The following is a 72,089-nucleotide window of genomic DNA, read 5'->3' on the forward strand; positions in this document are numbered from 1 at the left end:
TAAGTCGTAACTCGAGCATTAGTCGGATATTGCTCGGGGAATTACTGAAACCTGTCCAACCCATTTAACTCAAACATAGTTTGGTTGTCAATCAGATCAGGTTCATTCATTGACCAGATCTTAGTTAGGAATTGATCGGATAACGTGCTTATGCTTTATTATAATTCAAAGTCAAGTAATACATAATTTGTGTTGCATCGACCTAATTTAAGGGTAATAGATCTTCAAATACTCGACGTTCCATGGGTGCGGGAGTAGTTGGCTAAACAGATCCTCTAGTGGATACGAATAGGTGGGCTTGTGCTAGATATCACATAGGGTCCTTCCCAGTTCGAACCTAAGGTCCCTAATCCTATCTCCTTGGTATTCTGGAATGTCTTCCGAAGAACTAAATCGCCGACTCGAAATCTTCCGAACTTGACCCGTGCACGTGATACCTGCTGTTGGCAAACGATGGTCCAAGTCCGAACTTGTTCCCTTTGTTCCTCGAGGAGGTCGAGATTTAGGGTCATAAGCTTGGTATTGGCTTGTTCACTAAATGAGTCTATCCGAGCTGTATATAGTCCAATTTCTATGGGAGTGACTAACTCTACTCCATATGCTAAAGAGAAAGGGATCTCCCTGATAGTTGTTCAGGCAGTAGTTCGATATGCTTAGAGGACTTTTGGGAGTTCTTCAGCCCACGCTCCTTTAGCATTCTCGAGCTTGGTACGGAGATGAAGCTTGATGATCTTACTAACTACCTCAACTTGTCCATTCACCTGCGGATGTTATGATGACAAGTAGATGTTGCGAATTCTGAGGTTCTTGGACATCTCCTGATACTGCTTGTTATCGAATTGTTTTCCGTTATCGGAGATGATGGTTTGAGGAATCCCAAACCTACAGATGATATTCTTCCAAATAAAGTCTGTGATCCTTTGCTCGGTTATCTTTGCTAACGATTCTTCTTCTGCCCACGTGGTGAAATAGTAGACGGCCACAATGGCGAACTTGGTCTGACCTTTATCCATGGGGAGTAGACAGATAATTTCGATCCCCCACTGAGCAAATGGTCATGGCCCGGCCATAGGGGTGATCTCTTCTGGCGGTTACCGAGGTATATTTATGAATCTCTAACACATGTCACATCTCTGGATGAGCTTTCGTGCATCATGCTGGATGGTCGGCTAATAGTAACCCTGTCGAATAACTTTGGTGCTAGCGTTCGCCCTCCAGAGTGGTTTCTGCAGATTCCTTTATAGATTTCCCATAGGACGTACTCTGCTTCTTCTAGTCGGACGCACCTCAGGTAAGGAAGATAGAATCCTTTCTTATAGAGTATACTGTTGAGTATGGTATATCGGGCAGCTTTGATCTTCATTCATCATGCTTTCGATTGATCCTGGAGTAGCTTGCCGTTCTCGAGGTACTTGATGATCAGGTCCATCCAGGTTGATCCCGAGCTAACGGGAAGCACGACTATGAGCTCGGCTTCATTGATGCTTGGCTTGCCCAGAAATTTGATTGGGATGGATCTCGGGATTTCATCCTCATCTGTTGTAGTGAGCTTTGCCAACATGTCCGCTTTTGAAGTCTCAGCCCGTGGAATTAGGACGATGTTTCATTTTTTTTACAGTTTTCGATCAGTTCTTTGACTCTTTGAAGGTAGGCTTTTATGCATTCTTTCTTCGCTTGATAGGCATTAACTATTTGGTTGACGACCAATTGTGAATCACTGAAGACTTTGAGATGTTGAGCCCCATGTTTGTTACTAATTTGAGTTCGACGAGCAAGGCCTCATATTCTGCAATATTGTTGAGGGCTTGAAATCCAAACCTTAAGGCATACTGCACGCACGTGTGGTCAGGAGTCTCTAGGACTATCCCGGCCCCTCTTACCTTAGAATTGGTTAAGCCATCAACGTAGAGCGTCCACTTGGGTGAGTCGAGACCAACCTGGGAGTCGGATAGTTCAATGATGTTTGAAGCGAGTTCTGGCCTGGGTAGGTCAGTTGTAGATCTGTCCTTGGTCTGATCTTGCTCAGGAGAACAAGTTAGCTCGACAACGAAGTTGGCCACTGCCTAACCTTTGTTTGTGGATCGTGGCTGGTATTTGATGTCAAACTCACTTAATTTGATCACCCACTTAGTCAACCGACTCGAAGCTTTGGGTTTTTAGAGGACTTAACGTAGTGATTGGTCAGTTAGAATAATGATTGTGTGGGCTTGGAAATATGGTCGTAGGTGTCGAGAAGAGATAACTAAAGCCAGAACTAACTCTTCCAACATGGGATATCTTATCTCTATAGGGACTAGAGCTTTTCTGATGTAATAGACTGGGAATTGTTTTCCCTCATGCTCTCTAATCAACGTTGAGCTAACTGTTGCAGTGGATACGGCCATGTGTAGCAACAGAGTTTCTCCTAACTCGGGTTTAGAGAGCAAGGGTGGCAATCTTAGGTATTGCTTGAGCTGCTGGAAGGCTGCCTCGCTTTCTTCAGTCCAATCTACTATTTGCCTCCCCTTCAACTAGTTGAAGAAGGGGAGACACTTGTCCGTAGCTCGAGACACGAAGCAGTTGAGGGCTGCTACTCTTCTAGTAAGCCTCTGTATGTCTTTAATTGTCTTTGGTGACTGCATGTCGAGGAGGGCCTTAGTTTTTTCTGGATTCGCCTCGATCCCTTGTTATCTGACCAAAAAATTGAGAAATTTCCCCAAGCTAACACCAAAAGCACATTTGCTCGAGTTTAATTTCATTCGGTATTTACGAAGGATGAGGAACATTTCTTCTAAGTCGGCTACATGGTCTGTAGCTATGACACTCTTGACGAGCATGTCGTCGATATAAACCTCCATTGTCCGCCCTATTTGGTAGGCAAACATCTTGTTGACCAACCGCTGATAGGTCACTCCTGCATTTTTCAAACCGAAGGGCATCACACGGTAACAATAAAGACCTTTGTCAGTGATAAAGGTAGTCTTAGATTTATCATTAGATTACATTACAATCTGATTGTACCTTGAATACGCATCCATAAACCTAAGTAATTCATATTCCGTTGTACTGTCGACCAACTGATCGATTCTGAGAAGGGGGAAGCTATCTTTAGGGTAGGCTTTGTTCAGGTCTGTGTAGTCCACACAAACCCGCCACTTCCCATTAGCTTTCTTGACTAGTACAATGTTGGCCACCCAGTCCGGGTAGTAGACTTCTTCAATGAAACTGGCTTTGAGAAATTTGTCGACCTCTTCTTCAATCATGGCATGCCTCTCTAGGCCAAGAGCATGTTGCTTCTGTCAAATTGCTCGGGAGGATGGATTGATGTTTGGTCGATGCATGATGACGGCGGGATTGATTCCAGGCATGTCTTCGTGGGACCGTACAAAAACATCATCATGGCATTGGAGGAGGGCTATCATTGTGTCTCACAGTGGTGATGTTAAGGATGACCTAATTTGAATAGTCCTAGATGGGTCGAACTGAAAATGCGAGCTTAAGAAGTCTTAGAGGGGAGTGAATAGGACTATGCCAAATAAAAAATTAAAGTGCTAAAATATTAAATAAATTAGAAATCTCAATCATACTATTATTGAAAAATTAATTCAAACTAATTCGTAAGACAACCTACACCCAAACCAAGTTTAGGTAGGACAACCTTATTTCACGAACGTTTGTAAGAATCAAGATCTCAAATCAAGCAAGAGAAAATAAAGCTATCTATTACAAACATTCACCACTTTTACATAAATGAAATTATAAACATTCTCCACAAATGCAAAAAGTAAACATTCACCACAACATCAAGAGTTATAGTGGTTCGGTGTGTACAACAACTGCTCTTAAATAGTCACACCTACTCCACTCCCAATAATCACTATCCATGTGATATTGGCTTTCACTATAAATAAGGTTTTCTTAGGGTCACCTTAAAACCTGATACAATTGTGATTTTAAAGGGCTATCACAAATTTAAAAAACCCCTCTCTGAGAATTTTCTAACTATCTCAGAAAAACCAATAAATGAGATTTTCTGGCTATCTTAATAAAACCAAACAAATGAGATTTTCTAGTTATCTCAATAAAAGCAAATTATAAAAGCAAGGTATAGTTATCTTTTGTTAAGTGTCAAATATTGCATATTCTCCCATATTTATATCTTGGTTTTATGAACACGACAATGCTTAATGGTCTATTTTATACATGTTTTTGTTGCAAGGTGAAGCTAAGAACTTAGATTGAAAAGAATGTTAAAAGCATGGATTTGATGATCAAGAATCACCAAGCCAACACTACCAGAAAAAGGGGCAAAGTTTATAGACCATGTTAGCTTTTTGGCTACGGATTTAAACCGTAGCTATATTTACTACAGATTTAATCCGCAGTTAAAGATGAGTCACACCATTAATACTTAACGATGGTGTAAGGGACTCTATAGGGCCTAAAAAAATATATATGTTCTATCTAAGCCGTCCATATATTTTTAAATATTATTATAGGGCATGAAACCAAAAATCAGCTAGATCGAAGGCTAAAGTGGACCACACGGTAGGAAACATGGAGATTAAATCACATGTGCTTCCTATGGTATGGTCCACTTGGGCCTTTAATATACTTTATTTTTGGGATTATGAACTAAAATATTTTAGTAAAATTAATGGATGGAATGGATTAAGTAAATACATCATGGTGGGCCCCATGGAGCCCTTAAGAGGATCGTTCATGGCCCTACGCCCAAAAATGGGCGTGCGCTCAAAACAGAGCCGCGCTCAAATCTCCCCCCATCTCTCTCTCTCTCTCTCTCTCTCTCTCTCTCTCTCTCCCCATTCCTTATTTCATTCTCTCATCTTCCTCCCTCTCTCTCTCTCTGTTCCCACCATCAGCACCCTCGCCGTCTCCCTCTCCCTCTCTCGAGGTCCCTCTCCCGCACTTTTCCCTCTCCCTCTCTCAAGCTCCCATGCCCTCACACCTCCTTCAATAGAACCAGATCTTCAGCAGCATTGTCTCCACCGGTTCTCCCTCGCCCTCACTCTCCCTAACATTAAGGCTTCTTCCTCTTCAAAGGTTCCCTCTCCCTTACATTTCTAGGGTTTTTTTGATTTCCTTGTTACTACGACTTAAATATGAGATTAAATATATTTTTTTAAAAATTATTATGTAAAAGCTCTGTACAAGCAATGAATGCATGTTTGGATGTGTCAGATCCATAGGACCATATCTCATTCCAAGTGATGCAATTGATAGATAGTCAGATCTTGGTAGGACATTGTTGGATCACCATATCAGGGGCCTAATTTGTAGAATCCCCCATCAGGAGTAGGGAACATAAGATCAACGGTCTAGATCACCATACTAGGGGCCTAATTTGTAGAAATTGGTGTTTATGGACACTATTAATATGATGATGCCCCGAGAATGTGTATCACGATAGGTGTTATTAGCTGTAAATATCTTGTAATATGCTATTATTAGATATAACAGTTGTAATTGGAGCTACTACGTAATTCTTTTCATTGATATATGAAAGATCTACTCGTTTATACAAGTTTTCATATAAGAGGTTTGTTAATAATTTATCTTAGCCTAACTAAAGAGAAGTTAGGTGTGAAGAGAAAAAGATGAGTTGAACACACCTTTTGGAGAGCCTTTGTGAGGTCAGCTAGTAGATGGAAGTCCTTTGGATCTTCCACCTGTGGATTGGTCGATAAAAGGTTTCTTAATTTCTACTTGTTGTCTGTCTTTATGAAATCCCAAAAGGTTGTGATGGATTTCTCTATGGCTTTCATCATTGCTCTTACAAATATGGGATGGGTTACACCCTCCATCCACTCAGATTCTTCCCTCACATAACCTTTTTATTGACTAAAGTAAGAATTAGTATCAAAGAAAGTTAGCTCATTAGAACACAGATTAAGAGAAGATATTGGTTGCTAATTGATAAAATGTGAGTAGTTGTGAAGTGCTCAATCTCTATGATGGTATTGAATGAATGGACAGTCCTGATCCATGTTTGGCTGTTCCACGTGTCATTCAAGAGCTTTGGGGATATTTCTAACATCCCCATGAAGGTTGGGACATTAGCATTCCCCATATATATTTAAATATATTCCATTATTGATATTTACTAAAGAAAAGAATCTTGGATTTGGAAATAGGAGCCTCTCTTTTTTGCTTTTAATCACTAGTGTTACAATTGGTTCATTGAAGTGAATAGGAAAACACATGAGATGCGATAAGATTGTTTATGCACACTGTACGGCTAGTGGTCTCCATGAATGAAAAGAACCATATCACCTAGTGGAGGATGATTTAAGAGGAATTATCATGATTATTTTTTTTTTTTGGTAAGATGATGTTTTCTTAGATAAGAAAAAAAAAATTCAAAAACAAAATCCAATTCCTGATTTTTGACCTGTACAACTCATGCATAGTTTTTTGGGAGATTTGTGGCATCCCTATGGTTCATGTTTTGCAAAATCCCAAAAGTGAAATTTCTCATATCCGTGAAGATTTGAACTCTTAATGTTGATGTTTGTAATGCTTGTTTGTTGCCCAGCCATGGAACAATTTTCAGGGATTTTGGTTTGACATGATCTCAATTATGTTGGTCATGGTTGATGTCATGAAGTGATTATACAATTTATTCTAATGTTAGATTTTTCATTTTTGGTATTTGTGTTTTAAGATGTGTTAAGATGTGTTAAGTACCTGATTAGCTTGGATAATTTAAAAGTCCTGTGTGTATTAGATTTGAAATCCAACTTGTGGAAGAATTTTTGTGCTAATTATTGTGATAAGTTGTAATGGCTCTATATATTTGTTTTATTCATGTTGTCCATTCATTTTCCATATCATCGCAGGTCATGAGCCCGAAAATGAAAAAGATTCAAATCTCAAGTGGACCACACTACAAGAAAACAATGTTGATTAGGTCGCACAGACTTGGATAAAGGAAAACACAAATATTAGCTTCATTTAAAACACAAATATCAGCCACTGCGAATAAAGTCCTTATGCTCGAAAACCTGGAAAAGATGGAGCTGTCACTCCCAATACATGCATTTTGTGGAAGAAGGAAGAGACAATGAAACCATATGTTCTTTCCAAAAAAAAAAAAGACAACGAACCATATTTTAGTTCATTGTTCAATAGCCAACATGTTTTACAATAGCATCCTATAAGATTCAATATCATCCAAGTCATATCAATTTCATTTTCTATCTCATCTAAGAAGGACTGATTCGACACCAAGTCGGGCCAAGTCACCCCATTTATGTATCATCATGTTCTCATTCGAAGCAGCGTAGATATGGTATGAACTTGCATTCATTCTTTAGGTGCACCTGGACTTGGATTGGAGACTTGTCATCCTCATTTTTTTTTTGTAAGGTTTGCTCTTTGTATAGTTTTAGCCCTGTTTGGTAGATACTAAAAATGAGTTGATCTCATTTCAGTGTATGCTAAGCATACTGAGTAAACTCTGTGGGGGCTGCCGTGATTTATGTAATTTATCCACTTTGTCCATCCATTTTACCATGTAATTTAAGGGCTTAAGCCCAAAAATGAAGCATATCCAAAGCTCAAACAGGAAAGAGTGTGAATTAAACATCTATCTTTAATAGTTAAAACCCACTATATTTGTTTATCTTTCTTTAATAGTTAAAACCCACTATATTTGTTTATTTATCTTTAATAGTTAAAACCATTTACTTCTCGTGCCAATAGAACTAATTTTGCTTTTGAGATATCTTCAGGGATTAGAAAGCTACTTATGCAAACCAGTCTGAACCTGCTCTACGCTGTTACCTTTTTTGAAGATCTTGAATAAAACTAATGTCATTGAGAGGTGAGATGTGCATTCTGTGGTAGATATAGGGAAACTACTTCTCATGATCTAGTTTTGTTGTTGACATGATTATTTTGTGCCAATGTTTACCCCTTAGTTGATATGATTATTTTGTGCATTCCTGTCATGCTTGATGCATCTTCTTGCGTTTTTAACAAATTCATGGTTTCCTAGAAAGGGTAAATTGTTCTTTGGCGTCGTCATCCCAGCACTTCAATCAAATTGACCTTACTAATGCTGTTGAGTAAAGAGCGGAGTTGTGGTGTTTCAGTGTTGGGAAGGCATGAGAAAACATGTTAATGTAGGTAGTTTTCTGCTTATGAGGGGCTGATAATAACAATTATGATTCAACTATCATTTCTTTTAGATTTTACTTTTGAATAGATTACTGGGATGTAAGATCTGGTGTTTGATCCATTACAAATGGTTATAAGAGGGGATCCACTGCAGATGGCTATAAGAGAACAATAGTATATTTGGAAGAAAATGAAATTACAAGAAATTCTGAAAGAAATTGCAGATGGCATATAGTTTATTTCTTGATTATATGGTTCATGCAATTGAATGGCTTCTCTTTTTTTTTCTTTTTCTTTTTTCTGGGCAGGGTGTATTAGAGAGCAGAACCTGGAGATTGGAAATTGAAACTAAATTAAGGTTACTTGCACTCATGCACACCTGTGTATATAGAAAGTGATATGGAAGGAAACTTCTCTATTAGTAATAGCCCCTGGTTCCTTGTCCCCATCATGGACAGACCATGTGCCAAAATTCTTCCCAGTGGGATAATCTAAACCTCCATTATTGCTTACAAATGTGTGGTTGAGAAAAATGATACACCAATAGTCATTATTCAAGGAGAAAAGGCCAAATCATGGATGAATAGGATATTCTAATCTAGAAAACTTTTGTGGTGTTGTCTATACATATTCCACAATGAGCCAATAAGATGAGTGGTTTAGATTGTTGAATAATGCTGTCACATGTACATACTCATGCAAAATAAAAGTTAAAATAAAGATTTTTAAGTTGCATTTTCAAAGTTATGAGAAACTAATATGGTTCTTTGCTTCTTTCCTAAGATCTATATGCCTTCAATATTGGACGCTACATCATCTGGACTACCGTAGCTGGGGCCAGTATTTAATTAAATATGTTAAAACTCAGAGAGCGGCAGATCTGGCAGCCCAAATCTGGAAGTGGTGTACAATTGTTTTCAATATGGGTAAGTAACTTTGTAAGTGCTATAGTTTCTATCCCTGTTTGTTGTCAAATTTGTAGTGCCAAAATCACTATTATACTCTGTTATATATAACGTGCATAAGTGAAGCTCTCTCATAAACAAGCTAAGCTCACAACAAGCAAAGCTCAAGATCTTGAATGAAAGAACTGCTCACAAGACTCAAGCTGAAAAGAAAGTACAAGGCAAGACTCAAGTTGAAAGTTAAACTGAACTCAAGACTCAAGTTGAAAGTCAAGCTGAACTCAAGACTCAAGCTGAAACTCAAGCCACTTTCAAGATTGAGCTACTTCAAGGTTTAATCTACATCAAGACTTCAAGGCTCATTCTTCATGGTCTCTTGTTTCAATGTCCATACTTCATGATTGAGGTTTGTTTGACCATAGGTTGACCTTAGAAGTAGGTCATTTCGGATACATAAGCCGAATGTTATTTTACATGTGATTGATCTGTTCTTTGACTAGTCCTAGGGCTTCTTCGACTAGTCCTAGACTTGCTTCGACCAGTCTAAGATATTCCTCGACCAGTCGTGAGTTTGTTACAAATTTCGGATAAAATCTGTTAGCCTTCGACTAGTCCTGGAATCGCATCGACCGATCGTAGGAAGTGTCGATCGATCTTCACCCGTACAATCCCACGACTCAAGTCCAAATAACCTACGACTGCCGAAGGAAACCTACGACCAGTCGTAGGAGAGCTACGACCAGTCGTAGAACGGTCTGAGCATATCCCGCCGAATTTTTCAAATATCTGTTAGAGCTTCGACTAGTCGAAGAGCACTCTAGACCAGTCGAAGACCCGATCTTCTCACCTATAAATAGTGCACGAATCTCAGAAGAAATTATCGATTTAATTAAAGTATTCAAGCCAATCTTCGTCGAACTTCTAAGAGATAATTTTGTGCTCCATCTAAGCTAAGTGTGCTTATTTAATATTCTCTTTCCTTAGCTTTATTTAATTGATTTTGTTTCTGCTATTCCAATCTGATTTGATAAGAGGAATTGTTATTCCCTTTCTTTGGAATCAAAATCAATTAAGGCAAGCCCTATTTGGTTTAATTTAAAATCTATTAGAATTAGAACCATTGCAATCGAGTACTGGACATTGAACTTGGACATTCAATCATCTACTTTGATTTGGTTCTACCGGGCTGCTACAACGAAGGAGATTTTCAGGTATTTTACATATTGTAAATTCCTTTCTATTATTTTGGTTTCTTTCAAGATTTGCCAGAAAAATCTTGTTATTTTGGTTATCTGAGGAAAGCCAGGAAAACTCAGAAGTGGGGTTTTTTTAATTGTGTAAGCCCACATACAAAGACACAATTGTAAGGGTTTTGGGTGAACCTGGGAAAACCTATTTTTAGTGAACGCTAATATCCCCTATGTGAGGATATTAGGAGTGGAGTAGCTTTTTGTGTGGCTGTTGTATAACAGTTGGTGAACACACAGGCGAACCACTATAATCCCTTGAGTTGTGGTTGATTGTTTTATTTTTCTAATTTTTTATTCTTTTTGTGGGATGTATGTATGGTGGTGAATGTTGTAATTATTTCAAGCTTTGTGAGAATGTTGTAATAGCTTAGAATTTACTTTCTGCTATTCCTTTATAAGCTTGATTTTCAATTTCATTTGAAAGTTCTTCCAGCAAGGTTGCCCTGCCATTTTTATGGTGTATGGCTGTCCCTAGAACAATACATTTTTAATTACAAGTTATTTCATTTCAGTTTGTATTTAATTCTATATTCCTCTTCGATTTGAGACTTGATACAAAGACCTTTCTAGAAATAAGGTTGTCCTACCATAAACTCTATTTTTGGTGTAAGGTTGTCCTTAGAATAACATTTGTATCAACCTCTCAAGATCTGAATTTTGAGGTTGTTTTACTTTCCTGCATTGTTATTTAATTTGGCTATCATTTTCTTTATTATTCCGCTGTTATAAGTTTTTATTTGGCATTGTCCTATTCCCCCCCTCTAGGACATATAGCTTGGCCTTTTCAAACTTCACTTTGGCTAAAATGTCTCTACTATAACAATTTTGCTTGTTACATGATGTTTAATTGCAAGCATGTCCATTTTTCATATATTTATCATCCCCGTGCTGATTGGTTTGTTGTTCGAGTTGGTGATTATGTCAATGTGAGTGCTTGTGGACGAAAGCCCAGTTTTCCTCCTATATTAGGATTGGGCACTGGGGCTCATATTTCTAAAGATCTGGATTAGACTGGTAAGTGTGTTGTCCTTGAAGAGAGAGAGAGAGAGAGAGAGAGAGAGAGAGAGAGAGAGAGAAGAAGCTTTCCTATAAGGATTTACCAGATCAGTTAATAGGCTACATAAAAAACAAAAGAGTTTCAAACTCTAAAGGAATTCTATTAGTTTTGCTACAGATGGCCGTTTTCAAATTCTAGCTTTCTGCTTGTGTACCAAGAGGGCCTAGCTTCTTCCTTCAGGTACTTCTCTGCAGTCCCAGCTGAGGGCCTAGCTGTTGGAGCATGGTAGAATGCTAATTCTATTGTTCGCAAGTATGAGTTGGACATTAAATTGCTAGGCTTCATTTGATTGCTGCTGGATTTTTGTCGAGGGGATGGGTTGTGGTCTGTTTGGATTACTAGTTTTGCTGCAGTCCGATTTGATCAGATGTTTCAATATTGGAAAGCTTACCTGTGGTATGTTAGCTACTTTCCTATAACAATTCTGTATACATGTGGTAATCATCCTAGAACTAGTCTTTGTATATGTATGCCTGCCTGCTTGTGTACGCGTGGAGAAAGTGTTGATTACTGAACTTTCATCACTCATATCTGACCAATGATCTTACTAGATTTGACTGTCAGTCATCCATCACCACTGGATCCAACTGTTAATTGTCACCTATGCTTCTTAAGAACAGCTAAAATTATTTTTTCTTGCACAGTGCTAGATGTTTGTGATATATTAAGTTCTCAGGCACCCTAATATGCACAATAACTCCAAAAAACAAAGCTTGCATTTCTGGATTTCATTGGATCCTCGTCTTTGATTCATTTTACAATGTAAGTGTTGATTTCCAAGTCTGACGTTTCTGTATGTGCTATTATTTTGGTTTCAAACTATGTTTGCATGGTTATGTTGTTGTTTTCACCTGCTTTGTCTTGGACGTGTGTTTACCTTTACTTGGAATCTGCTTTGATGCTTTTATTTGTGTTTCTGGCCAATGATGACTTAGTGAATGACCAAGTGCGAGTACTTGCACTCTGTGGAAATGTAACTACTAGGATAATCTGAGGCTTCACTTAGATGAATACTTAAACAACATGTGTGTTAGAGCTTTTGGTACTCTCTACGTAAAAGCATTGTTGTGTATTCTTTGTTATGCATGTTTCTTTTATTGTTGAATCCAAAATTTTTAAATGAGTTGATCTATCAGGGCATGCATTAGCAATGGTAAGCCATTATTAAAAAAAAAAAATAGAAACTAGCTACGGCTAATAGGCGTAGCCTTAGATCTAAACACCATAGCCATTTTTCACTTCTGCCAATAGCTACAGATATAGTCATACTTTTAGTTACAAATATTATCCATAGCTGTATGTAGATTTTGCTAAAGAAAGTATAGCTACGGATATAATCTGTAGCTATTAGTATCTATGGCTACGGATTTAATTCGTAGCCATAGATTTTTACCTATGGTTACTGCACCTACGACTACAGTCGTGCTACGGATGAAATCGTAGCCATATGTCTTTAGCTATGGTTTTTATCCGTAACCTTTGCCCCTTTTTTTGGTAGTGCAAATATTGGATCTTAGAAGACCAAAAATGAAGAATTCACATGTTAAAGATCCAAGAAAACCAAGTGAGGAATGAAGAGAATCGAAGACTTGAAGTGAAGAAAAGAAATCCTAAAAATTTCCCTGCTTCGACTAGTCTAAGCCCTCCTTCGACCAATCTAAGCTCTGCCTCGACTAGTCGAAGAACCGTCAGCTCAAACTCCAACAACATGAATTTTTAAATTCGCGTAATCCTCGACTAGTCTAAGGTGACCCTTGACCTGTCGAAGACTATCCTCGACTAGTCGAGGGTTACGCATATTCTATGTGGACTGCATAAATTTGAGGAGATTTTCAGACTTTTCCAACTCAATGCGAAAGTTGGAGTTCCCCAACTATAAATAGGAGTCCCTAAGATGTTCCTAGCATCTTCTAGGGTTTAAAGAGTGGAGCAAAAGCGTGGAGAACCACCGCCAAGAGTTTTTTTTTCTTCCTTAATTGTTTTATGCTTTTCTTAAGAGATTTTAGGTCAATCATGTCTATGGTTGGCTAGATCCCTTGGTTAGGGCTAAGGGGTGAAGCTTGTAGTGTGATTAGGATGTTTTTCTTATTTGATTCTTGTTCTTATTGAACTTCTTTGATTTCAATTTGATATTTAAGGAATACTTTTAGTTTTTAATGGTTTGTTGTAACAAATTATAATAAACTACAATAGCTTTAAGTATCTTCTTTTCTTAATTTGAGATTTTGAAGTTAGAAAGTCCTATTGTTCACCATTGTCCCTTGGGCATGACTGGGTAATGGAATCTCTTCTAACCTTCACAATTCTCCTATGTTTGGTTGTGGGATCAATATATCTTGTTGTTTATCATTGTCTCTTAGGCATGGTCAGATGATGGAATCACTTCTAACCCTCACAACTCTCATCTATTGAGAATTAGGTCAATGGAAGTTCAAATCTGAGTTTATTGATATATCTTCCAATTGGATAGGATGGGACTCCAATTCCAATTGTGTTCCTCGAATCAAATAAGGAAAGATCCTAATTGCTACAAGTGGATCCCTGAAAACCCTAGTTCCCACCTTTGAATTTACAAGTTCTTAAATTACTCATAATTACTTCCTTATATTCTAGATTTAGGTTAGATCTTCTTCTAGTGCTAATTCCAATTACTTTCAGAATACACACAAGATTAGTCCCTGTGGATTTGACCTCAATCTTACTGAGATTATTACTACATCGCGACCTTACACTTGGGGTTGTGAACAAGTTTTTGGTGCCATTGCTGGGGACTAACGGCTATGCTTTGCTGAAATTAATTAGTGTTAGAATTAGGTAAAGATTAGGGTTTAGTTTCTGTTTTGTTTCTAGGTTAGGAATTTTTCTGCTTTGTTTTTAGAAACTAACTTGTTTTTCTGTTTTGTAGGGTCCTAACATAAAAATCTCCAATTTAGTAACTTCTTTCTAAATCTCTCTCTCTTTATTTCTAGATTTCTTATTACTTTAGGTTGCTTTCTTTTTAAGATTAGGTTAGATTCTGAAATTGAGGGCTTAGAGTGTTTCATGCCCAAGTGAGTCTGTGACAACACTTGACATCTCTTAAGTGAAGGAGGACTGATCGAAGGGTTGCTTTTCCATCACCAGATTAGACACCACTCAAGATCCTCAGAGTCAATTGAAGTGATGGCTGCCAATCAACCAACAAATCAACCTCAACCTCGGGTTAAGAAAATTAGGGATGAAAATGAGGTACATCAAGCACCCCCACCTCATACTTTACGAGATTATTTACAACCGATGGGGGTGAGCACACCTTCATGCATGGTTTTTCCAGAAAATACAGGACATATGGATATCAAGCCAGGAGTGATCCAACTCCTTTCAAAATTTCATGGACAAGAATTTGAAAATCCATACTTACACCTGAAAGATTTTGATGAGATCATAACCACTTTATATTTTCCTAATGTGTCTGAGGACACGGTCAGGCTGAAACTCTTTCCCTTCTCTTTAAAAGAGAGTTAAGACATGGTTGCACTCATTATGTCCACGATCTATTAGTAGATGGAACGACATGACAAGGGAGTTCATATAAAAATTCTTCTCGTATCATAAAACAAACACCCTTAGAAAATCGATCATGAACTTCATCCAAAAGGAAGATGAAACATTCTTCCAATGTTAGGAGTGGTTCAAGGATCTCGTCAGTTCATGCCCACAACACAGTTTTAAAACGTGGCGCATAACAAGTTTTTTCTACAATGGGCTGATATCTTCCATGCGCCTAATGGTCGAGGCAATGTGCAATGGGTAATTCATGAATAAAGAGGTCGATGATGTGTGGAATTATTTTGATAAGCTAGCTGAAAATACACAATCATGGGACATCTCCCCAAAATCTATCACCAAATCTAAGCCTACTCAATCAAAGGAGAAGGGTGAAATATATCTTCTAAAAGTGGATGATGATATAAATGCTAAAGTGGCTAATCTCACAAGAAAATTCGAGGCTATAGAACTTAAGAAGGATAAGGCTAAGGAAACTGTTTGTGGTATTTGTGCTTACAACATTCACACAACTGAAAATTGTCCAACAATACCTGCCTTTCAAGAGGTATTGAATGAGCAATCTAATGCTATGAATAATTACCAAAGACCTTTCAGTGGACCCACTTCAAATACATATAATCCTAGTTGGAGAAATCATCCAAACTTCAGTTGGAGGAATGGACAAACTGCTACTCTTCAAGGATTCCCTAATCAATTCCTAAATCAATGGAAACCTCAAGAGGATCCAGTCTTAAAACATATCTAAAATCAAGAGCTTTTTAATCAAGGTATGCTCCAAGCCTTTCAAAAGCTTATAAAGGCTATACAAGGGCTTGAGACAAACAAATCAATTGGGGAAAAGGGGACCCTTCCAGCCTAGCCTCTCCTTAATCCAAAACTGCAATACGAGATCAGTGAGCCAAGTTCTTCAAATTAGATGGAGTAAGCTAAATCTATCACCACTCTTAAGAGTGGAAAGACCATTGATAAAACCAAACTATAAAAGCAAAGTATACTTATCTTCTCCTTTGAAGATGTATCAGTTGATGTAGCCATAGAACCGCTTCTCTTGTAGTAGATTGTTTAATGTTCAGTCATATAGACAAGGGTTCAAGGTTCTAGATTGATTTTAAATAGATTCAAACCAAAGGCTACTTGTTTGAATTCCTTAAGATCTCAAAGAAGAGTATTTACTCTCTTTATAGCATAAGATTCAGAAAATAAGATATCAAGGAATTAAAATAAAAAAGCTATTAAAAATTGATAAATACCATGCAATAGATTGAAAATAATGGGGGCTTTTCTCTCTCTTGTAGAAGGATTTAATAGACTTGAATTATTAATTTCGGATTGAGAGAATGCCTCTATTTATAGGCAAAGAAGTTGTTACTTCAACTCGTCTAAGAACCGGATTTCGTTCCAACAAATTTTTAAATTTGAGCACGATAAGATAAAACAGACCTTCGACTGGTCGAAGGCCTTGCTTGATTGGTCGAAGGCTCTGCTTAACTGGTCGAGGGCCCTGATTGACTGGTTGAGTAAGGTCTTCAACTGGTTGAGGGTGCCTAAAATCTAAACTGATTCAGTTGCTGGACTTTGAGTCGAGCAACCCTCGACTGGTCAAAGGCCCATCTTCGACTAGTCGAGTGGTCTGCTCGACTGGTCGAAGAAGTAATAAAAAAATCCATTTTTCTTCAGTTTAAACTAGGACTAGTTGAAATTATCCTTAGACTAGTCGAGCCATAACTTAGACTAGTCGAACTTTAGCCTAACATAAGCGTAAAAACTCATTTAAGTTATGTTTTAAAAGTACTTAAGCCTAGGGTCTTTCTAGGGTTTGTTATACCTGAAATGACTGAACTTTGAAGTAGCTTGAACTTCATAGAATTTGTTCTTTTACTTGATTCTTTAATAGAGCTTGAAGTTAAAGATGGAGCTTGATCTTCTACTAGAACTTTAGTACAACTTGAACTCAATCATCTTGAACTTAGTAGAATTTGAACTTTTCATCTTGATCTTAAACTTCAGTAAAGTCTTGAACTTTCCATCTTAATCCTTTACTTGACTTGAACTTTAGTAACGTTTTGAACTTTCCATCTTGATCCACATTATAAGGTCGACTTCATAAGCTATTTTTTTAAAACAAAATTTGACAAACAAAGGTATACTTTATACAATATAGCACTTACACAGACTCATCCAGCGGGATTGGAATGAGGTCTTCCATGGGTCGGCCTTTCTCTTGAGACTCTTCGCCCGGATCCAAGGACTCAATGGTCATAGCTTCACACGGGGCTTTCAGTGCCATCGCGTAGCACTGTCAAGTGTCATGTTAATCACCTTGAATTTCATAGCCAAGTGGTAAGTTGATAACACTGCTCGCAGGAGTTTCAGAGATGGTCATCCAAGAATGGCGTTGTAGACAGATGGTTGGTCAACCACAAGGAAGTCGACCATCACAGTGGTTTGATTCTGTCCATCTCCAGCCGAGAGGGGGAGCTGGATGGCTCCTTCAGGCACAACCTGTCCACCTGAAAAACCAAGTAATGGAGTTTTGACAGGTTGGAATAAAGATCGACCAACTCCCATCTTGTCGAAGGCTTGGGCGAAGAGCACATCTGCTGATGATCCTGTGTCGACAAGGATCCGAAATACTTTTTAGTTGGTGCTGGTTAGAGTGATTACTAGTGCATCATCGTGGGGGAGGTGGATACCTTGGGCATCTTCCTTAGTGAAGGTCATACTATATTTTTCCACCTTTCTCTCTTTCGAAGGTCGGCCAAGGAGCAAAACTTCCTCTTTAGGGCGGCTAATGCTTCTTACATGCATCTTTCATGCATTGTTCGAGTCACCCCCACCTCCACAACCTCCCAATATTGTGCGGATTTCTCTAGTTGGTTGATTGTTGATCGGCTGTTCCTCAGCTACTGTGATCCGATCTCCTCTATTGTTAACGTATTTCCAAGGTGGCCGTCACAAATGAGCGCTTCGATTTCCTGTTTGAGGTTGAAGCAGTCGCTCGTATTATGACCATGATCCCAGTGGAAGAAGTAGTATTTGTTCTTGCTTCTCCTATCAGGATTGGATTTCAATTTATTCAGCCAATGGAGTAAACGTTTGTCCTTGATTTCCATCAGGACTTGCTCCGGCATCTTGTTTAGAGGAGTGTAAGTTTTGAGCTTACTGTCGGGCCATTTATTCGACTTTCGGTCGTCTCGAGATCAGTCATCCTTTCTCTTCTAGTTCGTATTGGTCAAGTTGGGCTCTACCTTTGCCTATTCCTTAACTGGACAATTTTTTCTTTGGTGGCATCCCGTAAGATCTGGGACTCCTCAACATTACCATACTTTTGCAATCGGTTCAGAAACTCGGCTAGCGTGGCAGAAGGATTCTTATCCAGAGAGAAGAGGAACGGTTTATCTCTCAGCCAGCTCATGATGGCGTTCAGGGTGACTTTATCCGAGTGTTTTCGAACCCGTAATGCTTTCAGATTGAAGCATTTAATGTAGTCCTTCAAAAGCTCACCTTCTTTCTGGATTATGTGAAGAAGATGAGCAACCACCTTGAGTCTCTTCTTCCCTCCGAGGAAGTTCATGACGAAGGCTTGGCTAAGCTTAGAGAACAAACTAATGGACCTCGGCTTTAGTTATTTGAACCATCACTGAGCAGCGTTGGCCAAAGTCAAGGAGAAGGCTTGGCACATGACCGCGTTAAAAGCATTATGCAGTTCCATGTAGAGCCGGAAAGATTTCATGTGCTCTGATGGGTCGATATTCCCTATGAAGGGTGTGATCTGAGGCAATCGAAACCTATCCAGTAATCATGCTTGATGATGTCGGTGGTGAATGGGGATTCAGTCTCCTCCGTCGCAGACATTGTCGTGTTTGCGCTGTAAGTTTGCTGCATATCTCCGATCATATTTCGTAGGTTCTTTAGCTCAGCTCTCCATGGCTCCCCACTCTCAGCAGTGGCCTCGACCGGAGCTCTACTGCGCCTTCTCCGATCTATCTCATGACGTAGGTCAGAGGCAGGCAAAGGCACGTTCTCAGACACGTGAGATGGGATAAGTTTAGCTGGAGCGTACTGCTAACTCGATTAAGGGGTGGCATACGTTCAGGAAGGTCGGGAAGGACCGTCGGCCCTTGGTGCATGTTGAGGTTGAATTTGTTCCAACATTTGTGTCATACGGCCCAGATCTGATCTTATATTCCTGACCTCTCTTTCAAGGTTATTTATTCGACTGTTCTTTGCACGAGTCTACTGACTGCGTCTGTCTAAGCCAGAGTAGGAACCATGATTGCTCTCCCGTGGCTCGGGCTACCTTAGCTGTTCTAACAGTTCTGGGGCGCGACTAGTTGTAGTTAGGGTTGCGATCGAAATCGCCACTAGAGGGGATTGAGCTTTCTTCTTTCCCCTTGCCATCGTAGAGATTACTGGTAAAATTGAGAACGGCTTAAAATGTCGTTTCCACAGACAGCGTCAAACTGTTGATGCGGTTTTCTGGCAGACCCTTCGCAGTTGAACCTCCTAAACCTGCACAGGTGCAAAAGAGAAACAAATGAGACCCTGGCTAGTGCAGGGGACTCTCTGATGCCTAAGTTAGGAACGAGGTTTTTTTTGGTAGGGTAGAGTCTTCAGTAGTGCCCCATTCTCGGATCCCGGCACTCACATGCTAGATTCTGATCCTAGGATCCTACAAGGAGGATTTTTAGTATGATGTTTTTTTTGTAATGGAGTATAACCACAAGCATAACCAAGTCACCAAAACAACATACATGCCTCATTTTTTTTGTTTATTCCGGCTCACGTGCAGATGCTGGATTGTTCTTGGGCATAACAAATATATTCAAGGTGGGACCTGCTTAGGTGGGCCACCACATGGTGGATGGTGTAGATACAACACTTATAAAGTGGGCCCCACCTACAAATGGCTTGGATCAATTACATACTTCAAGGTGGGGTCTATCCAAGTGGGCCACACAGTCACCTCATCACACAAAAAAATAATTAATTAAAAAGAGAGGGAGAGAGATAAAAAAATAGAGGGACACGCGTGATGGAGGGACCCCGGCACTATGAGCCCTTCGTTTCAAGTATCCGATCATACATCAAGTGGGTCCCATTGCATGTGGGCCCACCAAATCAAAAATCAACGGTGGAGATCCCTTCTCCACTAAGATGTAAGGTCTAGATGACCCCTTTTTTTACTAGAAAGTAAACATCATGATGGGGTCCATGGAGAATGGCCCCATCATGGAATGATAATAAAATCAAGGTGGGCCGTCGGTCACATCTAGGGTCCCAAGTGAGATCCATACCATCAATCGGTAGGCTTCACTAGGCTCATCATCAAAACATGGAAAGATCTAGCCTAATAAGCACCCACCGTTTGATCTTCTTGGTCCGTTAGAGAGTCGATCTCCTTGTGCTTCACTTTGATGGAGAGGATGAGAAATGAAAGGCTAGGATGATGGATTTTTGGGATGGAAAGATGGGCCACCAAAATCACTTTTTTTCTCACTTGGGATGGCTTGGACGTGCATTTTTTTCTCTCTTTGGTTGCTTAAAAATTGTGTAGAGAGAGAGAGAGTGATGGGTGATGGAGTGATGGATGTGAGGTGAGTGATGGGTGAGGTGAGTGATGGGTGAGATGATGGTGTACTTGACATGTATGGGTGTGTAAGAGAGAGGGTGAGAGAGAGTTGACTTGGTGGTTGCTTGGGGATGGGGTGAAAGGTGATGTATACTTGACATGAGGTGATTAATTGATGTATTGATTGATTGATTGATGGGACATGTCATAGAGATTCTCTTGGGATTGCATACGCACAGTGTTTTTTTTGAAATAAACGTCGGCCCACATCTTCCGGCCAGGGTATCGCATCGGTGCGTGAGTCGCGGCGTTGGAACCACGGCAACGGTGCGGTCGTAATGGTACAAGTCTCGGATTAAGCCGACTCAATTCTAAAGGATACGACTTAGGGTCGTGCACAAACGTCAATTATCGGTCGCGGATTGCCAGAATTCGTCGGGAAGGATCGCGGGAGTTGACGGAACAGTACGGACTAGGATACGGGTCTTACAAGAGGACTGTTCGATGCCTAAGTTAGGAATGGGATCTTTTTCGTAGGGTAGAGTCTCCAAAAAAGAGACACTAGTCGAGTGCTAGGGTAAGAGTGAGGGTACCTTGGATGGTTGGAGACATCTTTATATATAGAGAAGGGAGTACAATTGCACGAGGACTCTTCCCTGATATCTTAGAGATCCGTTCGGACTGAGATCTTTGTGAGATTACCGGCTTCCGAAGTTATCGGGATCTGATCTTATCCCCTAAAGATCTGGGGAGAGATCTTCGAGATGTTAGGACATGAATTTGCAGCTCAAATTTAGGTCGGCTCCTACAGGCAGGCGACGACTCGGGAATAAGCGACACCGATCTACTTGTTAGATCAACATTCACTATATTCGACCGATGGTTGGGTCGGAGAATCCGTGTTCCCTTTAGCTGAGTGCTAATGGTTCTTAACCTTGTCATGGGACGTTGTCGACCTGTAACTGAACGTTGGCCGATTTATGGTCGTCCAATGGTCGAGCTATGACCGAGCTATGGCTGGATAGTAACCGATCTGGGGTCGACCTATAGTCGATCTATGTCCGACCTATGACCGACTTATAATCGATCTGTAATCGACCTATTAGGTCAGAACACGGCTTATTTGAATAGGCTCATAGTCGTGTTCTTTGAATGTCCTTACAGTTGCCTCGACCTCCTTGAAGGTCAGCCTGTTCCTAGATGTAAACGCCTTGTCAGGCTCAGGTTTTACTGGGCCCGTGCTGGCTCAGTAGAGTTGGTCCATTCCATAAGCTGACTTATCAACTTATCAATTTTTCCCCCAACAATAAATAAAAGATAAAAATTACACTATGGAATGTAATTGATTGGTTATGCTTAGAAATGTAAATGATGGATAATTAAAAGATAATTGAAAGATAGGTTTGGTGTGGTGTGATTTGTATGAGACCTTTTCTTAGGTTGAAGTTTATTAATATTTATAGCCTTAAGCTAATTATTTAGATTCTGATTGTTGTTATAATTGTTTTAGCGCTACTTTCTTTTTTCGTTTCTAAACCTACCATTTGTCTTGTAACTGCTTTAGCATGATCACTCTTCACCCGACCACTTAGTGAATGATGTAGCATTGCCCGATAAACACCAACTGTAATATTATAAATAAATAAATAAATAAATCTATGTATCACTAAAAATTTTCAAATACACCACACAAATCCCTCCTAATTACACGCAGCTTCTAATTTTTCTTGATTTACTCCCGTAGGAATCGGTAGAAATAAGAGTGAACGAGGATCAATAAACAACCTAAGATCCAATGTATATAAGTCCCGACGTAGAGTTATAGTACGTCCTGATGTACTCCCACGGGCCAGCATGAACTCGAGCGGATACGCTGTCTGAAAGAAAAGCACGTCCGGGTCACCGTGTACTCGAGCGGATGTGCTGTCCGAGAGAAAAGCTCGCCTAACTGGGTAAAAGAATCGACATGAATGAAATCCACACCGTTCATCAGGTGCATCACCTTCTCTCTCTCTTTTTTTTAATGGCTTTTTATTCCAAAAATTAGGCTGACTCGACGCTTAGGTGGGTCATTTGATAAAATTATACCTATAAACCTCCGAATTCACTTGGTATGGACCATATGAGTTTTGGAAAACTGGATTTTTGGGGCAATTTTTTCACCACCATAAGGAGAGATCAGACGAATGGATTGGATGGAATATAAACACCACGGTGGCCCTAGGCAGAATTAATGGTGGCTGATGTTTTAGATTCCCATGTGAAAATGAGGAAGCGTAGCTGACGGACGGGTGGATCTTATGAGAATTCCACCTACGTGGATCACGGTGACAAAGGCAGCAGCTTCTGCATACGCTGCCCATCACTTTAAACGATTCTAATTGGACCGGCCAACTGCCACAGTGTTCGAGTAATTGCGCACCAACCGATAATGGTCGGTGGATAGTCCGAATGTGCCCAAAACCAAATGGCGGAGACAGTCAGGTCTTCGTACTCTGTATTTTTTGCATGACGTCAGTCGTCTTCGTTCCCTGCATCTTTGACAATAGAATTTCAGTTATACGTCGGTTACTTTTTATTCGTACATATCTGATACACTGGCAGAGTATGATGATTTTATACACATGCAACTGTACACTGTTTAATCTAAACCTTTTAAATTTTGGCTTAAATGAAGTAGGCATTTGAAAATAAGATTTATTGGATGACCTAACGTCTGATTGCTCGTTTCATATAAACAGGTGACTATTTTTCAAACCACACGCGTTGGGACCATTGTCTTTGGTCACCGGTCTCGAAAATTGGACCATTCTTCTCCTCATGTGGTCCCCAATCATGCAAAGTAAACTCTCTGTTAAAATAATTTTTTTAGTCGTCCATTTCATTTGTATGTTTATGTGCCATCCTGTTGATAAGATTTAAAAACAAAAAACAAACAAATATTGGCTTGATTCAATACTTTTGTGGTCCATTATTAATGGTTGATCACCACTTTCCTATGATATGGTTCACGGGAGAATTAGATCTACTTTTATGGTCCATTAATGGTCAATATAACGGATGAACGGCATGGATGTTGAATATATACATGTAAGTGGGCCCCACGGCAAGGGGTAATGGGTGAGGCCAGATCCCTTCCGCAGGAAGTTCGTGCGCTAGGATGTAGGTGGGGCCAACCGTGATGTTTTGTGAGAAATCCACACCCTTCATCTGTTTTGAGGGCTCATTTTAGCCATGAAACAAGAAATTACAAGTGGGCCGCACAATAGGGAAAACTGTCGAAAGAGTTTGCTACCATTGAAACTTTCCTGGGATATACTTTGATGTTTATATGCCATTTAAACAGCAAAAACTTAGGCCGATATAAAACTTTGTAACTAAATAATGGTCACTGAATATCAACGGTTTCCTCTCATGCGGCTCATTCAAGTTTTAAGTCCACCTAATTTTTTGTTGCATGCACTAAAATGAGCTATCAAAAGGGATGAACGGTATGGATTTCTCACAAACATCACGGTGAGCCCCTTCTATCATCCCTGCACAAGAAAAATCCTCATCCTAATATTACACGGGCTACTGTGATATAAGTCACTCCCTCGCGGACTTTCGCAGGAAGTTCCTGCACAAGGAGGCGGATGGGGCCACTGCAATGTTTGTGAGAAATTCACTGGTCAATCCGTTTTTAGAACTCATCTTACGACCCGCGACATAAAGCGTGTCCCAAGTAGGCCACACGAGAGGAAACATAGGGAAGTTAGTGAGCACCGTTGAAATAATCTTATGGCTATAAAAGTTTTCTATAAGATTTTTTTCTTTAGTGTTTTCACTTCATCCCAGTGGTGTTGGACCATATAAACTGTTTGAATGGCATATAAGCCGAAGGTTTCAACGGTAGGAATTTATTTTTCCAATTTTCCCTCTTGTGTGACCCACTTGAGTTATGGATCCACATCACTTTTGGTATCATGTACTAAAATAAGCTCGAAATCTGAATTGATGGGGTAGATTTCACAGAAACAACATGGTAGGCCCCACCCCGTATCTTTCGGGGAATCCGCGTCCCTGCCTCCCGGTATACCTCAGACCACTAGCCAATCCGTTTCCCTCACTTAGGGCCCGTTTGGACGGGTGGATTGAAAGGGATTGCTTTAGCTTTGGATGGATTGCACACATCCCAAAGCTCTTTAAGAGTTGTCAGTGGATTGTCTCTAATCCATTGACTTTCTTGATCCCATGCCCATTATCTGTGCGTGTTTGGACGGGCAGGATAATCCCTGGATGGCAACAACCCATCCTGTTTGGATAGGCATGGGATTAGGCTTCAATCCCTAGACGGCTCCCGTATCCCCACCGCCGAGACCGCGTCCCTCACCCTCCGCTGCGATCGCATTGACAAGGAGTCCTCGGAGGTCACCTACGTCAGCACCGACAACGTTCGTGTAACTGGGGCCGTCGATTTCGAGGTATTCGAGAAGGAGGATCTGATCCTCTGCGGGTCGCTCGAGAGGATGGAGTCCTCGTCGAAGAACGGCGGTGTCGGGTTTAATCAGCACCATCATCAGCCCCTGGACAATGATTCAAAGACCGGGTGGAGTATGGATTGCTACTCCGCAGCGTCGCTCACAACAGGATCCTTCGCATTCTGCCAGCCTAAGCTCGGGATTTCCTCGCCCTCCATTAAGGTGTATGTCACTGGTTGCTGCTCTGGATTCCCCCTGATTTTGATGAAGACGATTCATCTAAGTCCAAGGCGGAAGCCTCTGAGGCAAACGACTCTCGACTTTATACCGGAGGATGAAGAAACGGGAAGAGAGTATAGGAGCATCAACGGCTTTCTTCGCAATCCGGAGAGAGAGAGAGAGACGAGATGACAAAGCACTGTGCCGAATCCAGCAGGAGAAATCCAATCCGGCTGCCGAATCCAGCTGGAACGCTGGTGAATCCCAACGGCCTTCAATCCCTTGCCAGTCCAAACACCTCAGCGACCGTACTCAGCTTCGTTTTCTGTGCACTCCAACCCAATGCAACGTACTCCACCCTAATACTCCCGTCTAAACGGGCCCGACGGTTGGATTGAAAGGGATTGCTTTGGCTTTGGATGGATTGCACACATCCCAAAGCTCTTTGAGAGTTGTCAGTGGATTTTCTCTATTCCATTGACTTTCTTGATCCCATGCCCATTATTTGTGCTTGTTTGGACGGACAGGATAATCCCTAGATGGCAACAACCCATCCTGTTTGGACAGGCATGGGATTAGGCTTCAATCCCTAGACAGCTCCCGTATCCCCACCGCCGAGACCGCGTCCCTCACCCTCTACCGCGATCGCATCGACAAGGAGTCCTCAGAGGTCACCTACGTCAGCACCGACAACGTCCATGTAACTGGGGCCGTCGATTTCGAGGTGTTCGAGAAGGAGGATCTGATCCTCTGTGGGTCGCTCGAGAGGATGGAGCCCTCGTCGAAGAATGGCGGTGTCGGGTTTAATCAGCACCATCATCAGGCCCTGGACAATGATTCAAAGACTGGGTGGAGTATGGATTGCTACTCCGCAGCGTCGCTCACAACAGGATCCTCCGCATTCTGCCAGCCTAAGCTCGAGATTTCCTCGCCCTCCATTGAGGTGTATGTCGCTAGTTGCTGCTCTGGATTCCCCCTGATTTTGACGAAGACGATTCATCTGAGTCCAAGGCGGAAGCCTCTGGGGCAAACGACTCTCGACTCTATACCGGAGGATGAAGAAATGGGAAGAGAGTATAGGAGCATCAATAGCTTTCTTCGCAATCCGGAGAGAGAGAGAGAGAGAGAGAGAGAGAGAGAGAGAGAGAGAGAGAGAGAGAGATGTCAAAGCACTGTGCCAAATCCAGCAGGAGAAATCCAATCCGGCTGCCGAATCCAGCTAGATCGTTGGTGAATCCCATCGGCCTTCAATCCCTTGCCAGTCTAAACACCTCAGCGACCATACTCAGCTTCTTCTGTGCACTCCAACCCAATGCAACGTAATCCACCCTAATACTCCTGTCCAAACGGGCCCTTAATGCTATGGATGGTAGCCACATTTACTTCCGAGAAATTTACGACTGTACAACCCATTTATGGCCCATTTAGGAGACTATGCCCACCTCATTTTCCCTTGCGAGAATACGCCCTAGCTGTACAGATGGCTTGCCAAAGGTCGAAAGTGCCCCTGCTTGTTCCATCAAGCGGATCGGTGGTGCTCGAAGATGAGCGCTGACACTCCTCGAACTCCGAGTTGTACGAACGGTTCAAAAGATATCAAAGTTACAGGGACCCCACACTTACGTATTTATTATATCCACAACATTCATCCATATTTCGAGATCATTTGGGAGCATTATCAAAAAAAAAAAAAAAAAAAAAATCATATCTAAAGATCAACTGGACCACACCACAAAGAGCAACGAGAAACTTGATTTTCACCATTAAAAATTTTGTAGGGCCCACCATAACATTTATTTTCCATCCAATCTATTCATAAGGTCACAAAAGCCTGGATGAAGAGGGAAAAAAAATTCATATTGATCCAAAACTTCTGTGACCCCTAAAAGGTTTTCAATGGTAGACGTTCAATCCTCCACAACCTTTTACAGTGTGGTCCACTTGATAGCTAGATCTGTCTTATTTTTCATCTCAAGCCTTAATACGAGTTCGTCCAATATATGGACAGTTTAGATATAACACATACCTCATCATAAGACCCACAAAAAGTGGTGGGGATTACAAAAGTAAAAAATAAAATAATAATAAATAAATAGGCCAGGAACTTATGGCTACGGTGTTTTCTTACTCGGGGGAATGGATTAGCTGTTACCGGGTATTATCCTTACCATGTGAGGCCCACCACAATGAATTTATTTCATATCCAAGCCGTCCAGCTGTTTTTTCAAGCTCATTTAAGTACGTTATCCCAAAATTTAAGCAGGATCAAATCTCTACTAGACCACACCACTGAAAAATTTGGTAAATGACCATTAAAAGCTTTTTGTAGGCTCTAAAAGTTTTGGATAAATCTAATATTTATATTTTTCCTTAATCCAGCTTTGGTTTACCTTATCAACGGCTTGGATGGAAAATAAAAATTACGGATGTGCTTACCGTGGGACGTGCAAGGTTTTTTATGGTGAGCGTTCAATCAACACCATTTCTTGTGGTGTGGTCCATCTGAGATTTGTTAATTTTTGAGTCGTTATCTAAAATGGGCTGAAAAAACAGATGAACGGATTGGATATAAACTACATGATCAAGGTATTCTCTACGTTGAGAGTATCACTCACTAAGCTGCACCTGGTAACACGTAATCCGCGCCCCTTACTCCGACCACGTACCATAACTGAGGAGCTGCAGCTGAAAGACACGTGGCAATTCGGGCCGCGTTAGACGGCAGAAAGCGTCCACCCTTTTCGCCGAGGAAGAGAGAACGCCGAAACTAATCAGCTTTTTTTCTTCTTATCCCTTGCTTGGCTGCCTCTGTCATATGCATAGTGACAAATACCTTGCCTTTGCTGCCTATCTACTTCTAAAATTCTATAAATACCCTCACTCCATGTCGTAATCTCATCGACCAAGAACGGTTACGAAGGAGAAAAATGGGAGCTCTGGATTACGTTTCCGATCTATTCTCATTCCCACGCAGCAACAGCAGCATCAAGAAGCGCAAGAAGCGCAAGCAGTTGCAGGTGTGTATGCTAATTTGATATTTTGCACCCACTTTATTTCATTTCCACCCACCTACTTTCCACTTTTGGTAATTGAACTAGTGCAAATGGAGAAGTGGGTTTTTGGAACTGAGTTGTGGATGGTAGCGTATATAAGTTAGTATATGCTATCAGCGTTTATATATTAGATTGGGTACAGTACGTTGTAGACGAACCGCGCCAGCATTTCTGTCCTAGAGTCAGATGGATAGAACTTGCATGAGATCCACCCCGTCCAACTTGTACACTGATTTATGTTTAGTTGGGAACCCAAAAATCATGATGATCCAATACTCAGGTGGGCCACAACATGAAAAAAAAGGTGGGCCACAACACAACATGGGAAACCGCTGTGATGCTATGCCTACTGTTATTTTTGTGTAGGGTCCACCTTGGTGTTTATATGACATCCAATCCATTCATCTGATGTAACTCATTGGCATGAAAGAATTACTAAAAATTTGCAAGATTCCAAAACACGGAGTGGCCATATCACGTGGATATATATTTATGGGCTGCCCCGCCTGAGTGTTGAATCAGCCTATTTTTTGGATCAAAGGGGCGGTGTACAAGATGGACGGTGTGGATTTGTTGCACTTTAATTCCTTTTCCTACCTTAGAGAAACTTATCTTGTAAGGTAGATAAGCGAGCTACGTAGGCGATTTCCGTTCTCAATTATGGGGGAGTGTGGTTTTCAATCGATGGGATTTACTAATTATTATTTATTTGTGTTGGATCAGACGGTGGAGATTAAAGTGAGGATGCACTGTGAAGGCTGCGAGAGGAAGGTGAAGAAAGCTGTGGAAGGCATGAAAGGTACGCCCTGTTTCTCTATGTATGTATTCGCTCACGTGAGATGGAAGGAGCGCTTAGCAGCGCACTGCCCATATGGTACACGTGGGCGAGATCCGGACCATTCACCACTAAGGGTAGGCAGCGACCATACCTGGCCCAAAATTCAAGTCCGGTGCACCGGTGAGGCGGGCCACATGTATCTGACTATTTGGTTCGTACATGCTCACAGTGTGTATTCTCATGCATAGCTGATACACCGAACATTTAGTGTATGTACACTATTTCCCGACCACCTGCTCTGTGTCTCATTGCTACCATCCGATCATGCCCCAGTATACGCTATTGATATACCAAACATCGGTGTAGATTGCCCGCAACCAGAAACACTGTGGGCCCACGGTGATCTTTGTGTTATTTCCATTCCATCCATCCATTTCGATGGGCTACACATCAATAAACGGCGGCGAGATTGAACTCCCATCATCAAAACCTCCTTTGGGACCACAAAAAAATAAAAATAAAAATATATATACTGCCAGATTGAGCTCCTGCAGTTGAAACATAGGGGGATGGAAACAGATGGACGGAGTGGATCTTCTAAACTAATGAGCTGGAGAAACAGATGAACGGATTGGATATAACACAAATATCGCAGTTAGGGGTGTACACAGGTCGGGCCGAGTCGAACTGGCCTCAGCCCGTCCAGGCCCGTTCAACAGCCGCACCAGGCCCGAACCCGGCCCGGCCTAGTCACCGGGCCAACATCACCAGCCCGAACTCGGCCCGGCAGCAATCGGGCGAGTTCGGGCCAGTTTCGAACCTTCGAGTTCGGGCCAGTTTCGAACCTTATGGCAAGTTTATGGGAAGGGCTTTGGTAGGTAATCCGCGTCTCATTATAATTTACAAGTTCATGAGAGAGAGGATATATTATAATTTTACTACATTTACATACATTTGACAAAGCATAAAATAAAACATTTCATATAAACTGAATACAGTCATACACTACTAACTACTGTCGAGGAGATTCATCTGAGCCCGAGCTGCTACATAAATCTTCGTATACGTACTCATTCACCTCTCCCTCTTCAGAAGGTGGAGATAGCTTTTTATCGCCCTCCTCTTGTATAGTTTGAATTAGATTTTTCAAACTATGTTTGTGAGAAGATTTATACGTAGTTCCCAACGTCCTGTAAAACGCACCCAGACTGGAGAGAAACTTAGCTGAATTCTTACTATTTTTCTCTTTACCCGTGCAGCTTGAACCTGCTTTGACATCATGTGGTCTTGGATGACATCTCTGATGTGTAGAAGCTTCTTCCATACTGCGCTTTAAGGCGAGTTGAAATTGTTCTTCTTCCAATGCTAATAGTTTAGCTTCCTTCTCTGCCTCAGAAAGTTTGGATTGAGGAGTGAAAGCTTTTTGATTTGAATCAAGAACTGCTTGGAAAATAACTTGGATTTCTTTTGAGGCTTTAGGACATGGTCTTGCATCTCCACCCCGACAGGATAAGTGTAATCTAAGCCGATTAGTTTTATTAACAAACTTGGCTCCACACAAATTACACAAAATCTTGAACTTTCCAGACTTTGGAGAATGGACTAAGGAACCATAGTCCCAAACGTTAATCGATGGTTCGTTTAAAGACATATCTACATATTGTGTTAGAAAAGTATTTTAGGTTTTTTAACAATAATGAAATATCGACATAAGATAAAAGCAATTTATGGATTAAAAAATAATAAAAGTCAACATAACTGATAAATAAAAATAAAAGTCAGTAAATAGATGTAAAAATGTATTGCGCAGCTTGCATAACATCCATCAACATAACAGATAAATAAAAATAAAAGTCAGCAGACAGATGTAGAAATGCATTGCGTAGCTTGCATAATATCCTTCAACATAACAGATAAATAAAAATAAAAGTCAAAAGAGTACCCATTACAACATTTGCAAATTCAAATAAACTAAGAAGATCATAACATCCATCCCAAACATCCATCATATTGCTGTTGTTTCATGTGTTGCGGCTTCATTCACATTCTCCTCATTTTCTTCATCAAGAACACCTCCTAGACTCGGACGCAACCAATCTTGTGTACAAATTAATGCTTCTACTGTATCTGGTGCAAGGGAACTTCTAGTCTTGCTCACGACCCTGCTCCCTGTGCTAAATGCAGATTCTGATGCCACTGTTGAAATAGGAATTGATAAAATATCTCGTACCATCGTCGATAGTGTAAGATATTTTCCTTCACTAACTCGCAATTTTCACTATTCCAAAACATCAAACTTTGAATCTTGCCGTAGTATGACCGACTCTTTGAGATACATGTCTAACTCTGATTCTTTCGTGCTTGTGTCTGTATTTTCTTTTTCTAAGAAAGACATGAAATCATCATCGTCAAAGCTTGAAGCAACTTGCGATCTAACTTCAGAAACGCTTGGTGTGGACACTGTGGTTATGTACGCGTTGTACAATGCTTCAATTGCATCACGAACCTTCGAGGTTTCAGATATTGCCTTTTCAGTAGGATAAATCCTCGTGAAGATATACTTAACATAACTCATCTTGTGCCGAGGATCAAGAACAACAGCTAAAGACATTGTCAGGTGACAATTATCCTAGTACTTATCGAACTTCATTTGCATACCACCTGTCATGATTTGGAGAAAAAATGGACCGTCATCAGCAGCTTTCTTCAAGGCATCCTTGATCCTCTACACAGATGAAAGAAACATATTTGCTGTAGGAAACTTATTGCCAGAAAATATTTTCGTACAATCATAAAAAACCTTCAAAAATTTGTGAACTTCTTTTGCTTTGCTCCAATCATCATCAGTAGGCAACCAAGCATATGTTCTATCACGCACTGCATATTCTGGAAAGGCATGTTTCAATTCCAGAGCTGAATCCAACATCTCAAAAGTGGAATTCCAACGCGTGCATACATCTAGCTTCAACGTTTTTGGAGACGTCAAATTCAAACGTTGGACGATGTCATTCCATATACTCAATCTTGACGGCGAGCCTCTTATGTACTTTACACTCTCCCTCACATTCTCTATAGTTTGGTCAATTGATCTCAACCCTTCTTGTACAATTAAGTTGAGAATGTGTGCACAACACCGAACATAAAATATTTTTTCCTCAAAAAATAAACTGTCGGTTGCCTTGAACTGATTACGTAAGAATTGTATGACACTGTCATTTGTCGAAGCATTATCTAAAGTTAATGAACTGACTTTTTTTTCAATGCCCCAATCTCGTAGACAGTTGTAAATGCAATCTGAAATAACCAGACCAGAATGGGGAGGTGGAAGGTGGCGAAAGTTCAATATTCTCTTACAGAGTTTTCAATTTTCATCAACATAGTATGCAGTCAATGAAATGTAACCCTTTCTTTAATTTTGCGCCGTCCACATATCAGACGTCAAGCTTACCCTTGAAACCGAATCTAAAACTGCTTTCAGCTTCATTTTCTCACTGGCATACATCTTCATGCACTCCCTCTTCACAGTAACACGGGAGACCTTCTCAAACTGAGGATTAAGGTATTTGTTGTATCCCATAAATATTTCACTCTCTACCATCTTAAATGGCTGCTCATCAATGATAATAAGCTTTGCAAACTACTCCTTTAGTTTCTCTTTTTCAAACTTATGAGTGGTAAGCGTACCTTCAGAAGCAGATCCTTCAGACTTTGTAAATGATAGCAATTGTTGGCCTAAACGTGGAAGTTTAGGTCTCCTTGCACAGCTTTGTCTATGTCTGTTTAAATGAGACGTCGACCCCCTGACACTTTTGGTATATAGACTTTTGCAGTGCATACATCTAATCTTAGGGACATTGTTAACTACTACTTCTTCAAAATCATCCCAGACAGCTGACCGTTTCTTTCCTTTGTTTGCAGCTGAAGACCCCTCTCCCTCAACAACAAGTGGTGAAGTGGCTGACGCACCAGCACCGGCACTAGGGTTAGGTTGGACTTCATCCTCACTAGCCATTTCTAAAGATATGAAACAATTTCATTTATCCTTATACCTTAATAAAGAATTTCCTAAGCTGATAAATCAGTTACCTATTCAATGCTGGATAGATAGTAATGTTTTCATTATTTAATTTAAATGCTACGCCAAAATTTCGACACCATCTCCCCTTATCTCTCCAGAATATATTAATCTTGTATTTGATTCACACGTCAACTATCCACACAAAGTGTGGATATTTGATGAGGAAGTAAATGCAAGAAATATATCCAGAGAGAATTAGGAGAGACGAATCGAAACAAGCATGTGCATTTAAATTAGAATAAATGAAAATATTAATATCTATCTAATATTGAACTGTCCAAAAATGAACAATTACGTAAGAATTTCTATGCATCCATGAACACACTCAATCTATGTCTGGCAACATAGAAATCCTCAAATGGGTAACTGATTATCCTATATTACAACAAAAATATAAAAAATAATTAAATCAGTTACCCATTCAATGTTGAATAGATAGTAATGCTTTCATTATTCAATTTAAATGCCACGCTAAAATTTCGGCAGCATCTCCCCTTATCTCTCCAGAATATATTAATATTGGATTTGATTCACACGTCAACTATCCACATAAAGTGTAGATATTTGATGAGGAAGTAAATACAAGAGATATATCCAGAGAGAATTAGGAGAGACGAACCGAAACAAGCATGTGCATTTAAATTAGAATAAATGAAAACATTACTATCTATCCAACATTGAACTGTCCAAAAAGGGACAATTTGAGAATTTCTATGCATCCATGAACACACTCAATCTATGTCTGGCAACGTAGAAATCCTCAAATGGGCAACTGATTATCCTATACTACAACAACAAGAATAAAAAAAATAAAAATGTATCTAATAGGCAATTGGTATAAGCATAGATTAAGACTAACTAACAAAAACAGAAAACATTTGTGATAAAAGATTTCATGTGGAGCTTTCTAGTATATACTATATACTCATACATGAAGTCCTATTTAAAAGCAAAAGAAAGTCAAGCTACATTCCATCCAGCGTAGATCCAATTTTTTAGACGGTTTAGATTTAGGTACATGTGTGATGCATACAGAAGCTGAGTGCGTACCAAGGCAATATCCATACCGCTCATTTTGAATGTTAGATGGGCCACACGACACCAATGACACACATCAGGGATCCCCCAGTCCATAGAAGGGTGACTTCAAAATAGTTGGCAGGAAAATCAGTAGAATTTCTCCTTTACCAGGAGGAAAATTTAAAGGAAAAATGATTTTTTACCACGAAATTTCTTGGGAGTTGTCATTTCATTTTATAATGCTATCAAGGTAGTGTTTTTTGGGAGAGAAACGGCCAAAATGCCTTCATTATTATTATTATTATTTTTTTTTAAAATAGGGAAAAATTAAAATTTGTAGGGCCCATGTGGCATGTATATGACTTCCAACCCGTTCATCATATGAGTTACATGTGAATTTTGAATAGATAGGGTGGTGTATATTTTTGTGGACCCGCCTTATGATTAAATCACACATATTTTCAGTTCATCTGATTGTCTTGGTGGATTGTATTTGTTGGACGGATTAGATGTCATACATATACCATACAGCCCACAATTCTCGATTTTACTACTTTGTTAAAATAAGAATTACTATAGGATTTTGAGGTAAAACTACCAAGGAGTTATGCAGGATACTCTCTTGGTTGCTGGAGAGTATAATGATTCATATACATGCACTAAGAACTTAAATATTGCCATGTGCATAACTCAAGTTAAATTGTCCAAATCTACATACCAACTGTAGATTGGTCATAATTTCAAAATTAGATTGATCAAAGAGTTCTAAACTCTGATTAATGGACCATTTGTTCAGTGAATAAGGATCATTGGTTATGTTTCATTTTAACCGCAATAAGCCGTTCAGGTGAGGATGTAATTTCTTTATTTTATGTGACATGTGTCATGATCAGTCATCAATTTCAACCGTTTATTCATTCTTTCACCTGGGACAAATGTTAGATTGTAAAAATCATGCTATACAATAGTCCTAGCGTCATGAAAAAATGGAGTCACTAGCAAGTAAAGAAACGAAATAGTTCCAATCATCATCTTGAAATGTTTATTCTATATATCAAAAGAAGCAAGATTTGATCATGCCATGCATCCGATCTATAACACCTAAAAATGGATGGTTGTAAAAGATGGCCCACTTCAAAAGGGTTAAGCTCATCCAATCAAGGTGATGTTTTACCATGGGCTTTCGATGAACGGCCATGCCGTGTTTGGCATCTTGGATTCAGAATCTCCTATTATTATGAAATAAACACAAAAAAGAGAGAGATTTGGAATTCACACTGAGAGAGAGAGAGAGAAATCATACTCGTTGCAGTTAGACGGAAAGATGAGCGAGCTCTGCTAGACGGATGGCGAGAAGAGTAGAGAGGCGGAGGTCCTCTGGCGGTTGGACGGACGGACGAGCAGAGAGAGGCGGACGGCCTCTGGTGGTCGGACGAGTAGAGACTGAGAGAGGCGGACAGCCTCTGGTGGTCGGACGAACAGAGAGTGGCGGACGACCTCTGCTGGTCGGACGAGCAGAGAGAGGCGGACGGCCTCTGCAGGTCGGACGATCAGAGAGAGCGGACGGCCTTGCACGGTGGACGACTTCTAGTGGTCGGACGAGCAGAGAGATGTGGACGGCATCTGCTGGTCGGACGATCAGAGAGAGGCGGATGACTTCTGGTGGTCGGACGAGCAGAGAGATGCGGACGGCCTCTACTGGTCAGACGATCAGAGAGAGGCGGACGGCCTCTACTGGTCAGACGAGAGAGAGAGAGAGAGAGAGCTGAGAGAGAGAGAGAGAGATTTGGTGGGGTCGGGCAGGGAGAGAGCGAGCAGGGGAGAGGGTTTGGTGGGGACGGCTGGGGTCGGGCGTTTTCTCAAATGGGAAAGGGAAAGCGACCTAGGGATTTTCTTAAAGGGGTATATATATACACGTATGGCGAGTCGGGACGGGTCGGGCCGAGTCGGGACAGGTCGAGTCGGGTTTCGGGCCGAGTCGGGCCGAACTTGGACGTATCTGAACTCAGCCCGAACTCAGTTTCGGGCTGCAGAAACTAGCCCGTCCTGACCTGAACTCAGTTCCGGGTCGGGCCGAGTCGAGTTTTTTCGGGCCGGGTCGAGCGAGTTAACTGGGCTAGCACGGTTTGTGTACACCTCTAATCGCAGTGGGTAATCGGCGTCCGAAACATAATACAATGACGAGACTTGATGAATAGAATCCAGGATATCGCCTCCAAATACTTGGATTATTCGGTGCATATTCCTCAGCGTCTTCACTTTGCGGTGCAGGTCTGACCCACGTGGACGTAGACAGGAAGCAGCAAAAGCTGACGGTGTTGGGATACGTGGACGCCAATAAGTTGTTGAGGAGGGTGAGGTGGCGGACTGGGAAGATGGCTGAGATCTGGCCGTACGTACCATACAGCGTTGTGTACCATCCATACACACCCCGCGCGTACGATAAGAAGGCGCCGCCCGGCTACGTGCGGAATGTGGTGGACCCTTGGTGCTCTCTGGCACGAGCCAGCTCGATCCAGGAGAGGTTCTCCACTGCTTTCGGCGACGACAACCCCAACGCTTGCGCCATCATGTAACAAGGCCATTGTATATGCATTTTATGACCATATGTGCTTTTTTATTTATTCGATTATTTTTTGTGTATCTTGAAAACAACAACCCCAACGCTTGCGCCATCATGTAACAAGGCCCTTGTATATGCATTTTATGACCATATACGCTTTTTTATTTATTTGATTATTTTTTGTGTATCTGAAAAACAAGTGTGAAACGCACCTACACGATTTTTGTGTGTATGCGTCAGCTCGTGTGTACTTGTATATATGGAATATATGGAATGTTTTGTTCCCGTAAATCTCAAATCCGTTGAAATTGGTGCCTTCAATCACTCTTGAAATAAGAGATTTGGATCGATTGATGGTAGCTTTGTTCGAACAAGGAAAATCTCAAAATTTTCAGTTTTGTCTCTGGAAAATTTTGGATATGTTTGATCTATCAAATATGGAGTCTTTATTGATAGAGATAATTCTGAAAAATCAAATCAGCTCTCTCAAGGCTTTTGAGTAAGTTCAATCAAATCAAACTTGAAGTGTGGATCAATTGAAGATCATAGATCAATTGAAGGTTCAATCGACTGTGTGCATAATTATGTGGAAGTGCGTGATTTTATTTCTAATTTAGAAAGTGTGTTATATAAAATGAGTTATTATGGGATTTAAAAAAAAAAAAAAACACAATTGTTTTAGAGAGAGCTAGGGTTTGGAGAAAGGGGATTTAGGGTTCCTTATTTTAGGGTTTGATTATAAGTTGTTCATCTTTTATAATTTCGTTTTCATAGTAGATTGCTTGTCACTTTCTATCGTGATTTTTTACTATAAGGGTTTTCCATGTAAATTATTATGTTCTCAGTACATGCTCAAATTTTCTTTCTCTGTGCTTATTTGATTCAAATCCGGGTCACATTCGGGAGACGTTTTCGCGCCCAACAAGTGGTATTAGAGCAATCTAGTTATCAGGTTAGGGTTTGAAATTGAATTTGAAGACATGGCATCTAAAGGGACGAATGTTAAGTTCGAGATGAAAAAATTTATAGGCAAAAATAATTTTAAACTGTTGAGCATAAAGATCAAAACCATTCTAATTCAGCAAAGGTTACAGTAGGTACTCCTTCAAAAAGTGAAGTGTCCTGATACTATGAACGATGAAGTGGGATGAACTATATCAAAAGTCAATTAACATAATTCAACTTTATTTGGCCAATGGAGTCCTCTATAATGTCATTAGTGAGATAACCGTAGGATTGTGGGCGAAGTTGGAGAGTTTTTGCATGATGAGATTGCTCCTCAATCATCTATTTCTAAATAAGCAGTTCTATAATCTAAAGATAACAGAAGGGACAGATCTCAATGAACACAATAACAACTTCAATAAAGTACTTTGCAACTGATGTCATAAATGTCGTAACAAAAAATAGATAGATGAGCATATGTCATGCTCAATATTATAATTAGAACAATTGGTATATAAAAATAGGTGTTATAAGTAGAATGAAGTAAACATAACCGAAATTCAATCAAATGTGTGTCCTTGTTACAGTTTAAATGATAAAGCATACTAAAATGCACCATTGTCCCTACTACAATCCTAAGAATGCACATGCAAGTACGGATGGCAAAGTAGAAAAGTACTTGGTAGATTCGAGGTCCTCGGTCGTGGCCTGCCCTGACTAGGGACTGACGCGGATTAGCTACTGAACACAACAGTAGTAAGTCGACCCCACTGCTTTCTATGGTGGGGTCCACTTAAGATTCTTATTTGCCTGATTCTTTCCATCATGTCATAAAATGACTCCCCAAATGTATGGACAGTGTGGATACAATACATCATGGTGGGTCCCGCCCTGGCTCACTGGTGGTCCGGCCAATCTCGGGACCTTGCTAACTCACTGTCACTGGTGGCCCGCCTTGGCTCGATCTTGCTGGTGGATTGCCTGTGTAATATCCCGAAGTTTCATGGCCAAAGTTTATACTCGTGCTCGAGAAAACCGGGTGTTAATAATGTATAAACTGGATGCTTAAAATCGCACCCTATTTTATTCCATTTAGATTACATCCAGATACATTCTAGAAGGTAGCATTCACAAGAATAATATTAACTATATTTCTTATTCTAAAATCAAATAAATTATTACAATTTCTGAGTTGCGTAGTGGACTTATAAAGAAAATAAACCATAAACTAATTTTTTCCTAGTCTAATCAGTACAGTCTTCTATCAAGGTCCGGTCTCCTGGGTCCTCGACCTATACGTCACCTACAACATTTGTACGGTTGGGAGAGAGTCAATGCCCTACTCATAGTGATGGTTATATTTTAAGATTAACAATAATTCAAGAGATAAAAAAAAATAATGTAAAGGTTCCGATACGTCTCGTACTCTATAACTACAAGAGGTATCAATGCACAAACAATCTATATAAGATGCATGCCTAGCAAAGTACTTCGACCTCTGAAGAGAGAGTTATGAGGGTTACTATTGGACAAGGCGATGAAGGAAAAATTTAGGACCGATGACTATGATCCAACTTACGGATGCCCAAATGGTCTCGGAATATGAAAATTCTAGTCAGAAATGAAAGAGCACTAAAGTACCTTTCAAATTCCCAAAAATCGACCAATCCGACATCAAATGATGGATTTATAGGCGTCTCCGTTGGATCTCACGATTTAAAAAGATTAACATTCCATATTGTAAAATGACGATTGAAGAGTTCCAACGTGCTTTTGGCATATCGAACGGTATCTGAATGAGGCAATTCTGGTGCGACATGGAAGCTTGACGAGTTGCCATTGCAATGAGCTGAAATAGTCTAAATTTGACCTCTAAAGAGAGAGTTATGAGGCTTACTATTGGAGAAGGAGGTGGAGGAAAAATTCAAGACCGACGATTGTGATCCCACTTACGGATGCCCAAATGGTCTCGGAATACGACGATTCTAGACAGAAATGAAAGAGCACTAAAGTACCTTTCAAATTACCAAAAATTGACCCAATCCGACATCAAATGGAGTTATAGGTGTCTCCATTGGATCACGCAATTTGGAAAGATTAACACTTCATATTGTAAAATGATGATCGAAGAGTTCCAACGTGCTTTTGGCATATCGAACGGTCTCTGAATTAGGTAATTCTGGTGCAACTTAGAAGCTTGAAAAGTTCCCATTGCAATGAGCTGAAATAGTCTAAATTCGACCTCTAAAGAGAGAGTTATGGGGGTTACTATTGGACAAGGAGATGAAGGAAAAATTTAAGACCGACGACTGCGATCCCACTTACGAATGCCCAAATGGACACGGCATATGACGATTCCAGTTAGAAATGAAAGAGCGCTAATGTACCTTTCAAATATCCAAAAATTGACCCAATCTGACATCAAATGGTGTTATAGGCGTATCCGTTGGATCGCGCGATTAGGAAAGATTAACACTCCATATTGTAAAATGATGATCGAAGAGTTCCAACGTGCTTTTGGCAGATCGGATGGTCTCTGAAGTAGGCAATTCTGGTGCAACAGGGAAGCTTGACAAGTTGCCATTGCAATGAGCTAAAATATTCTAAATTCGACCACTGAAGAGAGAGTTATGAGGGTTACTATTGGACAAGGAGATGAAGGAAAATTTTAAGACCGACAACTGCAATCCCACTTACGGATGCCCAAATGGTCTCGGAATATGACGATTCCAGGCCAAAATGAAAGAGAACTAATGTACCTTTCAAATTACCAAAAATCGACCCAATCTGACATTAAATGATGGAATTATAGGCGTTTCCGTTGGATCGCACGATTTTAAAAGATTAACAGTCCATATTGTAAAATGACGATCGAAGAGTTCCAATGTGCTTTTGACATACCGAACGGTCTCTGAATTAGACAATTCTGGTGCAACCTAGAACTTGACAAGTTGCCATTCCAATGAGTGAAAATATTCTAAATTCGACCTCTGAAGGGACAGTTATGAGGGTTACTATTGGACAAGGAGATGAAGGAAAAATTCAAGACCGACGACTGCGATCCCACTTATGGATGCCCAAATGGTCACGGAATACGAGGATTCTAATCAGAAATGAAAGAGCACAAATTTACCTTTCAAATTACTGAAAATCACAATTTGAAATCAAATGATGGAGTTATAGGTGTCTCCGTCGGATCGGGCGGTTTGAAAAAATTAACACTCCATATTGTAAAATGACGATCGAAGAGTTCCAATGTTCTTTTGGCATATCGAGCGGTCTCTGAATTAGGCAATTCTGGTGCAACCTGGAAGCATGATAAGTTACCATTTCAATGAGCTAAAATAGTCTAAATTCGACCGCTGAAGAGAGAGTTATGAGGGTTATTATTGGACAAGGCGATGAAAGAAAAATTCAGGATCAACGACTGCGATCCCACTTACGGATACCCAAATGGTCTCGGAATACGATGATTCCAGTTAGAAATGAAAGAGCACTAAAGTACCTTTCAAATTTCCAAAAATTGACCCAATCTGACATCAAATGATGGATTTATAGGCGTCTCTGTTGGATCACAGGATTTGGATAGATTAACGCTCCATATTGTAAAATGACGATCGAAGAGTTCCAACGTGCTTTTGGCATATCGAACGGTCTCTGAATTTGGTAATTTTGGTGAGACTTGGAAGCTTGACGAGTTGCCATTGCAATGAGCTGAAATAGTCTAAATTCGACCTCTAAAGATGGAGTTATGAGGGTTTCTATTGGAGAAGGAGGTGGAGGAAAAATTCAGGACCGACGACTGCGATCCCACTTACGGATGCCCAAATGGTCTCGGAATATGACGATTCCTTTCAAAAATGAAAGAGCACTAAAGTACCTTTCAAATTACCAAAAATCAACCCAATCTGACATCAAATGATGGAGTTATAGGCATCTCCGTTAGATCGTGCGATTTGGAAAGATTAACACTCCATATTGTAAAATGACGATTGAAGAGTTCCAACATGCTTTTGGCATATCGAATGGTCTCTGAATTAGGCAATTTTGGTGCGACTTGGAAGCTTGACGAGTTGCCATTGCAATGAGATGAAATATTCTAAATTCAACCTTTGAAGAGAAAGTTATGAGGCATACTATTGGAGAAGGAGGTGGAGGAAAAATTCACGACCGACGACTGCGATCCCACTTACGGATCCCCAAATAGTGTCAGAATACGATGATTCCAGTCAGAAATGAAAGAGTACTAATATACTTTTCAAATTACCAAAAATGACCCAATCCGACATCAAATGATGGAGTTATAGGCGTCTCCGTTGGATCGCGCGATTTTGAAAGATTAATAGTCCATATTGTAAAATGATGATCGAAGAGTTCCAATGTGCTTTTGTCATATCGAACAGTCTCTAAATTAGGCAATTCTGGTGCAACTTGGAACTTGACAAGTTGCCATTCCCATGAGCGAAAATAGTCTAAATTCGACCTCTGGAGAGACAGTTATGAGGGTCACTATTGGACAAGGAGATGAAGGAAAAATTCAAGACCGACGACTACGATCCCACTTACGGATGCCCAAATGGTCTCGGAATACGAAAATTCCAGTTAGAAATGAAAGAGCACTAAAGTACCTTTGAAATTACTAAAAATCGACCCAATCCAACATCAAATGATAGATTTATAGGCGTCTCCGTTGGATCGCACGATTTAGAAAGATAAACACTCCATATTGTAAAATGACGATCGTAGAGTTCCGACGTGCTTTTGGCATATCGAACGGTCTCTGAATTAGGCAATTCTGGTGCAACTTGGAAGTTTGACATGTTGCCATTGCAATGATTTGAAATAGTCTAAATTGGACCTCTAAAGATGGATTTATGAGGGTTACTATTGGAGAAGGAGGTGGAGGAAAAATTCATAACCGACGACTGTGATCCCACTTACGGATGCCCAAATGGTCTCGGAATATGACGATTCCAATAAGAAATGAAAGAGCACTAAAGTACCTTTCAAATTACCAAAAATTGACCCAATCCGACATCAAATGATGGAGTTATTGGCGTCTCCATTGGATCACCCAATTTGGAAAGATTAAAACTCCATATTGTAAAATGACGATCGAAGTATTCCAACGTGCTTTTGGCATATTGAACGGTCTCTGAATTAGGCAATTCTATTGCAACTTGGAAGCTTGTCAAGTTGCCATTGCAATGAGTTGAAATAATCTAAATTCGACCTCTGAAGAAAGAGTTATGAGGGTTACCATTGGACATGGAGAGGAAGGAAAAATTCAAGATCGACGGCTGCGATCCCACTTACGGATGCCCAAATGGACACGACATATGATGATTCCACTCAAAAATGAAATAGCACTAATGTACCTTTGAAATTACCAACAATCGACTCAATCCAACATCATATGATGGTGTTATAGGCGTATCAGTTGGATCGCGCGATTTGGAAAGATTAACACTCCATAATATAAAATGACGATCAAAGAGTTCCAATGTTCTTTTGGCATATCGAGCAGTCTCTGAATTAGGCAATTCTGGTGCAACTTGGTAGCTTGATAAGTTACCATTGCAATGAGCTGAAATAGTCTAAATTTGACCCCTAAAGAGAGAGTTATGAGGGTTATTATTGGACAAGGCGATGAAGGAAAAATTTAGGATCAACGACTGCGATCCCACTTACGGATGCCCAAATGGTCTCGGAAGACGACGATTCTAGTTAGAAATGAAAGAGCACTAAAGTACCTTTCAAATTACCAAAAATCAGCCCAATCCGACATCAAATGATGGAGTTATTCGTGTATCCATTGGATCGCCCGATTTGGAAAGATTAACACTCCATATTGTAAAATGATGATCAAAGAGTTCCAATGTGCTTTTGACTTATCGAATGGTCTCTGAATTAGGCAATTCTGGTGCAACAGGGAAGCTTAACAAGTTGACATTGCAATGAGCTGAAATATTCTAAATTCGACCTCTGAAGAGAGAGTTATGAGGGTTACTATTGGACAAGGAGATGAAGGAAAAATTCAAGACCGACAACTGTGATACCACGTACTGATGCCCAAATGGTCTCGGAATATGATGATTCTAGTCGAAAATGAAAGTGAACTAATGTACCTTTCAAATTACTAAAAATTGACCCAATCCGATATCAAATGATGGAGTTATAGACGTCTCCATTGGATCGCACGATTTTGAAGGATTAACAGTCCATATTGTAAAATGACGATCGGAGAGTTCCAATGTGCTTTTGGCATGTCGAACTGTCTCTGAATTAGGCAATTTTGCTGCAACTTGGAACTTGACAAGTTGCCATTGCAATTAGTGGAAATAGTTTAAATTTGACCTCTGAAGAGAGAGTTATGAGGGTTACTATTGGACAAGGAGATGAAGGAAAAATTCAAGACTGACGATTGCGATCCCACTTACGGATGCCCAAATGGTCTCGGAATACGACCATTCTAGTAAAAAATGAAAAAGCACTAATTTAACTTTCAAATTACCGAAAATCCACCCAATATGAAATCAAATGATGGAGTTATAGGCGTCCTCGTCAGATTGTGCGGTTTAGAAAGATTAACATTCCATATTGTAAAATGATGATCCAAGAGTTCCAACATGCTTTTAGCATTTCGAGCAATCGAGGAATTAGGCAATTTTGGTGCAGCTTGGAAGCTTGACAAGTTACCATTTCAATGGGCTGAAATAGTCTAAATTTGACCTCTAAAGTGAGAGTTATGAGGGTTACTATTGGACAAGGCGATGAAGGAAAAATTCAGGACCGACGACTACGATCTCACTTACAGATGCCCAAATGGTCTCGGAATACGAAAATTTCAGTCAGAAATGAAAGAGCATTAAAGTACCTTTCAAATTACCAAAAATCGACCCAATCTGATATCAAATGATGGAATTAAAGGCTTCTCTATTGGATCACTCGATTTGGAAAGACTAACACTCCATATTGTAAAATGACGATCGAAGAGTTCCAACGTGCTTTTGGCATATCGAATGGTCTCTGAATTTGGCAATTCTGGTGCGACTTGGAAGCTTGGCGAGTTGCCATTACAATGAGCTGAAATATTCTAAATTCGACCTCTAAAGATGGAGTTTAGAGAGTTACTATTGGAGAAGGAGGTGGAGGAAAAATTCATGATCGACGACTGCGATCCCACTTACGGATGCCCAAATGGTCTCGGAATATGACGATTCCTGTAAGAAATGAAAGAGCACTAAAGTACATTTCAAATTACCAAAAATTGACCGAATCTGACATTAAATGATGGAGTTATAGGCATCTCCGTTGGATCGCACGATTTGGAAAGATTAACACTCCATATTGTAAAATGACGATCGAAGAGTTCCAACGTGCTTTTGGCATATCGAACGGTCTCTGAATTAGGCAGTTTAGGTGCGACATGGATGCTTGACGAGTTGCCATTCAATGAGCTGAAATATTCTAAATTCGACCTCTGAAGAGAGAGTTATGAGGCTTGGTGGAGGAAATATTCACGACCGATGATTGCGATCCAACTTACAGATGCCCAATTGGTCTCAGAATATATCGATTCCTGTCCAAAACGAAAGAGCACTAAAGTACCTTTCAAATTATCAAAAATTGACCCAATCCGACATCAAATGATGGAGTTATAGGCATCTCCGTAGGATCGCACGATTTGGAAAGATTAACACTCCATATTGTTAAATGACGATCGAAGAGTTCCAACGTGCTTTTGACATATCGAACTGTATCTGAATTAGGAAATTCTGGTGCAACTTGGAAGCTTGATAAGTTACTATTGCAATGAGCTGAAATAGTCTAAATTCGATCGCTAAAGAGAGAGTTATGAGGGTTATTATTGGACAAGGTGATGAAGGAAAAATTCAGGACCGACAACTGTGATCCCACTTACTGATGACTAAATGGTCTCGGAATACAACGATTCCAGTTAGAAATGAAAGAGCACTAAAGTACCTTTCAAATTACCAAAAATCGAACCAATCCGACATCAAATGATGGAGGTATTGGCGTCTCCAATGGATCGCCCGATTTGAAAAGATTAACACTCCATTGGCATTTCGAATGGTCTCTGAATTAGGCAATTCTAGTGCAATAGTGAAGCTTGACAAGTTGCCATTGAAATATGCTGGAATATTCTAAATTTCACCTCTTAAGAGAGAGTTATGAGGGTTACTATTGGACAAGGAGATGAAGGAAAAATTCATCTCCGACAACTGCGATCCCACTTACGGATGCCTAAATGGTCTCGGAATATGACGATTCCAGTTGAAAATGAAAGAGAACTAATGTACCTTTCAAATTACCAAAAATTGACCCAATTTGACATCAACTAATGGAGTTATAGCCGTCTCCGTTGGATCGCGCGATTTTGAAAGATTAACAATCCATATTGTAAAATGATGATCGAAGAGTTCCAATGTGCATTTGGCATATTGAACGGTCTCTGAATTATGCAATTCTGGTGCAACTTGGAACTTGACAAGTTGCCATTGCAATGATCGAAAATAGTCTAAATTCGACCTCTGAAGAGAGAGTTATGAGGGTTACTATTGGAAAAGGAGACGAAGGAAAAATTCAAGACCGACGACTGCGATTCCACTTACGGATGCCCAAATGGTCTCGGAATACGACGATTCTAGTCAGAAATGAAAGAGCGCTAATGTACCTTTCAAATTACCGAAAATCCACCCAATCTAAAATCAAATGATGGAGTTATAGGCGTCCCCGTCGAATCTCGCGGTATGAAAAGATTAACACTCCATATTGTAAAATGACGATCCAAGAGTTCCAACGTGCTTTGGGCATATCGAATGGTCTATGAATTAGGCAATTTTGGTGCAACTTGGAAGCTTGACAAGCTACCATTGCAATGAGTTGAAATAGTCTAAATTCGACCTCTAAAGAGAGAGTTATGAGGATTACTATTGGACATGGTGATGAAGAAAAAATTTAGGACCGACGACTACGATCCCACTTACAGATGCCCAAATGGTCTTGGAATACGAAGATTCCTGCCAGAAACGAAAGTGCACTAAAGTACCTTTCAAATTACCAAAAATTGACCCAATCCGACATCAAATGATGGAGTTATAGGCATCTCTGTTAGATCACGCGATTAGGAAAGATTAACACTCCATATTGTAAAATGACGAACGAAGAGTTCCAACGTGCTTTTTGCATATCGAACGGTCTCCGAATTAGGCAAGTCTGGAGCGACTTGGAAGCTTGACGAGTTGCCATTGCAACGAACTAAATTATTCTAAATTCGAACTTGTAGAGAGAGTTATAAGGCTTATTATTGGAGTAGGAGGTGGAGGAAAAATTCACGACTGACGATTGCGATCCCACTTACGGATGCCCAAATGGTCTCAAAATACGACGATTCCTATTAGAAATGTAATGGCACTAAAGTACCTTTCAAATTACCATAAATTGACCCAACCTGACATCAAATGATGGAGTTATAGGTGTCTCCGTAGGATCGCATGATTTGGAACGATTAACACTCTATATTGTAAAATGACGATCGAAGTGTTCCAACATGCTTTTGGCATATCGAACGGTCTCTGAATTAGGCAATTCTGGTGCAACTTGGAAGCTAGACAAGTTGCCATTACAATGAGCTGAAATAGTCTAAATTCGACCTCTGAAGAGAGAGTTATGAGGGTTACTATAGGACAAAGAGTTCAAGGACAAATTCAAGATCGACAAATGCGATCCCACTTACGGAAGGCCAAATGGTCTCGGAATACGACGATTCTAGTCAGAAATGAAAAAGCACAATGTACCTTTCAAATTACCAAAAATCGACCCAATCCGACATTGAATGATGGAGTTATAGACGTCTCTGTTGGATCGCATGATTTGGAAAGATTAACTCTCCATATTGTAAAATGACGATTGAAGAGTTCTAACGTGCTTTTGGCATATCGAACGGTCTCTGAATTAGGCAATTCTGGTGTAACTTGGAAGCTTGATAAGTTACTATTGCAATGAGCTGAAATAGTCTAAATTTGACCGCTAAAGAGAGAGTTATGAGGGTTATTATTGGACAAGGCGATGAAGGAAAAATTCAAGACCAACGAGTACGATCCCACTCATGGATGCCCAAATGGTCTCAGAATATGATGACTCTAGTTCGAAATGAAAGAGCACTAAAGTACCTTTCAATTTACCAAAAATTAACACAATCCGACATCAAATGATGGAGTTATTAGCTTCTCCATTGAATCGCGCTATTTGGAGAGATTAACACTATATATTGTACAATGACGATCGAAGAGTTCCAACGTGCGTTTGGCAAATCGACCGGTCTCTGAATTGGGCAATTCTGGTGCAACAGGGAAGCTTGACAAGTTGCCATTGCAATGAGCTAAAATATTCTAAATTTGACCTCTGAAGAGAGAGTTATGAGGGTTACTATTGGACAAGGAGATGAAGAAAAAATTCAAGACCGACGACTGAGATCCCACTGACGGATGGCCAAAAGGTCTCGGAATATGACGATTCCAGTCAGAAATGAAAGAGCACTAATATACCTTTCAAATTACCAAAAATTGACCTAATCTGACATCAAATGATGGAGTTATAGGCATCTCCATGGGGTCTCACGATGTTGAAAGATTAACAGTCCATATTGTAAAATGACAATCGAAGAATTCGAACGTGCTTTTGGCATTCGAACGGTCTCTGAATTAAGCAATTCTAGTGCAACTTAGAACATGACAAGTTGCCATTGCAATGAGCGAAAACCGTCTAAATTCGACCTTTGAAGAGAGAGTTATGAGGGTTACTATTGGACAAGGAGATGAAGGAAAAATTCAAGACCGACGACTGCGATCCCACTTATGGATGTCCAAATGGTCTCGGAATAGGACAATTCCAGTCAAAAATGAAAGAGCACTAAAGTACCTTTCAGATTACCAAAAATCAACCTAATCTGAAATCAAATGATGGAGTTATAGGTGTCTCCGTCAGATTGCGCGGTTTGGAAAGATTAACCTCCATATTGTAAAATGATGATCCAAGAGTTCCAACGTGCTTTTGGCATATCGAACGGTCTACAAATTAGGCAATTTTGGTGTAACTTGGAAGCTTGACAAGTTACCATTGCAATGAGCTAAAATAGTCTAAATTCGACCTCTAAAGAGAGAGTTACGAGGGTTACTATTGGACAAGGCGATGAAGAAAAAATTCAGGACGGACGACTACGATCCCTCTTGCAGATGCCCAAATGGTCTTGGAATACGAAAATTCTAGTCAGAAATGAAAGAGCACTAAAGTACCTTTCAAATTAACAAAAATCGACCCAATCCGACCTCAAATGATGGGTTTATAGGCGTCTTCGTTGGATTACGTGATTTGGAAAGATTAACACTCCATATTGTAAAATGACGATCTCTGAATTTGGCATATCGAACGGTCTCTGAATTAGGCAATTCTGATGCGACTTGGAAGCTTGACGAGTTGCCATTGCAATGAGCTGAAATAGTCTAAATTTGACCTCTAAAGGAGTTATGAGGGTTACTATTGGAGGAGGTGGAGGAAAAATTGAAGACTGATGACTTCGATCCCACTTACGGACGCCCAAATGGTCTCGGAATACGACGATTCCAGTCAAAAATGAAAGAGCACTAAAGTACCTTTTAAATTACCAAAAATCGACCCAATCTGACATCAAATGATGGAGTTATCGGCATCTCCTTTGGATTGCGAAATTTGGAAAGATTAACACTCCATATTGTAAAATGACGATCGAAGAGTTCCAACATGCTTTTGGCATATCGAACGGTCTCTGAATTAGGCAATTCTGGTGCGACTTGGATGCTTGACGAGTTGCCATTGCAATGCGCTGAAATATTCTAAATTCGACCTCTGACAAGACAGTTATGAGGCTTACTATTGGAGAAGGAGGTGGAGGAAAAATTCACAACCGACGATTTCGATCCCACTTACGGATGCCCAAATGGTCTCAGAATACGACGATTCCTATCAGAAATGAAAGAGCACTAAAGTACCTTTCAAATTACCAAAAATTAACCCAATCCGATATCAAATGATGTAGTTATAGGTGTCTCCGTAGGATTGCGCGATTTGGAAATATTAACACTCCATATTGCAAAATGACGATCGAAGAGTTTGAACATGCTTTTTTCATATCGAACGGTCTCTGAATTAGGCCATTCTGGTGCAACTTGGAAGCTTGACAAGTTGCCATTGCAATGAGCTGAAATAGTCTAAATTTAACCTCTGAAGAGAGAGTTATGAGGGTTACTATTGGATAAGGAGATGAAGGAAAAATTCAAGACCGACGACTATGATCCCACTTACGGATGTCCAAATGGACTCGAAATAGGACAATTCCAGTCAGAAATGAAAAAGCACTAATGTACCTTTCAAATTACCAAAAATTGACCCAATCCGACCTCAAATGATGGAGTTATAGACGTCTCCATTGGATAGTGCGATTTGGAAAGATTAACATTCGATATTGTAAAATGACGACCGAAGAGTTCCAACGTGCTTTTGGCATATCGAACGGTCTCTGAATTAGGCAATTCTGGTGCAACTTGGAAGCTTGATAAGTTACCATTGCAATGAGCTGAAATAGTCTAAATTCGACCACTAAAGAGAGAGTTATGAGGGTTATTATTGGACAAGGCGATGAAGGAAAAATTCAGGACCGACAACTGCGATCCCACTTATGGATGCCCAAATGGTCTCGTAATACGACGATTCTCGTTAGAAATGAAAGAGCACTAAAGTACCTTTCAAATTACCAAAAATCAACCCAATCCGACCTCAAATGATGTAGTTATTAGTGTCTCCTTTAGATTGCGCGATTTAGAAAGATTAATACTACATATTGTAAAATGACGATCGAAGAGTTCCAACGTGCATTTGACAAATCGAACAGTCTCTAAATTAGGCAATTCTGGTGCATTAGGGAAGCTTGACAAGTTGCCATTGCAATGAGCTGAATATTCTATATTCGACCTCTAAAGAGAGAGTTATGAGGGTTACTATTGGACAAGGAGATGAAGGAGAAATTCAAGACCGACGACTGCGATCCCACCTACGGATGCCCAAATTGTCTTGGAATATGACGATTCCTGTTAGAAATGAAAAAGCACTAATGTAAATTTCAAATTACCAAAAATCAACCCAATCCGACATCAAATGATGGAGTTATAGACCTCTCCGTTGGATTGCGCGATTTGGAAAGATTAACACTCCATATTGTAAAATAACGATCGAAGAGTTCCAACGTGCTTTTGGCGTATTAAACGGTCTCTGAATTAGGCAATTCTGGTGCAACTTGGAAGCTTGATAAGTTACCATTGCAATGAGCTAAAATAGTCTAAATTCGATCGCTAAAGAGAGAGTTATGAGGGTTATTATTGGACAAGGTGATGAAGAATTCAAGATCGATGACTGCGATCCCACTTATGGATGCCTAAATGGTCTCGGAATATGACGACTCCAGTTCAAAATAAAAGATCAATAAAGTACCTTTTAAATTACCAAAAATCAACCCAATCCAACATCAAATGTTAGAGTTATTGGCGTCTCCATTGGATCACGCGATTTGGAAAGATTAACACTACATATTGTAAAATGACGATCAAAGAGTTCCAACATGCGCATGCCAAATCGAACGGTCTCTGAATTAGGCAATTCTGGTGTAACAGGGAAGATTGACAAGTTGCCATTGCAATGAGCTGAAATATTCTAAATTTGACCTCTGAAGAGAGAGTTAGTGGGTTACTATTGGATAAGGAGATGAAGGAAAAATTCAAGACGGACGACTGTGATCCCACTGACGGATGCCCAAAAGGTCTCGGAATATGACGATTCCAGTCAAAAAAGAGAGAGCCCTAATGTACCTTTCAAATTATCAAAAATCGACCCCATCCATCATCCAATGATAGAGTTATAGGCGTCTCCGTGTGGTCGCACGATTTTGAAAGATTAACAGTCCATATTGTAAAATGACGATCGAAGAGTTCCAACGTGCTTTTGGCATTCGAATGGTCTCTGAATTAGGTAATTTTGGTGCAACTTGGAACTTGACAAGTTGCCATTGCAATGAGCGAAAACCATATAAAATTGACCTTTGAAGAGAGTGTTATGAGGGTTACTATTGGACAAGGAGATGAAGGAAAAATTCAAGACCGATGACTGCGATCCCACTTAAGGATGTCCAAATGGTCTCAGAATAGGACGATTCTAGTCAGAAATGAAAGTGCACTAAAGTATGTTTCATATTACCAAAAATCGACCTAATCTGAAATCAAATGATGGAGTTATAGGCGTTTACGTCATATCGCGTGGTTTGGAAAGATTAACCTCCATATTATAAAATGACGATCCAAGATTCCCAGCGTGCTTTTGGCATATCGAACGGTCTATGAATTAGGCAATTTTGGTGCAACTTGGAAGCTTGACAAGTTACCATTGCAATGGGCTAAAATAGTCTAAATTCGACCTCTAAAGAGATAGTTACGAGGGTTACTATTGGACAAGGCGATGAAGGAATAATTCAGGACCTACGACTACGATCCCACTTACAGATGCCCAAATGGTCTCAGAATACGAAAATTTCAGTCAGAAATGAAAGAGCAGTAAAGTACCTTTCAAATTAACAAAAATCGACCCAATCCAACATCAAATGATGGATTTATAGGCGTCTCCCTTAGATTGCGCAATTTGGAAAGATTAACACTCCATATTGTAAAATAACGATCCAAGAGTTCCAACGTGCTTTTGGCATATCAAACAGTCTCTGAATTTAGCAATTCTGATGCGAGTTGGAAGCTTGATGAGTTGCCATTGCAATGAGCTGAAATAGTCTAAATTCGACCTCTAAAGAAGGAGTTATGAGGGTTACTATTGGAGAAGAAGGTGGAGGAAAAATTGAGGACCGACGACTGTGATCCCACTTACAGATGCCCAAATGGTCTCGGAATACGCCGAATCCTATCAGAAATGAAAGAGCACTAAAGTACCTTTCAAATTACCAAAAATCAACTAAATCTGACATCAAATGATGGAGTTATAGGCATCTCCTTTGGATTGCACAATTTGGAAAGATTAACACTCCATATTATAAAATGACGATTGAAGAGTTCCAACGTGCTTTTGGCATATCGAACGGTCTCTGAATTAGGCAATTCAGGTGCGACTTGGAAGCTTGACAAGTTGCCATTACAATGCGCTGAAATATTCTAAATTCGACCTCTGAAGAGAGAGTTCTGAGGCTTACTATTGGAGAAGGAGGTGGAGGAAAAATTCACGACTGAAGATTGCGATCCCACTTACGGATGCCCAAATGGTCTTAGAATACGACGATTCCTGTCAGAATGAAAGAACACTAAAGTACCTTTCAAATTACCAAAAATCAACCCAATCCTACATCAAATGATGTAGTTATAGGCGTCTCCATAGGATTGCGCAATTTAGAAAAATTAACACTCCATATTGTAAAATGACGATCAAAGAGTTCGATCGTGGATTTGGCATATCGAATGGTCTGTGAATTTGGCCATTATGGTGCTACTTGGAAGCTTGACAAGTTGCCACTGCAATGAGCTGAAATAGTCTAAATTTGACCTCTGAAGAGAGAGTTATGAGGGTTACTATTGGACAAGGAGATGAAAGAGAGTCAAGACCGACAACTATGATCCCACTTACGGATGCCCAAATGGACTCGGAATATGACAATTCCAGTCAGAAATGAAAGAGCACTAATGTACCTGCAAATTATCAAAAATTGACCCAATCTGATGTTAAATGATGGAGTTATAGACGTCTCCGTTGGATCACGTGATTTGGAAAGATTAACACTCCATATTGTAAAATGACAACCGAAGAGTTCCAACGTGCTTTTGGCATATCGAACGGTCTCTGACTTTTGCAATTCTGGTGCAACTTGGAAGCTTGATAAGTTACCATTGCAATGAGCTGAAATAGTCTAAATTCGACCGTTAAAGAGAGAGTTATGAGGGTTATTATTGGACAAGGCGATGAAGGAAGAATTCAAGACTGGCGACTGCGATCGCACTTATGATGCCCAAATGGTCTCGGAATACGACGATTCCCGTTAGAAATGAAAGAGCACTAAAGTACCTAAAATCAACCCAATCTGACCTCAAATGATGGAATTATTGGCGTCTTCTTTGGATCGCATGATTTAAAAAGATTAATACTACATATTGTAAAATGACGATCGAAGAGTTCCAACGTGCGTTTGGCATATCAAACGGTCTTTGAATTAGGCAATTCAGGTGCAACAGGGAAGCTTGACAAGTGCCATTGCAATGAGCAAAAATATTCTAAATTCATCCTCTGAAGAGAGAGTTATGAGGGTTACTATTGGATAAGGAGATGAAGGAAAAATTCAAGATCGACGACTGCGATCCTACTTACGGATGCCCAAATTGTCTCGGAATACGACGATTCCTGTTAGAAATGAAAGAGCACTAAAGTACCTTTCAAATTACCAAAAATCGACCGAATCCGACATCAACTGATGGTGTTATAGACGTCTCCATTGGATCGTGCTGTTTGGAAAGATCGTTACTTCATATTGTAAAATGAAGAATGAAGAGTTCCAACGTGCTTTTGGCATATCGAACGGTCTCTGAATTAGGCAATTCTGGTGCGACTTGGTAGCTTGACGAGTTGCCATTGTAATGAGCTGAAATAGTCTAAATTTGACCTCTAAAGAGAGATTTATGAGGCTTACTATTAGAGAAGGAGTTGGAGGAAAAATTCCTGACCGACGATCGCGATCCCACTTACGGATGCCCAAATGGACTCTGATTATGATGATTCCAGTCAGAAATGAATATGCACTAATGTACCTTTCAAATTACTAAAAATTGACCCAATCTGACATCTAATGATGGAGTTATAGACATCTTCGTTGGATCGCGCGATTTGGAAAGATTAACACTCAATATTGTAAAATGACGATCGAAGAGTTCTAATGTGCTTTTGGCTTATCGAACGGTCTCTAAAATAGGTAATTCTAGTGCAACTTGGAAGTTTGATATGTTACCATTGCAATGAGCTGAAATAGTCTAAATTCGACCACAAAAGAGAGAATTATGAGGGTTATTATTGGACCAGGCGATGAAGGAAAAATTTAAGACTGACGACTGCGATCCCACTTTTGGATGCTCAAATAGTCTCAGAATACGACGACTCTAGTTTGAAATGAAAGAGCACTAAAGTACCTTTCAAATTACCAAAAATCAACCCAATCTGACATCAAATGATAGAGTTAGTGGTGTCTCCATTGGATCACGCGATTTGGAAAGATTAACATTACATATTGTAAAGTGACGATTGAAGAGTTAGAACGTGCATTTGGCAAATCGAACGGTCTCTGAATTAGGCAATTCTAGTGGAACGGGAAGCTGGACAAGTTGCCATTGAAATGAGTTGAAATATTCTAAATTTAACCTTTGAAGAGAGAGTTATGAGGGTTACTATTGGACAAGGAGATGAAGAAAAAATTCAAGACCGACGACTGTGATCCCACTGACGGATGCCTAAAATTTCTAGGAATATGACAATTCCAGTCAAAAATGAAAGAGCACTAATGTACCTTTCAAATTACCAAAAATCAACCCAATCCGACATCAAATGATGGAATTATAGGCGTCTCCGTGGGGTCGCGCGATTTTGAAAGATTAACAGTCCATATTGTAAAGTGACGATCGAAGAGTTCCAACGTGCTTTTGGCATTCGAACGGTCTCTGAATTAGGCAATTCTGGTGCAAGTTGGAACTTGACAAGTTGCCATTGCAATGAGCAAAAATAGTCTAAAATCGACCTTTGAAGAGAGAGTTATGGGGGTTACTATTGGACAATGAGATGAAGGAAAAATTCAAGACCGACGACTGCGATCCCACTTACGGATGCCCAAATGGTCTCGGAATAGGACGATTCCAGTAAAAAATGAAAGAGTACTAAAGTACATTTCAGATTACCAAAAATTGACCCAATCTGAAATCAAATGATGGAGTTATAGGCGTCTCCATCAGATCGCGCGGTTTGGTAAGATTAACCTCCACAATATAAAATGACGATCCAAGAGTTCCTACGTGCTTTTGGCATATCGAATGGTCTATGAATTAGGCAATTTGGGTGCAACTTGGAAGCTTGACAAGTTACCATTGTAATGAGTTGAAATAGTCTAAATTCCACCTCTAAAGAGAGAGTTACGAGGGTTACTATTGGACAAGGTGTTGAAGGAAAAATTCAGGACCGACGACTATGATCTAACTTACAGATGCCCAGATGGTCTCGGAATATGAAAATTCCAGTCAAAAATGAAAGAGCATTAAAGTACCTTTCAAATTACCAAAAATTGACCTAATCCGACATCAAATGATGGATTTATAGGCGTCTCTATTGGATTATGCGATTTGGAAAGATTAACACTTCATATTGTAAAATGACGATCCAAGAGTTCCAACGTGCTTTTGGCATATCGAACGGTCTCTGAACTTGGCAATTCTGATACGACTTGTAAGCTAGACGAGTTGCCATTGCAATGAGCTTAAATAGTCTAAATTTGACCTTTAAAGAAGGAGTTATGAGGGTTACTATTGGAGAAGGAGGCGGAGGAAAAATTCAGGACCGACGACTGCGATCCCACTTACGGATGCCCAAATGGTGTCAGAATACGACGATTCCAGTCAAAAATGAAAGAGCACTAAAGTACCTTTCAGATTACCAAAAATTGACCCAATCTGACATCAAATGGTGGAGTATAGGCATCGCCTTTGGATCGCGTGATTTAGAACGATTAACACTCCATATTGTAAAATGACGATCAAAGAGTTCCAACGTGCTTTTGGCATATCGAACGGTCTCTGAATTAGGCAATTCTGGTGCGACTTGGAAGCTTGATGAGTTGCCATTGCAATGCGGTGAATATATTCTAAATTCGACCTTTGAAAAGAGAGTTATGGGACTTACTATTGGAGAAGGAGGTGGAGGAAAAATTCAGGACCGGTGATTGCGATCCCACTTATGGATGCTCAAATGCTCTTAAAATACGACGATTCCAGTCAGAAATGAAAGAACACTAAATTACCTTCTAAATTACCAAAAATCGACCAAATCTGACATCAAATGATGGAGTTATTTGCATCTCCTTTGGATCGCATGTTTTGAAAAGATTAACACTCCATATTGTGAAATGACGATCGAAGAGTTCCAACGTGCTTTTGGCATATTGACCGGTCTCTGAATTAAGCAATTCTGGTGCGACTTGGAAGCTTGACGAGTTGCCATTGCAATGCGCTGAAATATTCTAAATTTGACCTTTGAAGAGAGAGTTATGAGGCCTAATATTGGAGAAGGAGGTGGAGGAAAAATTCACGACTGACGACTGCGATCCCAGTTACGGATGCCCAAATGGTCTCAGAATACGACGATTCCAGTCAGAAATGAAAGAGCACTAAATTACCTTTCCAATTACCAAAAATCAACCCAATCCAAAATCAAATGATGTAGTTATAGGCATCTCCGTACGATTGTGCAATTTGGAAAGATTAACACTCCATATTGTAAAATGACGATCGAAGAGTTCCAACGTGCTTTTGTCATATCGAACGGTCTCTGAATTAAGCAATTCTGGTGCAACTTGGAAGCTTGACGAGTTGCCATTGCAATGCGCTGAAATATTCTAAATTCGACCTCTGAAAAGAGAGTTATGGGGCTTACTATTGGAAAAGGAGGTGGAGGAATAATTCAGGACTGGCGATTGCAATCCCACTTACAGATGCTCAAATGGTCTTAGAATACGATGATTCCAGTCAGAAATGAAAGAGCACTAAATTACCTTTCAAATTACCAAAAAGTGGCCGAATCTGACATCAAAGGATGGAGTTATTTACATCTCCTTTGGATCACACGATTTTGAAAAATTAGCACTCCATATTGTAAAATGACGATCGAAGAGTTCCAACGTGCTTTCGTCATATCGAACGGTCTCTGATTAGGCAATTCTGGTGCGATTTGGAAGCTTGACTAGTTGCCATTGCAATGCGTTGAAATATTCTAAATTTAGCCTTTGAAGAGAGAGTTATGAGGCTTACTATTGGAGAAGGAGGTGGAGGAAAAATTCACGACCGACGATTGCGATCCCAGTTACGGAGCCCAAATGGTCTCAGAATACGACGATTCCTGTCAGAAATGAAAGAGCACTAAATTACCTTTCAAATTACCAAAAGTAACCCAATCTGACATCAAATTATGTAGTTATAGGCGTCTCCGTAGGATTGCACGATTTGGAAAGATTAACACTCCATATTATAAAGTGACGATCGAAGAGTTCCAATGTGCTTTTGGCATATCCAACGGTCTCTGAATTAAGCAATTCTGGTGTAACGTGCAACTTGACAAGTTGCCATTGCAATGAGCGGAAATAGTCAATTCGACCTCTAAAGAGAGAGTTATAAGGGTTACTATTGGACAAGGAGATGAAGGAAAAATTCAAGACCGACGACTGCGATCCCACTTACGGATGTGCAAATGATCACAGAATACAACGATTCCTATCAGAAATGAAAGAGTACTAAAGTACCTTTAAAATTACCAAAAATTGATGCAATCTGACATGAAATGATGGTGTTATAGTCGTCTGCATTGGATCGCATGATTTAGAATGATTAACAGTCTAAATTGTAAAATGACAGTTGGAGAGTTCCAACGTTCTTTTGGCATATCGAATGGTCTCTGAATTAGGCAATTCTGGTGCGACTTGGAAGCTTAACGAGTTGCCATTGCAATGAGCTGAAATAGTCTAAATTAGACCTCTAAAGATGGAGTTATGAGGGTTACTATTGGAGAAGGAGGTGTAGGAAAAATTTAGGACTGATGACTGCGATCCCACTTACGGATGCCCAAATGGTCTCAAAATACGACGATTCCTGTCAGAAATGAAAGAGCACTAAATTACCTTTCAAATTATTAAAAATCAACCCAATTTGACATCAAATGATGTAGTTATAGGCGTCTCCGTAGGATCGCACGATTTGGAAAGATTAACACTCCATATTGTAAAAGGACGATCGAAGAGTTCGATCGTGCTTTTGGCATATCGAACGGTCTCTGAATATGGCCATTCTGGTGCAACTTGGAAGCTTGACAAGTTGCCATTGCAATGAGCTGAAATAGTCTAAATTTGACCTCTGAAGAGAGAGTTATGAGGGTTACTATTGGACAAGGAGATGAAGGAAAAATTCAAGATCGACAGCTATAATCCCATTTACGGATGCCCAAATGGACTCGGAATACGACAATTCTAGCCAGAAATGAAAGAGCACTAATGTACCTTTCAAATTACCCAAAATTGACCCAATCTGACATCCAATGATGGAGTTATAGATGTCTCCGTTGGATCGCGCGATTTGGAATGATTAACACTCCATATTGTAAAATGACGATTGAAGAGTTCCAACGTGCTTTTGGCATATCGAACGGTCTCTGAATTAGGCAATTCTGGTGTGACTTGGAAGCTTAACGAGTTGCCATTGCAATGAGCTGAAATAGTCTAAATTTGACCTCTAAAGATGGAGTTATAAGGGTTACTATTGGAGAAGGAGGTGGAGGAAAAATTCAGGACTGATGACTGCGATCCCACTTACGAATGCCCAAATGGTCTCAGAATACGACGATTCCTATCAGAAATGAAAGAGCACTAAATTACCTTTCAAATTATAAAAAATCAACCCAATCCGACATCAAATGATGTAGTTATAGGCGTCTCCGTTGGATCGCGTGATTTGGAAAGATTAACACTCCATATTGTAAAATGACGATCGAAGAGTTCCAACGTGCTTTTGGCATATCGAACGGTCTCTGAATTAGGCAATTCTGGTGCAACTTGGAAGCTTGACAAGTTGCCATTGCAATGAGCCGAAATAGTCTAAATTTGACCTCTGAAGAGAGAGTTATGAGGGTTACTATTGGACAAGGAGATGAAGGAAAAATTCAAGACTGACAACTATAATCCCATTTACGGATGCCCAAATGGACTCGGAATACGACAATTCCAGTCAGAAATGAAAGAGCACTAATGTACCTTTCAAATTACCAAAAATTGACCCAATCCGACATCCAATGATGGAGTTATAGATATCTCCGTTGGATCATGTGATTTGGAAATTCTAACACTCCATATTGTAAAATGACGATTGAAGAGTTCCAACGTGCTTTTGGCATATCGAACGGTCTCTGAATTAGGCAATTCTAGTGCAACTTGGAAGCTTAACGAGTTACCATTGCAATGAGCTGAAATAGTCTAAATTTGACCTCTAAAGATGGAGTTATGAGGGTTACTATTGGAGAAGGAAGTGGAGGAAAAATTCAGGACTGACGACTGTGATCCCACTTACAGATGCCCAAATGGTCTCAAAATATGACGATTCCAGTCAGAAATGAAAGAGCACTAAATTACCTTTCAAATTACCAAAAATCAACCCAATTCGACATCAAATGATGTAGTTATAGGCGTCTCCGTAAGATCGCACGATTTGGAAAGATTAACACTCCATATTGTAAAATGACGATCGAGGAGTTCCAACGTGCTTTTGGCATTCGAACGGTCTCTGATTAGGTAATTCTGGTACAAGTTGGAACTTGACAAGTTGCCATCGCAATGAGTGAAAATAGTCTAAATTTGACCTCTGAAGAGGGAGTTATGAGGGTTACTATTGGACAAGGAGATGAAGGAAAAATTCAAGACCGACAACTATAATCCCACTTATGGATGCCCAAATGGACTCAGAATATGACAATTCCAGTTAGAAATGAAAGAGCACTAATGTACCTTTCAGATTATCAAAAATTGACCCAATCCGACATCAAATGATGGAGTTATAGATGTCTCCATTGGATCGCGCGATTTGGAAAGATTAACACTTCATATTGTAAAATGACGACTGAAGAGTTCCAACGTGCTTCTGGCATATTGAACGGTCTCTGAATTAGGCAATTCTGGTGCAACTTGGAAGCTTGATAAGCTACCATTGTAATGACCTGAAATAGTCTGAATTCAACTGTTAAAGAGAGAGTTATGAGGGTTATTATTGGACATGGCGATGAATGAAAAATTCAGGACCGATGACTGCGATCTCACTTATGGATGCCCAAATGGTCTCTGAATACGACGATTCCCGTTAGAAATTAAAGAGCACTAAAGTGCCTTTCAAATTACCAAAAACTAACCCAATCCGACCTCAAATGATGGAGTTATTGGCGTCTTCTTTGGATCGCGTGATTTAGAAAGATTAATATTACATATTGTAAAATGATGATCAAAGAGTTCCAATGTGCTTTTGGCATATCGAACGGTCTCTGAATTAGGCAATTCTGGTGCAACTTGGAAGCTTGACAAGTTACCATTGCAATGAGCTGAAATAGTCTAAATTCGACCTCTGAAGAGAGTTATGAGGGTTACTATTGGACAAGGTGATGAAGGAAAAATTCAGGACCGACGACTGCGATCCCACTTACGGATGCCCAAATGGTCTCGGAATACGAAAATTCCAGTCAGAAATGAAAGAGCACTAAAGTACCTTTCAAATTACCAAAAATTGACCCAATCTGACATCAAATGATGGATTTATAGGCGTCTCTGTTGGATCTCGCGATTTGGAAAGATTAACACTCCATATTGTAAAATGACGATCGAAGAGTTCCAACGTGCTTTTGGCATATCGAACGGTCTCTGAATTAGGCAATTCTAGTGCAACTTGGAAGCTTGACAAGTTGCCATTGCAATGAGCTGAAATAGTCTAAATTTGACCTCTGAAGAGAGAGTTATGAGGGTTACTATTGGACAAGGAGGTGGAGGAAAAATTCAGGACCGACGACTGCGATCCCACTTACGGATGCCCAAATGGTCTTGGAATAAGACGATTCCAGTCAGAAATTAAAGAGCACTAATGTACCTTTCAAATGACCAAAAATCGACCCAATCTGACATCAAATGATGGAGTTATAAGCGTCTCCGTCGGATCGCACGATTTGGAAAGATTAACACTCCATATTGTAAAATGACGATCGAAGAGTTCCAACGTGCTTTTGGCATATCGAATGGTCTTTGAATTAGGCAATTCTGGTGCAACTTGGAAGCTTGACAAGTTGCCATTGCAATGAGCTGAAATAGTCTAAATTTGACCTCTGAAGAGAGAGTTATGAGGGTCACTATTGTACAAGGCATTCAGAAATGAAAGAGCACTAAAGTACTTTTTAAATGACCAAAAATTGACCCAATCCAACATTAAATGATGTAGTTATAGGCGTCTCCATTGGATCTCGCGATTTGGAAAGATTAACACTCCATATTGTAAAATGACGATCGAAGAGTTCCAACGTGCTTTTGGCATATCGAATGGTCTCTGAATTAGGCAATTCTGGTGCAACTTGGAAGCTTGACAAGTTGCCATTGCAATGAGCTGAAATAGTCTAAATTTGACCTCTGAAGAGAGAGTTATGAGGGTCACTATTGGACAAGGAGATGAAGGAAAAATTCAGGACCAACGACTGCGATCCCACATACGGATGCCCAAATGGTCTTGGAATACGATGATTCCAATCAGAAATGAAAGAGCACTAATATACCTTTCAAATTAAGAAAGAGCACTAAAGTACCTTTCAAATTACCAAAAATCAACCCAATCCGATATCAAATGATGGAGTTATTGGCGTCTTCATTGGATCACGCAATTTGGAAAGATTAACACTACATATTGTAAAATGACAATTGAAGAGTTCCAACGTGTGTTTGGCAAATCGAATGGTGTCTGAATTAGGCAATTCTAGTGCAACAGGGAAGCTTGAAAAGTTGCCATTGAAATGAGTTGAAATATTCTAAATTCGACCTCTGAAGAGAGAGTTATGAGGGTTACTATTGGACAAGGAGATGAAGGAAAAATTCAAGACCGACGACTGCGATCCCACTGACCGATGTACAAAAGGTCTCAAAATATGACGATTCTAGTCAGAAATGAAAGAGCACTAATGTACCTTTGAAATTACCAAAAATCGTCCCAATCCGACATCAAATGATGGAGTTATAGGCGTTTCCGTGGGGTCGCGCGATTTTGAAAGTTTAACTATCCATTGTAATGCGTTGAAATATTCTAAATTCAACCTCTGAAGAGAGAGTTCGATTTTGAAAGTTTAACTATCCATTGTAATGCGTTGAAATATTCTAAATTCAACCTCTGAAGAGAGAGTTATGAGGCTCACTATTGGAGAAGGAGGTAGAGGAAAAATTCACGACCGACGATTGCAATCCCACTTACAGATGCCCAAATGGTCTCAGAATACAACGATTCTTGTCAGAAATGAAAGAGCACTAAATTACCTTTCAAATTACCAAAAATCAACCCAATCCGACATCAAATGATGTAGTTATAGGCATCTTCGTAGGATCGCGTTATTTGGAAAGATTAACACTCCATATTGTAAAATGATGATCGAAGAGTTCGATCATGCTGTTGGCATATCGAACGGTCTCTGAATTAGGCCATTCTGGTGCAACTTGGGAGCTTGACAAGTTGCCATTGGAATGAGCTGAAATAGTCTAAATTTGACCTCTGAAGAGAGAGTTATGAGGGTTACTATTGGACAAGGAGATGAAGGAAAAATTCAAGACCGACAACTACAATCCCACTTACAGAGCCCCGAATGGACTCAGAATATGACAATTCCTGTCGAAAATGAAAGAGCACTAATGTACCTTTCAAATTATCAAAAATCGACCCAATCCGACATCAAATGATGGAGTTATAGATGTCTCCGTTGGATCGCGTGATTTGGAAAGATTAACACTCCATATTGTAAAATGACGACTGAAGAGTTCCAACGTGCTTTTGCCATATCAAACGGTCTCTAAATTAGGCAATTCTTGCGAAAGTTGGAGGCTTGACAAGTTGCCATTGCAATGAGCTGTAATATTCTAAATTTGACCTCTGAAGAGAGAGTTATGAGGGTCACTATTGGACAAGGAGATGAAGGAAAAATTCAAGACCGACGACTGCGATCCCACTTACGGATGCCCAAATGGTCTCAGAATAAGACAGTTCTAGTCAGAAATTAAAGAGCACTAATGCACCTTTCAAATGACCAAAAATCGACCCAAACCGACATCAAATGATGGAGTTATAGGCGTCTTCATTGGATCCCGCGATTTGGAAAGGTTAACACTCCATGTTGTAAAATGATGATCGAAGAGTTCGAACGTGCTTTTCGCATATCGAACGGTCTCTGAATTAGGCAATTCTTGTGCAACTTGGAAGCTTGATAAGTTGCCATTACAAGGAGCTGAAATAGTCTAACTTCGACCGCTGAAGAGAGAGTTATGAGAGTCACTATTGGACAAGAAGATGAAGCAAAAGTTCAAGACCGACGACTGCGATCCCACTTACGGATGCCCAAATGGTCTTGGAAAACGATGATATCAATCCGAAATGAAAGAGCACTAAAGTACCTTTCAAATTACCAAAAATCCACCCAATCCGACATCAAATGATCGATATATAGGCATCTCCGTTGGATAGCACGATTTGGAAAGATTAACACTCCATATTGTAAAATGGTGATTGAAGAGTTCCAACATGCTTTTGGCATATCGAACGGTCTCTGAATTAGGCAATTCTATTGCAACTTGGAAGCTTGACAAGTTGCCATTGTAATGAGCTGAAATAGTCTAAATTCAACCTCTGAAGAGAGAGTTATGAGCGTTACTATTGGACAAGGAGGTGGAGGAAAAATACGGGACCAACGATTGCAGTCCCACTTACAGATGCCCAAATGGTCTCGAAATACGACGATTCCTATCAGAAATTAAAGAGCACTAATGTACCTTTAAAATGACCAAAAATCAACCCAATTCGACATCAGATGAGGGGGTTATAAGTGTCTCCATTGGATCACGTGATTTGGAGAGATTAACACTCCATATTGTAAAATTACGATCGAAGAGTTCCAACGTGCTTTTGGAATATCGAACAGTCTCTGAATTAGGCAATTCTGGTGCAACTTTGAAGCTTGACATGTTTCCATTGTAATGAGCTGAAATAGTCTAAATTCGACCTCTGAAGAGAGAGTTATGAGGGTCACTATTGGACAAGGAGATGATGGAAAATTTCAAGACTGACGACTGCGATCCCACTTACGGATGCACAAATGGTCTTGGAATACGACGATTCCAGTCAGAAATGAAAGATCACTAACATACCTTTCAAAATACCAAAAATTGACCCAATTTGACATCAAATGATGGAGTTATAGGCATCTCCATTGGATCGCGCAGTTTAGAAAGATTAACACTCATTATTGTAAAAGGACAAACAAGGAATTCCAACAAGCTTTTAACATATCAAACGGTCTCTCAATTAGGCAATTCTGGTGTAACATTGAAGCTTGACAAGTTACGATTGCAATGAGCTGAAATATTCTAAATTTGACCTCTGAAGAAAGAGTTATGAGGGTCACTATTGGACAAGGCGATGAAAGAAAAAATCAGGATCGACGACTGCAATCCCAATTACGGATGCCCAAATGGTCTCAGAATACGAAAATTCCGATCAAAAATGAAAGAGCACTAAATGTAACGCCTTGAAAATCGGGTGTCGAGTAAATGTCCAACTCCCGAGTTCCAACGCATTACTTATGCAACATAAATAATGATGATTAAATGTTGTTTGTGTTAGTGCATTAATCATGAGTGGGATTATACCAAACAGTAGTTCATACTCCAGATCAATTCATATAACGTAAGTGGAAGACTGGAAAATGTATTTAAACGTGTATGAGTCAAAAGGATCACGATCGGTCTCTAGAGTATGAATACATCACTGAGTCACCATATACATGTAATAGTTCACAATAGTTCAACTACAATAAAAAAAACCCTATAGCCCCGTCGATCCGGATGGCCTAAGCGAAACCACCAGAGAATTGCATATATGAGAACTCGTCTTGATCGTCATAGTAATCGGGCTCCGCCTCTTGAGTCGCATCATCATATGCAACTAAGACAGATTCTGGTGGGTGTTCAGAACACTGTCCCAGAACATGGGAGTGAGTGATCAACTCAGTGGAACCATAAAGCAAAGGTTAATATGTTATCAATTCAGTCAAGCAATAATGATAAAGCAGACATATCAGACATTCTTAGATACTGTTATTAATGCAAAGATGAAATGTAAGCATGATGCATGCCCTCGCCTACACTCCCTTGTGCGACACCCTCTTACGGTCACGGTATGCTTTCTTCCCTCTGTACTCTTCAACCCGGGGCACATGCAGTGCGATGAAATGAGCATGATTACCAAGTTATTATTAGTCCCTTTCATATAGCAGGATTGGGAATTTAAGGTACCTCCCTTATATCAATTCCTAAACAATGATCCATTCTAAGGTCGTCAATCCTAGTAAATCTCATACGGTGTTACGGTTTTAGGACACTGCAAAGGGCTCGTCACCTTATCAGTGCAGGCTTAGTGTACTCTTATTACTATGTAAAGGCTCGTCACCTTATCAGTGTAGGCCGACATATCTAATACCGTGTCTCATACCACCGTATTCAGCTCACGAGTCTGGGTTGCTCACTGGTCACTACGGGGAGGCTCGTCACCCCAGCGTAGCCCGACAGCTCGACCACGGTGTCCCATACCACCATGCCCGGCTCATGAGTCTTAGCGGATCGAGGTACCAAGATTAACGGGGTTTTCACTAGTGAGTTTGGTACCTTAGGTTCAAGTAGTAGTATTCATATATGGTGAACATACATCGGGTTAATCGGGTTACTTGACGAGCTTGACTAGTACGAACGTACATTGAGTTGATCGATATGAAGTGCGTAAGCACTCCGTGTGGCCTAACCACTGCCGACATCCCAAGTACGGCTCGGATTCATCGATCACGTCCTATGTGGCGAGACAACCTCAACCACCAAATCAGAACCTATTACCGATTGCTTGGACTATTGTGTAGTCCCAAACACATTCAATTATAACAGATAATCATACAAGCTAATCAAACAGTAATGGATCAACAATTCCAATCATACAAGCATGTGAGCATTTGATGGATTGCAACTTAAACATGAATTCACACATAGGCTGTGTCTAAGTAAAATAGTCAAAGAATATAAGTTACATAGAGGAAATCATACACATCATTAAGGTAGTTGAGAATTTCTTCTCAACTCCCATATAACCTACAGTTTATTACGCATTTGTTCATTCAGACATTTCTACAAACACTTAGACTACATATTCCAACATACATGACGTATGTTGGCGATAGCACGTATTAGGGAAAATCCTTTTGCCAAGGAGTTGTTACACATATAATTAGCACAAACACATGACAATTAATCATGGTAAGCACATGTTCAAATTTCATACGCATACGATACTTTCTACCTATACATGGAATACTCTAAACTCAATATAGTTTATATATATCAGAAACGCGATACAAACATCGCATTTGGCATGTGAAATTGCACCCACATCAGTAATAAACCATTAACCAACATTGAAAGCCTTGAAAACCATAACCTATACGTTTATAGTCCACACCTTTCGCCAGTAGAGTCGTAACGAACTCAGTTTTAAAGCTAAGTCTTTGTCTACGGTAGATTGGCAACCTATAGCATAAATTAGGTTAGCTATGTCATAACTTACACTATCTAAAACCCTAAAACAGATTAGGGTTAGTTTTTTTACCTAAGAAAGGGATTGGTATCGCCCGTATAGCGACACAGGAGCAGCGGTTGAGTGCGTGGAGTAGTAGGATCGAATCCCAGGAAGAATTTCCAACACTCACTCTCACTTTCTCTCTTTTCCCTTCTCTTTTCTCTTCTCTCTCTCCTAGGGTTTTATCAAATTTGTATGGGGTGAGAGGGAGAGGGTTTAAGGTCCTTATATAGGCCTAGGTTTGATGGGAATGGCCCCAGGGCCAAGGTATACTTAAGTTATATCCAAATATGGACTGTTCCGGTCTAATGGAGCACTTCTGGTGGCCCTTTTTTCATGTACGGTCAGACTTAAGCTCCCTGACCATGGATCTAGGTTAGGCTGAGTTTTCGTTCCAGTCGTATTTACAGATCAGTAGTGGCAGACCAGTTTCAGTTCAACGGTCACGGTTACTCGATCAGGGCCACAAGTACATCGACATGTGTGGGACATTTCTTCTGGTTCGAGGGTGTATTTGGGTCAGATTTTGATGGTCTGAATCCTTATATTTGGCCCGTAAGTGACACAACTCAGATTACTTAAATTCAGATTTTTATTTCTAAATATTTTCACGTTTCTCACACTCTTCGTTCCAGGCTCAAGTTGTGCAGTTCTAGACACAATTAAGACTTGATTTCTGAGGGGGTTGTCAAGTCCAGTAATGCGGTCATATCTGTATAGTTTCGGGTTAATCGGACTTTCGACGTGTGGTCCAGGTCCGATATGGAGTTTCTGTGTGCTCCCAAGAGCAACCGGGTTTAAGGATGGATTCTAGATTTCAGGGTGATGTAGTGTCAATGATTCTGCACGTTTTGGGTCTTACAGATCATATTTAAAGTGATTAGTGCTAATTTCACAAGCACTCTAGTTTAGCACCTGCTAACATTAACCTAATTTTCTAAAGGTTTTGATCCTGGGTAATTTCTACCTGAGGTGGTACTCGGGTCTTTGTACGGGATTTTCTGAGACGTTAAAATCTACCCCCCTTAAAGAAAATTTTCATCCTCGAAATTAGTACCTTTTCGTACTCCTTGAGAATCTGAGGGTAGTTCTTTCAAACCTCGGCTTCTGTCTCCCAAGTAGCCTCTTCTTCCATGTGATGCGTCCACAGCACTTTCACAAGTGGAATGACCTTGCTACGCAATACCTGCACCTTCCTGTCTAGGATACGCGTCATTCGTAGTACATATGTAATGTCCTCGCTCAACTGTACCTGCTCCCATCTAATAATGTGGGAAGGATAGAGAATGTATTTCTTCAGCATAGAAATATGAAATACGTTATGCACACCCGCAAGTAGTGTGGGCAACGCAAGGTGGTACGCTACCGCTCTCACTCGATCCAGTATTTGGAATGGGCCAATGAATTGAGGCGTAAGCTTTCCCTTCTTGCCAAACCGAAGGACTCCCTTCATATGGAAAACTTTGAGGAACACATGGTCTCCGACCTCGAACTCTAGCGGTCGCCGCCTTGTATCGGCATAGCTCTTCTGTCTGCTCTATGCTGTCAGAAGTCGGCGCCTGATAATGTCGACTTTCTCTGAAGTCGCCTGAACTAACTCCGGGCGAATCAAGCTCTTCTCGCCAACCTCTGCCCAGCAATGCGGTGCCCTACACTGACACCCATACAGTGCCTCGTAAGGAGCCATGCCAATACTTGCCCGGAAACTGTTGGTATAGGCGAACTCTATATAAGGAAGATAGTCATCCCAACTGTCCTTGAAATCCAGTACACAGGCCCGCAACATATCTTCCAGAACCTGATTCATCCATTCTGTCTGCTCGTTAGTCTGTGGGTGGAACGTGGTATTGAACTTCAACTTTGCACCCATCGCTTCCTAGATGCGAGTCCAGAAAATGGATGTAAATTGCATTTCTCTGTCTGACACGATCTCCAAAGGAACTCCATCCAGACGTACAATCTCTTTGATGTACAACTTGGCCAACTCATCTACAGAGTTCAAAACTCTGATAGGGGGGAAATGAGCCGATTTCGTCAACCGGTCCACGATCACCCAAATGGAATCATAAGCCTTCCTCATCTTCGGCAGACCTAAAATGAAATCCATAGTGATGAAGTCCCACTTCCATTTAGCTATGGACATGGGCTGAAGCAAACCAGGAGGTCAGCGATGCTCGGCCTTGACCTGCTGGCACGTGAGACAACGGGACACGTAATCTGCTATGTGAGCCTTCATATTGTCCCACCAATACGACCTCTTCTTGTCACAATACATCTTCATACTGCCTGGATACATAGCCATCCGAGAATCGTGAGCGGCCTCAAGAACTTCTTTCCTCAAGTTAGGGAGATTCGGGACGCATAGGCGGCCATGGTAACATAAGCCCCCATCTGTACCAACGCTCCACTCTGAGTCCTCATCTGCACTAACCTGCCCTCTCATCTTCGCCAATAGCTCATCGTCTGCCTGAGCCACAATGATCTTGTCATCAATGCGGGGCTGTACTCGAATATGTGTGATGCCCTCATATGGTTCCTCCACTGTGAGCTTCTGCTCAAAGTCGTGAACAAACTCTAGCATGTCCCACTCTGCTACCATCAACAGAGCCACAAATGCCAATGCCTTCTTGCGGCTTAGTGCGTCTGCCACAAGGTTGGCCTTACCGGGATGGTAAGAGACCTCGAACTTGAAGTCCTTCAAGGTTTCCATCCATCGCCGCTGCCTCATATTCAGGTCCCGCTGAGTGAATATGTATCTTAGGCTCTTGTGGTCGCAAAAGAGCTCGAACTCCTCTCCGTAGAGGTAATGCCTCCAGATCTTCAAGGCAAAGATGACGGCAGCTAACTCCAAGTCATGCGTAGGGTAGTTTTCCTCATGTTTCCTCAACTGTCGCGATAGGTAAGAAATAACCCTGTCCTTCTGCATCAAAACACCACCCAAACTGACGTGAGATGCGTCCGTGTATATCATATACTTGACCCCTTGCTCTGGCAATACTAGCACAGGGGCAGACGTCAACTTGTCCTTCAACTCCTGAAAAGCTGCTTCTGCTTTTCATTCCAGGGGAACATCAGATCTTTCCGTGTCAACAAAGACAAAGGTCTAGCTATCTTCGAGAAATTTCAAATAAATCGGCGATAGTAACCTGCCAGACCAAGGAAACTCCTCACCTTAGTAACCGAACCGAGCTACTTCCAGTCCTGAACTGTGGCTACCTTGGCAAGGTCTATAGCTATCCCTTCTCTAGACACCATGTGTCCCAAAAACTTGACTTCCTCTTTCCAAAAATTGCACTTCTTGTACTGTGTAAACAACTGGTTCTTCCTCAGAGTATCCAAGACTGCTCACAGGTGTTCCTCATGTTCTTCCCGACTCTTGGAGTATATCAGAATGTCATTAATAAACATAATGACGAATTGGTAAAGGAATGGCCGAAATACCTTGTTCATCAAGTCCATGAACACAGCTAGCGCATTCGTAAGGCCGAACGACAATATGAGAAACTCATAGTGCCCAAAATTGGTCCAGAAAGCCGTCTTCTACACGTCCTCATCCCTGACGCCCAACTGGTGACACCCCGACTACAAGTCAATCTTCGAGAAATATCTTGCCCCCTTCAACTGATCGAACAGATCATCTATCCTGGGCAAAGGATACTTGTTCTTTACCATCACTTGGTTCAATTTGGGATAATCAATACATAATCGCAGAGATCCATCCTTCTTCTTTACAAACGACATGGGTGCTCCCAAGGAGACACACTCGGCCGTATGAAGCTAGCATCTAACAGACCGTCGATCTGTTTCCTCAGTTCCTCCATCTCACATGGAGTCATGCGATACATCGGAAGTGAAATGGGCGTCGCACCAAGCGCTAGATCAATGGTGAAATCAATTTTACACTGAGGGGGTAGTCCAGGTATCTTCCTGAACACGTCTGAGAACTCTTGGACCACAGGAGTGTTCCCAAGCACTGGACCATGAGCATCCTCTAGCATGGAAGCATAACAATCAATGCGATAAGGCCAACTGCCCTTTGGTCTTTAAGTTGTCACCACTCTACAATTGCAGTCGATCTCTGCCTTCATCTCTGTGAGCCAATCCATACCGAGAATGACATCATAATGATGTAATGGGGTGACAATCAAGTCGAGGAGCGCTGTCCCGCTCCCTACATCTATCGAACACCCCTTACAGATCTTAGTAGCGTCCGAGAAAGTCCCTGTGGCAGTAAGGATTCTCACCCCAACCATAGGACTAGTTTCCAACCTTAGCCGCTTGATTGTTGCGCATGATATGATAGAGACAGTGGACCCGGTGTCCACTAATAAAAAGACTGGAGTACCTTGGATATGTGCCGTAACATCAAAAGCCATAGGTGGCGTAGGTGCTGCCTCTGATGCTTCAGTTGTAAGTGAGTGTACTCGAACCTGCTAAAAATGATTGGGCTGAGGTGCCATAGGCCATTGAGGAGGCCTAGATCAAGGTACAGGGGGCCTGAAGGAACGATATGCAGGTGTTGTCCGTAGGGGTGGACCCGATAGAGCCTAAGGGCAAGGGCAGTCGATTCTCTGCGGCTGCAAAAACCCACTATCTCTCATACGTGCAAAACAACTCTCCGCAGCATGACCTGGTCTCCCACAATACGAACATGTCAATCCAGGTCGCCTCATCGGAACTAGTGGCACCGCGATCTTGAGAGGAGAGTCGGTATGGGATCTCTTATCAAGGAATGGCCTGCTCGG

At 40.5% G+C, this 72,089-nt stretch overlaps 3 protein-coding genes and 1 non-coding gene across 5 annotated transcripts; 3 read left to right on the plus strand and 1 right to left on the minus strand.

Annotated features, from left to right (window-relative positions):
- Window positions 1-14,934: 14,934 nt before the first annotated feature.
- Window positions 14,935-15,041, minus strand: LOC131226410 (small nucleolar RNA R71). The gene has a single exon (XR_009161797.1). It is a non-coding gene; the product is annotated as a small nucleolar RNA R71 (small nucleolar RNA).
- A 3,665-nt stretch (window positions 15,042-18,706) lies between these two features.
- Window positions 18,707-25,503, plus strand: LOC131224937 (uncharacterized protein At1g01500-like). Its single transcript, XM_058220374.1, has 2 exons — window positions 18,707-18,888; window positions 24,761-25,503. Exons 1-2 carry the CDS (start codon window positions 18,707-18,709, stop codon window positions 25,323-25,325), a joined length of 747 nt encoding a protein of 248 aa, XP_058076357.1. The 3' UTR covers window positions 25,326-25,503.
- LOC131224938 (uncharacterized protein At1g01500-like) lies at window positions 25,476-26,244 on the plus strand (the record flags this gene model as incomplete). The annotated part of the gene is made up of 2 exons (XM_058220375.1): window positions 25,476-25,482; window positions 25,673-26,244. Coding segments are annotated over exons 1-2 (579 nt in total), but the record flags the coding sequence as incomplete, so codon positions are not given.
- A 1,623-nt stretch (window positions 26,245-27,867) lies between these two features.
- On the plus strand, window positions 27,868-36,946 carry LOC131225565 (heavy metal-associated isoprenylated plant protein 26-like). 2 transcript variants are annotated; one of them, XM_058221115.1, is made up of 4 exons: window positions 27,868-28,150; window positions 28,910-28,985; window positions 36,334-36,642; window positions 36,750-36,946. In XM_058221115.1, exons 1-3 carry the CDS (start codon window positions 28,061-28,063, stop codon window positions 36,636-36,638), a joined length of 471 nt encoding a protein of 156 aa, XP_058077098.1. In that variant the 5' UTR covers window positions 27,868-28,060; the 3' UTR covers window positions 36,639-36,642; window positions 36,750-36,946. The 2 variants fall into 2 exon arrangements, 1 of the variants encoding a protein (XP_058077098.1); XR_009161398.1 differs by lacking the exons at window positions 36,334-36,642; window positions 36,750-36,946 and having other exon boundaries at window positions 27,868-28,322; window positions 28,910-29,614.
- The last annotated feature ends 35,143 nt before the right edge of the window (window positions 36,947-72,089 follow it).

The sequence above is a fragment of the Magnolia sinica genome, chromosome 14, assembly GCF_029962835.1.
Source record: "Magnolia sinica isolate HGM2019 chromosome 14, MsV1, whole genome shotgun sequence".
Classification (NCBI taxonomy): Eukaryota; Viridiplantae; Streptophyta; class Magnoliopsida; order Magnoliales; family Magnoliaceae; genus Magnolia; species Magnolia sinica.

Coding starts and splice junctions, on each gene's coding strand:
- LOC131224937 (XM_058220374.1), top strand. CDS start 18,707: ATGGGGATTCAGTCTCCTCCGTCGCAGACATTGTCGTGTTTGCGCTGT. Junction 18,889..24,760: donor TCTCATGACGTAGGTCAGAG/GCAGGCAAAGGC, acceptor CTGTTTGGATAG/GCATGGGATTAGGCTTCAAT.
- LOC131225565 (XM_058221115.1), top strand. CDS start 28,061: ATGGGAGCTCTGGATTACGTTTCCGATCTATTCTCATTCCCACGCAGC. Junction 28,151..28,909: donor AGAAGCGCAAGCAGTTGCAG/GTGTGTATGCTA, acceptor GTGTTGGATCAG/ACGGTGGAGATTAAAGTGAG. Junction 28,986..36,333: donor AGCTGTGGAAGGCATGAAAG/GTACGCCCTGTT, acceptor TTTGCGGTGCAG/GTCTGACCCACGTGGACGTA.